General features: G+C 37.1%; 1 protein-coding gene across 1 annotated transcript; it reads right to left on the bottom strand.

Moving 5' to 3' along the window:
• Positions 1-13,429: 13,429 nt before the first annotated feature.
• On the bottom strand, positions 13,430-42,669 carry LOC129276376 (lysophospholipid acyltransferase 5-like). Its single transcript, XM_054912755.2, has 11 exons — positions 42,566-42,669; positions 33,788-33,894; positions 32,583-32,714; positions 30,361-30,468; positions 25,207-25,389; positions 23,900-23,986; positions 20,974-21,140; positions 20,333-20,480; positions 19,196-19,354; positions 18,713-18,825; positions 13,430-14,531 (listed from the first exon to the last, which is right to left on the bottom strand). Exons 2-11 carry the CDS (start codon positions 33,890-33,892, stop codon positions 14,513-14,515), a joined length of 1,221 nt encoding a protein of 406 aa, XP_054768730.2. The 5' UTR covers positions 33,893-33,894; positions 42,566-42,669; the 3' UTR covers positions 13,430-14,512.
• Between the last annotated feature and the right edge of the window lie 29,420 nt (positions 42,670-72,089).

Below are 72,089 nucleotides of genomic sequence, written 5' to 3'. Positions count from 1 at the left end.
GCTCCATATCTCATGTTCAGAAACCCTTCTCAACGTAGCTCCATATCTCATGTGCAGAAACTCTTCTCAACGTAGCTCCATATCTCGTGTTCAGAAACCCTTCTCAACGTAGCTCCATATCTCGTGTTCAGAAACCCTTCTCAACGTAGCTCCATATCTCATGTTCAGAAACCCTTCTCAACGTAGCTCCATATCTCATGTTCAGAAACCCTTCTCAACGTAGCTCCATATCTCATGTTCAGAAACCCTTCTCAACGTAGCTCCATATCTCATGTTCAGAAACCCTTCTCAACGTAGCTCCATATCTCATGTTCAGAAACCCTTCTCAACGTAGCTCCATATCTCATGTTCAGAAACCCTTCTCAACGTAGCTCCATATCTCATGTTCAGAAACCCTTCTCAACGTAGCTCCATATCTCGTGTTCAGAAACCCTTCTCAACGTAGCTCCATATCTCGTGTTCAGAAACCCTTCTCAACGTAGCTCCATATCTCATGTTCAGAAACCCTTCTCAACGTAGTTCCATATCTCATGTTCAGAAGCCCTTCTCAACGTAGCTCCATATCTCATGTTCAGAAACCCTTCTCAACGTAGCTCCATATCTCGTGTTCAGAAACCCTTCTCAACGTAGCTCCATATCTCATGTTCAGAAACCCTTCTCAACGTAGCTCCATATCTCATGTTCAGAAACCCTTCTCAACGTAGCTCCATATCTCATGTTCAGAAACCCTTCTCAACGTAGTTCCATATCTCATGTTCAGAAACCCTTCTCAACGTAGTTCCATATCTCATGTTCAGAAACCCTTCTCAACGTAGCTCCATATCTCATGTTCAGAAACCCTTCTCAACGAAGCTCCATATCTCATGTGCAGAAACTCTTCTCAACGTAGCTCCATATCTCATGTTCAGAAACCCTTCTCAACGTAGCTCCATATCTCATGTTCAGAAACCCTTCTCAACGTAGCTCCATATCTCATGTTCAGAAACCCTTCTCAACGTAGCTCCATATCTCATGTGCAGAAACTCTTCTCAACGTAGCTCCATATCTCATGTTCAGAAACCCTTCTCAACGTAGCTCCATATCTCGTGTTCAGAAACCCTTCTCAACGTAGCTCCATATCTCATGTTCAGAAACCCTTCTCAACGTAGCTCCATATCTCATGTTCAGAAACCCTTCTCAACGTAGCTCCATATCTCATGTTCAGAAACCCTTCTCAACGTAGCTCCATATCTCATGTTCAGAAACCCTTCTCAACGTAGCTCCATATCTCATGTTCAGAAACCCTTCTCAACGTAGCTCCATATCTCATGTTCAGAAACCCTTCTCAACGTAGCTCCATATCTCATGTTCAGAAACCCTTCTCAACGTAGCTCCATATCTCGTGTTCAGAAACCCTTCTCAACGTAGCTCCATATCTCGTGTTCAGAAACCCTTCTCAACGTAGTTCCATATCTCATGTTCAGAAACCCTTCTCAACGTAGTTCCATATCTCATGTTCAGAAGCCCTTCTCAACGTAGCTCCATATCTCATGTTCAGAAACCCTTCTCAACGTAGCTCCATATCTCGTGTTCAGAAACCCTTCTCAACGTAGCTCCATATCTCATGTTCAGAAACCCTTCTCAACGTAGCTCCACATCTCATGTTCAGAAACCCTTCTCAACGTAGCTCCACATCTCATGTTCAGAAACCCTTCTCAACGTAGCTCCATATCTCATGTTCAGAAACCCTTCTCAACGTAGTTCCATATCTCATGTTCAGAAACCCTTCTCAACGTAGCTCCATATCTCATGTTCAGAAACCCTTCTCAACGAAGCTCCATATCTCATGTGCAGAAACTCTTCTCAACGTAGCTCCATATCTCATGTTCAGAAACCCTTCTCAACGTAGCTCCATATCTCATGTTCAGAAACCCTTCTCAACGTAGCTCCATATCTCATGTTCAGAAACCCTTCTCAACGTAGCTCCATATCTCATGTTCAGAAACCCTTCTCAACGTAGCTCCATATCTCATGTTCAGAAACCCTTCTCAACGTAGCTCCATATCTCATGTTCAGAAACCCTTCTCAACGTAGCTCCATATCTCATGTTCAGAAACCCTTCTCAACGTAGCTCCATATCTCATGTTCAGAAACCCTTCTCAACGTAGCTCCATATCTCATGTTCAGAAACCCTTCTCAACGTAGCTCCATATCTCATGTTCAGAAACCCTTCTCAACGTAGTTCCATATCTCATGTTCAGAAACCCTTCTCAACGTAGTTCCATATCTCATGTTCAGAAACCCTTCTCAACGTAGCTCCATATCTCGTGTTCAGAAACCCTTCTCAACGTAGCTCCACATCTCATGTTCAGAAACCCTTCTCAACGTAGCTCCATATCTCATGTTCAGAAACCCTTCTCAACGTAGCTCCATATCTCATGTTCAGAAACCCTTCTCAACGAAGCTCCATATCTCATGTGCAGAAACTCTTCTCAACGTAGCTCCATATCTCATGTTCAGAAACCCTTCTCAACGTAGCTCCATATCTCATGTTCAGAAACCCTTCTCAACGTAGCTCCATATCTCATGTTCAGAAACCCTTCTCAACGTAGCTCCATATCTCATGTTCAGAAACCCTTCTCAACGTAGCTCCATATCTCATGTTCAGAAACCCTTCTCAACGTAGCTCCATATCTCATGTTCAGAAACCCTTCTCAACGTAGCTCCATATCTCATGTTCAGAAACCCTTCTCAACGTAGCTCCATATCTCATGTTCAGAAACCCTTCTCAACGTAGCTCCATATCTCATGTTCAGAAACCCTTCTCAACGAAGCTCCATATCTCATGTGCAGAAACTCTTCTCAACGTAGCTCCATATCTCATGTTCAGAAACCCTTCTCAACGTAGCTCCATATCTCATGTTCAGAAACCCTTCTCAACGTAGCTCCACATCTCATGTTCAGAAACCCTTCTCAACGTAGCTCCATATCTCATGTTCAGAAACCCTTCTCAACGTAGCTCCATATCTCATGTTCAGAAACCCTTCTCAACGTAGCTCCATATCTCATGTTCAGAAACCCTTCTCAACGTAGCTCCATATCTCATGTTCAGAAACCCTTCTCAACGTAGCTCCATATCTCATGTTCAGAAACACTTCTCAACGTAGCTCCATATCTCATGTTCAGAAACCCTTCTCAACGTAGCTCCATATCTCATGTTCAGAAGCCCTTCTCAACGTAGCTCCATATCTCATGTTCAGAAACCCTTCTCAACGTAGCTCCATATCTCATGTTCAGAAACCCTTCTCAACGTAGCTCCATATCTCATGTTCAGAAACCCTTCTCAACGTAGCTCCATATCTCGTGTTCAGAAACCCTTCTCAACGTAGCTCCATATCTCATGTTTAGAAACCCTTCTCAACGTAGCTCCATATCTCATGTTTAGAAACCCTTCTCAACGTAGCTCCATATCTCATGTTTAGAAACCCTTCTCAACGTAGCTCCATATCTCATGTTCAGAAACCCTTCTCAACGTAGCTCCATATCTCATGTTCAGAAACCCTTCTCAACGTAGTTCCATATCTCATGTTCAGAAACCCTTCTCAACGTAGCTCCATATCTCATGTTCAGAAACCCTTCTCAACGTAGCTCCATATCTCATGTTCAGAAACCCTTCTCAACGTAGCTCCATATCTCATGTTCAGAAACCCTTCTCAACGTAGCTCCATATCTCATGTTCAGAAACCCTTCTCAACGTAGCTCCATATCTCATGTTCAGAAACCCTTCTCAACGTAGCTCCATATCTCATGTTCAGAAACCCTTCTCAACGTAGCTCCATATCTCATGTTCAGAAACCCTTCTCAACGTAGCTCCATATCTCATGTGCAGAAACTCTTCTCAACGTAGCTCCATATCTCGTGTTCAGAAACCCTTCTCAACGTAGCTCCATATCTCGTGTTCAGAAACCCTTCTCAACGTAGCTCCATATCTCATGTTCAGAAACCCTTCTCAACGTAGCTCCATATCTCATGTTCAGAAACCCTTCTCAACGTAGCTCCATATCTCGTGTTCAGAAACCCTTCTCAACGTAGCTCCATATCTCATGTTCAGAAACCCTTCTCAACGTAGCTCCATATCTCATGTTCAGAAACCCTTCTCAACGTAGCTCCATATCTCATGTTCAGAAACCCTTCTCAACGTAGCTCCATATCTCATGTTCAGAAACCCTTCTCAACGTAGCTCCATATCTCGTGTTCAGAAACCCTTCTCAACGTAGCTCCATATCTCGTGTTCAGAAACCCTTCTCAACGTAGCTCCATATCTCATGTTCAGAAACCCTTCTCAACGTAGTTCCATATCTCATGTTCAGAAGCCCTTCTCAACGTAGCTCCATATCTCATGTTCAGAAACCCTTCTCAACGTAGCTCCATATCTCGTGTTCAGAAACCCTTCTCAACGTAGCTCCATATCTCATGTTCAGAAACCCTTCTCAACGTAGCTCCACATCTCATGTTCAGAAACCCTTCTCAACGTAGCTCCATACCTCATGTTCAGAAACCCTTCTCAACGTAGCTCCATATCTCATGTTCAGAAACCCTTCTCAACGTAGCTCCATATCTCATGTTCAGAAACCCTTCTCAACGTAGTTCCATATCTCATGTTCAGAAACCCTTCTCAACGTAGCTCCATATCTCATGTTCAGAAACCCTTCTCAACGAAGCTCCATATCTCATGTGCAGAAACTCTTCTCAACGTAGCTCCATATCTCATGTTCAGAAACCCTTCTCAACGTAGCTCCATATCTCATGTTCAGAAACCCTTCTCAACGTAGCTCCATATCTCATGTTCAGAAACCCTTCTCAACGTAGCTCCATATCTCATGTTCAGAAACCCTTCTCAACGTAGCTCCATATCTCATGTTCAGAAACCCTTCTCAACGTAGCTCCATATCTCATGTTCAGAAACCCTTCTCAACGTAGCTCCATATCTCATGTTCAGAAACCCTTCTCAACGTAGCTCCATATCTCATGTTCAGAAACCCTTCTCAACGTAGCTCCATATCTCATGTTCAGAAACCCTTCTCAACGTAGTTCCATATCTCATGTTCAGAAACCCTTCTCAACGTAGCTCCATATCTCATGTTCAGAAACCCTTCTCAACGAAGCTCCATATCTCATGTGCAGAAACTCTTCTCATCGTAGCTCCATATCTCATGTTCAGAAACCCTTCTCAACGTAGCTCCATATCTCATGTTCAGAAACCCTTCTCAACGTAGCTCCATATCTCATGTTCAGAAACCCTTCTCAACGTAGCTCCATATCTCATGTTCAGAAACCCTTCTCAACGTAGCTCCATATCTCATGTTCAGAAACCCTTCTCAACGTAGCTCCATATCTCATGTTCAGAAACCCTTCTCAACGTAGCTCCATATCTCATGTTCAGAAACCCTTCTCAACGTAGCTCCATATCTCATGTTCAGAAACCCTTCTCAACGTAGCTCCATATCTCATGTTCAGAAACCCTTCTCAACGTAGCTCCATATCTCATGTTCAGAAACCCTTCTCAACGTAGCTCCATATCTCATGTTCAGAAACCCTTCTCAACGTAGCTCCATATCTCATGTTCAGAGACCCTTCTCAACGTAGCTCCATATCTCATGTTCAGAGACCCTTCTCAACGTAGCTCCATATTTCATGTTTAGAAACCCTTCTCAACGTAGCTCCATATCTCATGTTCAGAAACCCTTCTCAACGTAGCTCCATATCTTATGTTCAGAAACCCTTCTCAACGTAGCTCCATATCTCATGTTCAGAAACCCTTCTCAACGTAGCTCCATATCTCATGTTCAGAAACCCTTCTCAACGTACATGTAGTTCCATATCTCATGTTCAGAAACCCTTCTCAACGTAGCTCCATATCTCATGTTCAGAAACCCTTCTCAACGTAGCTCCATATCTCATGTTCAGAGACCCTTCTCAACGTAGCTCCATATCTCATGTTCAGAGACCCTTCTCAACGTAGCTCCATATTTCATGTTCAGAAACCCTTCTCAACGTAGCTCCATATCTCATGTCCAGAAACCCTTCTCAACGTAGTTCCATATCCCTTGTTCAGAGACCCTTCTCAACGTAGCTCCAGCGGCGTAACAGGGGTCGGTGGCCAGGGGGGGCAAGAGCCAAAAATTTCCCGGTCATACCATGGTATGAACAGGCGTAATGGTGTAATGAGGCGACTATTTTAAGAAGGCCAGATATTGCGTATCGGGCAGAATTTATCTTTAAAAAAAGTTGCGAGCGAGCGAAGCGAGCGAGCAAAAATTTTGACCTTTTTAATACAAAAATCCAATTTTGTGATAGATTTTGACATGATATCCAGAATGATATATTTCACTCTTCTCTCTATAGATTCCTTTATTTTGTGGTCTGTACGCCACTGTGAACAGGATTCTTTGCGGCAGTAGCGTGAAGAGTAAAAAAAAAATATAAAAAACCCGATGGCGGAGTATAGCACATGTGCTAAAAAGCTGCTTTATAAGTTCCGAGCGAGCGAAGCGAGCGAGAAAAAAATCACCTTTTCATGAGAATCTAAGTTTGAGCTATTTTTTTACATTATATTCAGTAAATAAAATCATATCCTACACTTTTCCTTTGCTTTTCTTTCCTCCTTTTTTTTGTTCTTGTTTGTAAAACTTTTGGGGCCAAGGCCCATCCCTTCCATACGCAGTGCTATACGGTTGGGGTCCGGGATGGAGCCCCGGAACTTCTTGATATCAAAGCCATTTAAACCTCGCAGATTGCCGCTATTTTAATCAAATCGCGGGCATATACAGAATATAGCTTTTACACAACACATTTATTCAACCCAGTTGCGTAATGAAACAAATATTTTGAGGGGGCAAAACATAGCAATGTGGGAAAAATTTGTAAATAGTCGCCAGCGTGCAAAGCGAGCTGGAAAAAAATTGCCTATTGAAATTAAATTCTAATTATGTGATAGATTTTCCCATTATATTCAGCAAATAACACATTTCATTGTTTCCATTCATTTCATTATACGTTGTCCCCTATAATTTCTTTTATTTCCTCTAGGGTGTGGAACCAAGATCCCACCCCCCCCCCCCCCCCCGCGCCTGTATGCCAGTGATTGAACGTGATTTAACGGGGGGGGGGGGGCGTTATAGAGCCAGTTGAAGGTTATAAATGAAGAGCCCCTACTGCGTGGGGTCTGCATGGGGCAAAGGTAGCTTATTTGCATAAAATTTAGCACGCTTATAGCAGAATGTTGTTTGCAGTCCATCTTTCTTCCCGCTCTTTAATTTCAATTATCGGCAGCCCGGTTGTGTTCCAGAGGCCGCGGAAGCGCGGGGGGGGGCGCTTCAGCCCCCCACTTTTTTCCAAAACCATGTACAAACACCTAAAAATTACCATACGATTGTGATTTTCTGCATGGTCAGCCCCCCCCCCTCCCACTTTGATAACCGTTACGCAGCCCCTGTGTTTGACTAATTCCTTTCTACCTTCGTTTCCCGCTATTGTTTGTCAATTTGTCATCTTTTTATTTCCCATCATGCTATTGCATACATAGGCCTATTTCAAAATGATTTGTTCTTTCTCAAATGTTCTTTTTTCTTACATTTTCCCGCTTTCCTTCCTTTTCCATTAAAAAAAAGTTTTCTTCGTTTTCTTTTCGCTTTTTAACTTTCCTTTTCCTCCTTTCCTTTTCCCCTTTTCTTCCCCTTTCCCTTTCTTTCTCCCTCCTTTTTTTTCTTTTTCCCGTTTTTCTTTTATTTTCCCAGTGAAATCCGCCAGGGGGGGCAGCTTGCCCCCCCTGCCCCCCCGCCTGTTACGCCACTGCGTAGCTCCATATCTCATGTGCAGAAACCCTTCTCAACGTAGCTCCATATCTCATCTTCAGAAACCCTTCTCAACGTAGCTCCATATCTCATCTTCAGAAACCCTTCTCAACGTAGCTCCATATCTCATGAGCAGAAACCCTTCTCAACGTAGCTCCATATCTTATGTTCAGAAACCCTTCTCAACGTAGCTCCATATCCCGTGTTTAACACGTTGAAACCTTCAGCCAAAGCCCACCTCCTTGTAGAAAGATTACTCAGTTCAATCATCAAAATAACTGTCATTTTGGACCAAAATCATACTAGGTTGAGAAAAATAGCGAAAGATTTGCCCGATAATCCAGGAAACGTCCCTGTCCTTCTACAACACCTCAATCAAACGCCTGTAATTTCTCCCCAATTTCTCTCTATTCCAGTTCATACACATTCCTTGTCCATAAAAATGCAAATCGTTTTCTGACTCCATAAAAATAGTCCCTTTGTCATGTTTCGAAGAGTGAATTCTTCATTCTAATGACCTGATAATATGTTGAAATAAACTTAACCTTAATGTTTATTTGTAACAACACATTAGACCAAATGGGTACTGGGCTAAATGTCAATTACATGTAGATCAAGTGAGTATGGGACCAAGTGGGTGTTGCACCATTGTTCTTTTGCCTTTATTATAATGTTGGTGTTGTGACAACACCAACCACAACACCGTACTTAATATGATGCTGGTGTTCGATTGACCCCAGAAAATATGACATATTTCCGGCAGTTCGCTTTGAGCGCTGGTGTTAAATGTTAATTTATGTAAATGGATTCTGTATGATGAAGTTTTACTGTAATTTCTCCCTAATTTCACTTTTGTCATTGAGGCGCAGAGGCGTAACGTCATAGGCTAACACGATAACACGATCGTTCCTCTGAGCCCAGCTCAATTTAGGACCCTTTTCACACTATCAACACCGAACTTGAAATTACCCAATGTGCCGTCAATGTCCTGCACATTTTGGTAAATTTACCAAAATGTGTTGTAACATAGTTACGGCACACTTTGGCAACTGCACATTTATAGACTCGTGTGTTGACATGGCACTGTTCAAAAATTAGTAAAAAATAAAGATGAAATTAGTAGAGGGTCGAATGTTTACTAACAGTTGATAGGATGTATATATGACATTCCACGAAAGGGTCCCTCGACCAGCTCATTTGAAAAAAATAAATCTGAATTAATGAGGCACGGCCCTGGGAAGCATGGGTGCCTCAATATTTTTTGGGGGGTGCTGCATGCGTTATATTCTCCACAGGCAGAAGACCCTGTAAGGTATGCCAAAATGGAGAAATATAACCAAAATGATATCCATTTTATAGTGATTTTTGTTTGCTTGTAAATCAGCAACCCCTGTAAAATAATTGTTCTCATGAGTCTTGTCTGTATTCATGTGCTCTTCATGATTAATGTCTACTTTTATCCATATAATTATGTTTGTGCAAATGATTTTTCAACAATTTTTTTTAAATGCCAAGATGTAAGTGGTGCTCACTCGAGTGGAAAGATTTGTTGATAATCATTTTGTCATTTACTTGATGTAAATGTAAATTTGTAAAAAATATTTAGAATATTACAAATATCATTTTATAGCAATATTTCAAAGTTTAAATGTATTTTGATACAGACTGTACATGTACAGTACATGTACTCTAGCTATCCACATGAAAAAAATGTTTATAGATATTCATTACTAATTTCTTGAGGTTTATTGGGTTCCATGACATTTGATCCAGTGACAATTGCTCCATTGCAAAAATAAAAAAAAATTTAAGCATTGTGTGTCAAGAAGAATCAACATTCATTTAATGAAAGCAAATTACATTGTACAGATCAACAGCAAAAGAGAACTTCCAAATGTTTCAACACAATGCTTATTCTTACACACCTTGTAAAGTACTTTGCATCTTGCATATCAAAAGAGTTTCTCAACACCTGCTCACCTGTAAATCTTATTAAGTTCAAAACCTTGGTTAACTAGATTTATTACCCTGAAAGAGTTCCAACCATTCTTTTATTTTTTTTTTGGGGGGGAGGGGGTGGCTTCTCCTATTTAAAGGTAAATGCCAGTTGTGCGCTAAGGATTTCATAATGAGTTCATAAAGTGTGTTCATGAGTTCATACAGTGTGCAATCAAATCGCCACCAAAGTGTCTGCATACATGTATATAAAAAAATATGTGCCAAACAATTCTGGAAGAAATTGTGTAATTGCTGAGAAATAAACAAAACAAGCATAAAATTGAAGCATAATGTCGGGTATTTTTCCAAGCACACTGTTGCTTGTGTGTTTGTCTATGTTGGTGATTGTCAGAGTATCATTTTTCAGCTTAGATTTCATTCTACATTATAATCTTGGTTTTACAGACTTTCTCATGAAATTAGTGTTTACTGCAACTACATTAATTTATCTTTAATGTACTTAATATATTTTATATGAATTTATTTAATCTCATTAAAAAATACAAATTTTGTATTTATACATGTGGTTCATGTCCAATCAACTCACTTACATGTAGCATGTCCAGAAAAATGCAATAAAAAATAGTTATCTGCATGTATATGGACATTTCTAAACCATTTTTTTCCTATTTTCATGAAATTCCAATCAATTTAAATACTTTCAATCAATCAATTTAAATACTTTAAATACCTCCTGAAAATCAGCTGATTGTTTTTGGTCCCTTTTCTGAATTTTTGAACATTTCAAGTATTTCTGCCCCTAAAGAAATATTCCGCATATGGTCTCAATTCTCACAAGGGAAGAAACTTGAAAATGGAAATAACTAATTACAAGTGCTTCCCATAGATAAATTTAATTTGAGACATTTTAGATTTGTCTACTCAACTCTTCATTTAAACCCTGCATCATACTACATGATTATACTATGATGTAATTTTGAAACAAATCACATTCTGCATTAAATATGAAGGCTTCAAAAAGTACAATTATTTTTATTTTGAAGTTTGAAATAATACTAGGCATACCTTGTGGTGGGAGTAAAGTCCAATGATGACATAATTATGATTTAGAACTGGATTTGCCTTTATTCCTACAGAGAAGCTTGATATAGACTGGAATTTTGATGTTGGTATTCACACCTGTTATTCATGCTATTATAATTTATTTGAAAACCGCATTGCTATGGATTGTGTAATGGGCCTAACTTCCCTTCAAATCTAGAAATTATAAACAAACATGATTACAGAGTGATATGACTTCCAATATTAGCACACTATTTGATTTTATACTGACATCTCTTTCCATGGTCTGTACCATTTCCCTCAATAGTTTGTAGGATGTTCACAGGGAAACCAAACATTCCTGATTGTGAGGAGATTATTAATGAATAATTACGAAACTTACATCACTTACGTTCTCGAATTCAAACACACATCCCTTTGTTTGAAAAACAAAATTCAAAGACACATTCCGTTCAAATACGGTATATTTTGTCGTTTCTGAATAAAAGCATTTAAATATTATCATTGCACTTTCTAAAATAGCAATGCAATGAACATTATGCAATCAATGTTAAACATGAAAATAACCCTAATACATTCCTTCATAAATTAATACCAATCAAAGGAAGATTAATAAAGAACTTGAAAAACTCTTGTACCTCTGTGAAACCTTTCTTTCATTGGAATTCTATATAGGGATTTAAATCAACATCTTTAACAAAAATGGTGAATAAAACACAACACAACTAAATTTTTATAAAGAAGTCTATCTAATAAGAGAACCAGTAGCGGACCGTGACCCGGAGAAGACAAAACATTGGAGGGGCACTGTATTGTTTGTGAACAATGCTGTGCCCCTCCAATGCTTTGTCTCCTCCGGGTCACTGTCCGCCACTGATGAGAACATTCATTCAACATATATACATGTACAATTCCTGAGTATCAACAAGTAATCACATTTTATTGTAATAAAAGTGATCCTTAAAATTTCAAAAAATTACATGTATGATGACTTTTCAAACACTTAACTCTGGTTAAGATTTGATGTTGACAAAACAACCAAGACCACTATTATAAAGGCTATTTCTCATTTCTGCTATGTACATGAAACACAAATCTTTGAGCAACAAATTAGTGCCACCTGGACACTGCTGGAAGGTCAAGCAGTAACCTGCAACAATTGTAATTACAAAATTTTCTTTTTGATGACAATGTCAGAAAAGTTTTATACCAAAAACTGAGTTACATTAATTACAATTTCCTGGCCATAATGCTTATGCACAAGGGTATATGTCTATAGGAATGTCTACTTTTGCTAGATCCGACCCTGTTGGGACAAAATATATGTGTTTGAGTACATGTACATACAGTAGCCTATGTGTACTACAGCTTTAAAGTGTGATTCATATTCAACAGTTAAACTACAACATGTGCATTCCACATAGGAAATGTGGTAGGGTTTGCTTAAACTGAGAATAGTACAATATATATTAAGGGGTAAAAACACATCTTGCCATCTATAGATTTTTTTTCAAAATGAATAAAGAAGGCCAATAAAATGACTCGGGAAAATAAAAATATTGAAAGCAGGAATTGAATTGTACTAGAAAAAATAAATATGCACAGTACAGGCCAAAAGTTTAGGGCTACCCCCAGATTTAAAAGGAAATCATACAAACATAACACTGCATTCTGCATTCATTCAAATATATTGATACTGAATGGGCTGTGGCAGTTACATTACATCACAAAAGCATGTTTCCAACTGGTTCTGATTGCACTTCGGTCAAACCCAGTCGGTTTTCATAATACATTCAAGTTTTATGTATACCTTTAAACTTTAACCCTACCTAGACTGGGGGGCAGGCCTCAGAGGACCCCCCCCTTCAACGGTTCGCACAATATTTTCGCCGCACGAAATTTTTTGACCATGCCGCTCACAGTCTTGCGCATTTTTTTAGACCAAATTTGAGACGCCCGGATACACAGTTCGGAAATTGTGCAACATTTTGAAAGTGCATGTCAGACCAAAAATTGCTCAAAAGCGTGATTTCATATACAAGTCAATGCAAATTGTGTTTTAACCAAAAATCATAAATGTATGATTATTTTTAGTTTTGCTGGTCTAAATGGATTTATTTTGTGCTGTTTATGGTCTCAAGAGTCCCTGACAAAGTTAATTGGAAATTGAAAAACGATATAATACATAAGAAATTGATCTGAAATCACAATTTTTTTCATGTACATTTACTAAGAACACCACAAAGAGTTTCTACACCCAAAATTATAACATTTGGAGCTTTATTTATGTAGGTAGAGGAAAAAGTATGAATTGGCATACTAATTACCCATAAATTTGCATAATCAATTAATAGCAATTTGCATGAAATAAATTGACATAAAATTTTGTAGATTATATCCCAGACGACCTGCGTGCCAATTTTCGGTGCAATCACGATTGAGATCTCAAGGGGGGGCGTAGGATAATTTTTTTTTTAAAACCGACTGGGGGCTCACACAAGTGCAGTCAAACCTGGGTTGCAGTCAAAACCGGTTGGAAACATGCTTGTGTAATGTAATGAAACTGTCAAAGCCCATTCTGTATGGGCTTTGGTTATATTCGGTTATATTCAGAATGCAGTGTTCTGTATAGTTATCTATTAAATCTGAGGGTGGCCTGTACTGTACTTCACATCTCAACACAATAAAAAATGAAGAAATATTTGGCTTTAAACTTAAACTAAAAATGATTCGTCAGTAAACAAGAGAAGCGCTCAAGTCAGGGTTATATGATGATAACATTATCATGTCAAGTAGTATACAAATAATGCACGTAAGCGCGTGCATGCAGGGCCAAATAATGAACGATGTGCGAGAAGAGTTCATTATTTAGGTCCTCTATGCACAAGAATGCGTGTATTGTTTGTTTTATATAAACTCCCCCCCTCACCCATGTTACTGAGTTGCCCCGAATGCTATATTTGATCTAAATTTTAGATAATTCTAGATATAATTGCAGAACTCGCACTATCCTGCACTCTGAGGTCAGAGTGCAGGATAGTGCATTTTGGATACAATAGTGCAATTTGCTGAATATCATGTGATCCGATTTGGATCAGATTACAAAACGTTCTTGGGACTTGTATAAAACAGTTTATGGAATTGTAGTAGCTACCCTGGTTAAAATATATCATTATTATTATACATGTAATATTATACACATCGTTCATTATTTGGCCCCGCATGCACTCGCTTACGTGCATTATTTGTATATAATAAAATGTACACATTGACCTTGTCCCCTTTGACCTTGACCTAAGTTCACCTGACCCATTAAATCATTGTCCATCACATATACATACTTTAAAATTGGAATACATGGACCAAGTTACAGATTGATATGTCACATGGTTATTTAGTAAACAACTTGAAAAAAAAATGGATGGACAACCCGAAAACTAAAGCAATGTTTCTCAGGTTTTTGCCAGGAACCCTGCTTTTAGCTTTTGGGAAAGGTGTTGATGTGTCAGCTCACATATCAACTTTCATATATTGGCCATACCCTACCTTCTCACCACTTGTGGATGAAAAACAAAATTATAAAGCAGCCAATCATTATATTAACTTCCTTAATGATTTGCTGGGAAGAATATAGATGTGGATCGCCCATTGTTCATTCATCATTTTGTCTTTTCTTTCCTGGAATGGTAGAAAACAAAAAAGAGGAATAATCAATTGCATGAAAACCCTCTAAAATCACTTGTTTCATTTATTGGTAATAATACTGAACACACTGTTTCCTCATCGATTCCATTGAAGCCTATTTTGATTTTGTCAGAACTGGTACACTGAAGAAAATAAACGAAAAATCTACACTAGGTTGTAGGGGTCCATTACAGATAACATACAATTATGGTTACCGTATGGTAACTCCCAGACATTGATTGACTGTGAGTATTATAACCATGGTAGCTACTATTGGATGTGAAAGTTACAATCGTATCTTTATGCATCAAATCTTGTAGAATTTCACTATTAATTTTGAACTTTTTCCTATATTAAATTTCAAACCTTAAATGAAGAAATCAAACAATGGAAAAGGATATGCGAGCAGGATTCCTTTTTTTTTTTTAATTCATTAGCCTCTAATGTTATGATTTTTATAAACAATTTAGTCCCATTCATTGCCCCAATATTTATTTGCACAGAATTAGTAGCCCATTTGGGGTTAATAGTCACAAAAATCATAATATATGTGGCCATGCGTTTTGAACATTGGTGTAACGTCACCCAAATCTAATGATAGCGCACCTCTCGGTATTAAAATTGTCACAACTTTAAAAATGTCCCTATCCATACAAAAGTATACTTTTTCCGAAAGGAAATTTCACGTTTCCAAAAACGGCATAAAAATGAGGTAGGTTGACCTGTAATAAGTGAAATGTTTGATTTTTTAGGACCCCCAATATATTTTATTTCAAACATCCATATTTCATTTTATCAAGATCATTTTGACATGCAAATGTATGTAGATTTCAAATATTTAAAACTGGCATTTGATGATCAATTTTTACTTAAAATTTCTAATGAATCAAAATTAATTCAAGATTCTACAGCGCGCCCCCAAAAAATGTCCCTCTGACATAGGGCTGAATTAATCCAAAAATGTGGTAGTATTCTCAATTAAATGTTCATGAGTAGAAAGCTCATTTCATGATCTAGCTTCTATGAAAATTTCATTGGTCACGCTTCAGCGGTTTGGTATAAACACTCTGTTACGTAACAGTGGTGCATTTTAGCCCATTCCAAGTTTGCAGCATTGATGCATTTTTGCATTGTCTATGGCATATTAACCCCCAGTTTTACATCTAGGATCTGAGCAGGGACATTTCCCTAATCATATCCAGGTTCATCAAATCATAAACTTGGGCATGTTCAGAAGGACATGAAACATAAGAATTGAGTTTGTTTCATGATTGATAAGGGGAATCAGTGCACCAACTTGGAAAGAAAATGTGAATGATGGATGAGTAAAATAAGCTGAAAAATAAAGGGTAATCCGCAAGTTAATCACCCTTTGCGAAAAGGAACTTTACCAGAGAAAATTTTTACCCTTTTTCTTTTAAAAAGTTATATTGAATTAAGTTAACCACAATAGCTTATTAACTTGAAAAAAAGTAATGAAAACAAAAATGCAGAATATTAGGCATGAATTAGGCATTAAACAGAAATAACCAGTTGTCCTAATCATTGTGCATCTCCTGTTATCAAACATGAAATGAACTGTCAAATATTGTTTTTGCCCCTCTGAACATGCTCAAGGTTGTGATTTGATGAGCCTGGGTAGGTCATGGAGATTTTCCTGGTCAGATCAGGGAAATTCTTGGTAAGAATGTTCAAAGGGGGTTGATATGCTAGAAAGTGCAGAACACACAGCAGTGTTGCATGCATGCAAACTTGGAATGGGCTGAAAAGCACCACTGTTACATAATAGACTGTGTATTAAAAACCACTGAAGCAAGACCAATGAAATTTTTATAGAGGTTAGAACATGATATGAGCTTACTAGTTCCATACATTTCATTGAGAATAATTTTTATTTTTTGAAGTAATTCAGCCGCGTATCAGAGGGACATTTTTTTGGGACGCGCTGTATGGTGTGTATAGAGGTGTATTGCTATCCAGTACATGTTATATTTATCTGTAAAATGAGACCAAAATCAAAGGTCTTACCCCCTTGAAAACCAAAGTTATGCATGTTTAACAACCCCATAGAGTCACATGTAATGTGCACCGCAACCACCATCCCTCAATTACCCTTGTTTTATTTGTTATATCGAGTGCTGCATCACGAATTGATACGCATAAAAGCTGATACTGTTTACCCTAATACAGCTTATACCCGGCTTTCAAATGAGACCAATTTCATAACAATACGTCTCCATTTGGCGGAAAAATCACATCATAATGAGCTCCTGTGCGAGAAATTTCATACACGGATTTAGGGAATTTTCTTAATTGTTTGAAATAAATTGTGAAAAAGTGTTGCATTATCATACTAGTCACATCAAGCTTTAAATGAGACTAAAATTAAATCTATAGCCCCCCCCCTCCCCTGTAAACCAAAGTTATTCATCTTTGAAATATGAAACGTGTCTTTCCAATAGACTGTGTGTATCGCTTACCCCCCCCCCCCCCATTTAAAAAACTCATATACATGTAAGATTTCAATGTTGATGACACCACCTTTGCCATGGTTATGAGACAGTAATTTTGGCCCTGAAATATCAGATATAGTCAAGTTTGAGAAGTTAATGTGTATTCTTTATTGCTTGATGGTTGCTCTAACAGTGTACAGTAGCTTAGAATTGTAAATTTGAGAATGAAGTAAACATTTCTCTTTTCATGATGCACATAAGGCATGTTATAATGATATACCCTGATTGTAAAACAATATAGAATCATTTCTTCCCCTCATAACAAGATTGTAATTTTATTTTATTTTTCTTCCTATTTTCTGATCAATGTGAACAATCCTAAATATATTAACAATCAGGATTACAAAAATATATATCTGTAACTTGTTAACCGATTATCTGTAAAACAGTGATGTAGCATTAAAAAGAATTATTACAAATTCTATTTTAATACCTTATGCAGGCGTAACATAAGATAATGAAACAAGTTCCTTTTTAAAAATCTTTTGTTACATTACATTTCTTTTGTCACAAATGATCGCACAGGCATTGCGTAGTAAAATTTATGCGGCAGTGGTGCATAGGAGCTGCACAAAGATGTCAATATTTCATAACTGGGTATTTGATTGTTGCAAGCTGAATATCTACTATGGTGATATATCGTCCCCAATGACCTGGTGAAATATTGTCAGTTAATATTCAAGTTCCACTTTATTTCAGCTAGGACTTACAGAAGGGAAATGGGGGAATAAAATGATTGAGAAGAGATAAAATCTTTATAACCCTTTTTCCTAGGACTTTGGTGATTTGGATTGGAATAATGGCAATAATGTACATGTATACATGTTTGTTTTATAGCTACATGTATCCGAGGCAGATTTCTCATTTGAATCACATACTGTACATGTAAGTAAAAACTTATAATTACATTTATACAACGCTTATTACACTTTGTTTCTAAGCACTTTATATTCTAATAATTATGACCCAGGTCATAGGATCCTAGCATGCCCACATACAATTTATGCCCTGTTTCCACTCCCTGGACAAGACTCTTACAAGAGTTTAAAGACTCAAATGCTAAGCATACTACATTGGCTTTCACATCCTACTGGGTATCCATTTAACACCTGGGACAAAAGTGGCAAAGTGTGTATTTATGCCTTGCCAAAGGATGCTAGACTGCGTTGGGATTCGAACACTGATTACTAGGTGAGAGTCCTAACTGCTAAATCACAATGCTTCCATATTAAAACTCAAATATTGTGATAGTTGATATATCATGAACCTAAGATCGACTATTCATTGAAGTTTCAATGTCACAATAGATTACCGAAGTGTGACGTCATCAACTTTCCAATATTGCATTTCAGCATTTTTTATACCATATTTGGGTAGAGCATGATGTGATACCTCCACTACCAAAATTTGGTGCAAATCTGCTCATGGGGTCTGAGATATGACCTCATGAATACATTGACTTCAATAGGGCTAATTATCAAAAATGCTGAAATGCAAAATTTTTTGTCATCATCACTTTGGTACTCTATATCATCTTCATGTCAGGCAACACCCAGTGTAAAACACCTTTACCTAAAGAAAAAAATTATGCACGAAACAAGGAATCTAATATTAGGATTAAAATGAGATTAGGAGTCTGTACTCATTAATAATATAACTTACTCTTTGGATTTTAACTTCTGTGTTTTAAACCAAGGAATGATGACACCAAAAGAGAATATTGGCCACAGAATCACAAAGAAGATATGTCCAATGTAGTAGACTTCCTTGTAAACCTATTAATGATAATCATGATTACATCAAACACAGGAAAACTATGCAGTATAATCATTGAAACTGAATTTCAACTATGCAAGATATGGAGAAAAAAAATTGCGGCAAGAAGCAACAATACAAAGTTAAAATAATGCACTGTTAAAATAATGAACAAAACAGACTTCGAGTGTAGACTGGTATTAAAGATCTGATAGATTTTAGCAGTTCCAGCCCAGTAAAGAAGGGATGAGGAAGAGATACTAAATAGAACAAAGACAAACACATACAAAATATAAATAATCCTTAACAAAATAATAATTAATGGTTCAGAAAGTACTAAAACAACCATTACTAAATGAATATAATGGTAATAATAAAGTACAGACTTACCAAATGTATTTTTGACCATTTCAGTAAGACAAAGCTAACAAGTGGATATCCCATGAAGAGAAGCATACAGAATTTCAATACCACCAATTTGACAAGAGACATCAGTCGATGTTGAGAAACATTGTTGAGAATAGGCACTTTAGTAAATAGCTCTGTAGCCTGTTAAAATAAAAAAATAAAAAGGCACATACATATTATACAGCATACCAACAGCACATTGTCTTAGGTTTTCAGAATTTGAATATACAGTACTCCTGACACATGTAAAAAAAAATACTATTTCAATAACTTTTCAAAACATTTCTCTCAACATGTGCAATAACGATGCAGATTTAATAAACAGTAAAACAGTACAATAATTCATTCCATAGGACTTACTGTCTGAAATTTTGGTTTGTAGGCATTTGCCTTTAAAAATAATTTAAAAACAAGAGTGTCACTAGGGCGAGCACATAAAACGCCACCCTGTAACACGGAAAATGGAGTTATTGGTCATGCAAGAAAAGGGGAAGGTGGCAACTTGACCTTTGACCTTAAAATCAATAGGCTTCATGATTATACATGTTGGCACCCCAATATGTTCATAAGTACAGGTATAATGTTATGTGAAAAACTAGTCAGCATGTTCAGACTGGATGTCAATAAAAGAAGACATGTTCTTGTGAGTATCTAATGTGTAAATTCTTTTCTTAATTACGGCGGGGGAATAATCATTTGTACAAAAAGGCAAACAAAAGACTGCATGTAAAAATGAATGTCAAGCAGTAAATTCTTTTGATACCAAATGACATTAGTCTGTTATACAGGGCATCCCAGAATAAAACAAAACTGTAATTCAGTTTAAGTTATTGCTATCATGGTAATAAGTTTGCTTCATGAGATGAATGGAAAGATATGCTTCTCTTCTTTCATTTGGAACCCATCGCAACATTCATAATGCATGAATTACCCGAGTTAGTACAATGGAATGTCGTACTACCAAAACTTTTATTTGCACAAGAAAATTATGATTTTGATTATCTGTAAATAAAAACGACTTTTGCAAACTGCATACATATTTTATTTCCCCGTCGTTCAGGACTTGCATTCCCCTTTAACACATAGAAATATGACATTTTGTTTTACTGATGAACCCACCTGAACATCAAACATGACAATGAAAAACTCTAGGATGAAATTATTGTAGTAACCAATGTGTAGGCCATGCCATGCAGCTAAAAATAAAAGCGACACTATCTGGGAGATGTAGCGATTTCCTAGAAACTTCAACCTCTTGTAGACATACCTATAAAGCAAAGTAAAAAAAAATTAAAGGAAACAGTAGGGTAATATAAAACATCTTATTATAATTCTCTTTGACATTCAAGGGATATCCTGGGGGTGTTTCACAAAGGGACTCAGAGTCATTCTTAAATGCCGAAGTGCATTTAATATGCAACGCACAATCTATTTGATTAGTATGCGGTAGCGCTCGTCCTCTTAGCATGATCTGACCAATGCGGTGATACCTATTGTACTGCACGCAACTTAAAATTTAAGTATGACTATTAAGTCACACTTAAATCTTTGGGAAACATCTCCCTGGAACAATGATACACAGTGTACACCTTTATTGCAGTTACCAAAACTTAAAAAAGGCTTTATGTCTTATCCGACATTATTAAACAGCCATTGGAAAATGAGATAATACAGATTTGAATTTGATTAAAAAAACTACCTCATGTAATACAATTAAATGTAAATGAATGATATAAGATAACATGTGTTGATTGACTTACCTCGCTAGCCATGTATTAGTAGAAATATTGAATGTTGCTACCATGTCTCTAACACTCAAAGCAGTCTCAAATGCTAGAGGTTTAATCCCTGAGCAAGCTGTCCACTTTGCCTTCCCTTCCTTGTCCTTACCTGAATATGCAATGCCACTCAAGATACATACACCTTCCTAAATAAAACAAAATGTAGAGATTCGTTAAAAGATAAATCAATGTGGCTACAGTAAACACCAATTTCATGGGAAAGTCTGTCAAACCAAGGTTAAATGCCACTATCATTGTAGATTTAGATTTCGAATAGTATCATAAACTGAGCTTTTTTAAATCCTGAAATCTAAGCTGAACAAGAGTGTCGCTAAGGCGAGCACAAAATACGTCCGCCTGTAACGCGGAAAATGGAGTTATTGGTCAAGCAAGAAAAGTGGAAGGCGGTGACTTCATCTTTGACCTTCTGACCTCAAAATCATTAGAATTGTTAAGATCTATGCTTGTATAGTACACACTAAATTATATGAGCCTAGGTAAAGTTCAACTAAATTTATCAGATTAACAAGGACTTCAGAAGGGCAAGATGAAAACATGTCACTGTGATCTTGACTTTTTAACCTCAAAATCAATAGGCTTCCTGGGATCCATGCTACATGTAGTATCATACACACGGACACCAAATTATATGAGCCTAAGTTAAGTTAAACTAAAGTTATCATGTTTACAAGGACTTCAGAAGGGTAAGATGAAAACATGTCAGCGTGACCTTCAAAGGACCTTTGACCTTTTGACCTTAAAAATTGATAGGCTTCCTGTGATCCGTGCTAATATCATACACACCAAATTATACGAGCCTAGGTTAAGTTAAACTGAAGTTAACGCGTTTACAACAAGGACTGCTGAAGGGTAAGATGAAAACATGTCAGTGTGACCTTGACCTTTGACCTTTTGACCTCAAAAATCAATAGGCTTCCTGGGATCCATGCTAGTATCATACACACCAAATTATATGAGCCTAGGTTAAGTTAAACTAAGGTTATCGCGCTTACAAGGACTTTAGAAGGGTAAGATGAAAACATGTTAGTGTGACCTTGACCTTCGACCTTTTGACCTCAAAATCAATAGGCTTCCTGGGATCCATGCTAGTATCATACACACCAAATTATATGAGCCTAGATTAAAATCAAACTGAAGTTATCGCGTTTACAAGGAAAAGTTAACGGACAGACAGACGGACAGACACCGAGCGTGATACTATAATACGTCCCGTCTAGGACGGGCATATAAAAACAATGAAAATAAGCTGGTTTTGCAAACCATGAGTCTTGCCTGATTTCATGATCAATAAAATGTGCAATATGATTGTTTGACTCCTAGAAGACCTTTGACCCCATCATCATGGACACACATGTTGTATTATCAAAGGATCAGATGTACCAAGTGTCAACATAACTGATGCAGAAATAAAACAAGTGGAATGCCTCTGGCGGTCTCACCTGCATCACGCGATTCAATATAGCAGCAGTGCTGACTTTGAAAACTACTATAACTCGCACAAGATGTTCAGTGATACTTGGTTACTCTTATGTCCATGTTTTATGAACTAGACCAATACACTTACAGAGATATGATGGTAATTCAACAAATACCCCCAATTCGGCCAGAGTTCATTGACCTTTGACCTTGGTCATGTGACCTGAAATGCGCACAGGATGTTCAGTGATACTTGATTACTCTTATGTCCAAGTTTAATGAACTAGACCAATATACTTTCAAAGTTATGATGGTAATTCAACAAATACCCCCAACATGGCCAAAGTTCATTGACCTTACATGACCTTTGACCTTAATCATGTGACCTGAAACTTGCACAGGATGTTCAGTGATACTTGATTACAATTATGTCCAAGTTTCATGAATCAGATTCATAAACTTTCAAAGTTAGGATGGTAATTCAACAGATACCCCCAATTCGGCCAAAGTTCATTGACCCTAAATGACCTTTGACCTTGGTCATGTGACATGAAACTCAGGCAGGATGTTCAGTAATACTTAATACCTTATGGCCAAGTTTCATGAACTAGGTCCATATACTTTCTAAGTTATGCTGTCATTTCAAAAACTTAACATTCGGTTAAGATTTGGTGTTGACGCAGCTGCCGCCGCCGTCAGAAAAGCGGCGCCTATAGTCTCACACTGCTATACAGGTGAGACAAAAATGAGAGCAGGTTAAACAAAAACGTGAAAAAGGATGACCATGACCTCATATCATTTACTTTTTGACTCGTAGATGACATTTGACAGAATCATTCTCATGAACTAACCTGTGGTATTACCTGAGGATCTTTACACCAAGTGTGAACATATTTGATGCAGAAATAGAAGCAAGTAAAACAAAAACTTAACATTTTGGAAAAGACTAACAGGGAAATCAATTACTAGGTCTCTGACAAACTTTCAGGTGAGACAATTAAAAGAAAAAGAGCAAAGAATTATGTAAGAAATCTTTAAAAAAAAACTACAACATAGATAAGAAATTAATTTTGTTACCAGAATTTTTTCTAATACAATACACTGTAGTTAAGAATGCTTTAAAACATATTTCACTCAAAATTACCATTCCACTGCGATAGCGCGATTTGCGTCCGAGATCTTAAGGGGGGCAGGGCACAACAGCGCTTATATCCTTAGTGAATGTATATCATGGGGATAGATTTCGTACATATGTAGGTACAGACATAAATCCTAACGGATTCTTTAACCTATCTACTACCTCTCGTTCTAACAATGTTATCATGTTCACAAATCATTGTAAATCAAATACAAATGTTCATGTCATATTATATGGCAACATATATGTTTATTATTTTGGTATATTGGAATGTTCTACCAAAGCTTAGACAGGCTTATTTGTTGAAAACAATGATTACTTAAATCTTACAGAAATCAACCAGAATGTCACATATTTGTTGATGGTGAACCTTCCAAATAGACAAATGTAGAAGAGCTTGTACAGGAATGATGATTGCTGGAAGGAGAATGAAAAAAAAAAGAAGTGAAAGATCATTATATATTCTTGTTTTTGCATCCCTTTTCAAACAAGTTTTGTGGTTTTATAAACCATTGACCTTTTCTCTCTTTTGACATGAACTGATCTACCTTGTTATTGCATTTCTTTTTCCAAAGTGATTTTATCTTGCCTGCCATGACCACAATTAGGGTCAATATCATATCATCGACCCTAATTTTGGTCATTCTACTGTGAGAATTTTGCTTGCCCAATTCAGGCAAGTAGTTTTTGTCTTTACTACAAAACACTTGCCCAACTAACTTTTACTTGCCCCAGGCAATCAGGCAAGTGCTTATGTAGCACCCTGGTTAATATAGATACCAAAACATGTTCATTGATTCTGTGACCTATCATTTCTGCTTACCGGAGTCTCATGCCAAATGATCAGTGACACTTGATCATCCTTATATTCAAGTTTCATGAAAAAGATACTTTATATGGCATTTCAAAAACTTAGCCTTGGTTAAAATGTTGACTATGCCAGTGCTATTGGAAAAGCAGGGCCTACATGTATGTCTTGCTTCTGCTATGCAGGCAAGTCAAAAACTTGTCATGGACACAAAATTATTCTTAATGTCATGAAAGAGTATCTTCTCTAAAATAATTCTATTCTAATCTTATAAGGGATGTATTTACTCTTGAAAAACCAGGAGGTATTCTATGCTGTGATGTAAGATTCAATTTGCATAAAATTAATGGCATGACTGCAATGAATGAATCCACATGTCCATGACGCTGTTATCCTCGAAAACTTGTGGTACATTATAAAATACCTCATCTGTTAAATTACCATGAGAATCGGTACATATAAGTAGATGCATTTAGTATCGATGTGTCATGTATTGTCAGAAAGTGGCGAAATGAGTAAAAAAAATTATGGGACATAACATGGCGTACGGGGTAACATTTCCTTTTAAATGATTTTCACAGAATAAACAGAAAGTAATTTTATACATTACCATTATCCCTTTAATTTTAAGGGACTTTTTTTAGGCAGTTGCCCCCCCCCCCCCCATCTGTATACCGGTGCTGTTGGATAATGACATGTTTGACAACTTGGACCCTGGATTCATTCATTGTGGCACAAATGGTATTACATCAAAGAAAATAATATCTCATGATTATCCCAGCAAACGTTAAAAGGTACACACTTCAAACCAAGTAAAATAGAAACCTACAGCAAATTCTTCAGTGAGGAGATAAGTAGCAGGAAATGATGGTACAAGTAAGATTTCAATGATGAAGTAAATCATGCCGATTGTGAAGATTCTCATAGCAGGCTGAAGAGTGTCTGAAGGCTTGCCACATTCATTATCAAGTAGTTTACCATCCATGTAGTCACGGTATTGACGTAAAGGATACTGGGAAAAAACATGTCATAAACTAGAAATATCACCAATAGTTAGTAATATATGAGAACACAATTACCATGCCAACAAAGTACCCAAAAAAAAACACATATCAATCCCGAAATTGATTTAAATTTGATTTTTCATTCATTTTTCAATCATTCATAATATTTACTTCAAAATCAATTACAATTTATTATAAATATGCAAAATTATATCAAGGAAAAAAGTGAATCTTCAACAATGAATGGAAGGCCACCAAAAATCGTTTTCACATTTACTTTTAATAGATATAATATCTAAACCCTAAAAAGGACTGGGCTATTTGAGATGTATTGATGATGATGCCCCCCCCCCCCTTCTGATCTCGGCCACCGTTCGTGTGATTGTGCCAAAGTCTGGCATGCACATTCTTTACCACATAAAACTACAAGCCAGTATAAAAAAAATCTCTGAAAATAATTATTTATTATGAATATAATATGCAAATTTATTCATTAATAACATTATTTGCATATTTAAAGGGAAGTTCACCCTCAAGAAAAGTTTATTGTAAAGGTAGCAGAAAAAATAATTACATTATATTGGATGGCTCAGAATGGAATACCAGAAATATTCCAAGAGTTTGGGCAAATATTCCACGAAACGCAGACGAGTGGTATATTAGCCCTAACGAGTGGACTACTTCTGGTATTCCATGAAATAAGCCATCCAATATAATTATTATCATCTATCCCACCCCACTCCCCCCCCCCCCAAAAAAAAAAGAGGGAGAAATTTGGTTGACCAAGTCATATCACTTATCACATTATGGCATCATCACTTCATTAGGATAAATGTTGTCGTTGACATGCGACTTTAGTTCATTATGACGTCAGTGGGTGCCATTGTGCTCTATGCTGCGCATCGCATTGCTTTCATTTTTATACGTGTTGTATATTTCATGCATTCGCGCATGCACACTAGACCAGGGCGCGACAAACCCGCTTGCCCGGGGCAAGTGAAAATGACATGCGGGCAAGCATTTCTCAAAGTCAATTGCCCGATCGGGCAAGTGGTTGTTTTGGAAATAAAATATCAGTAGACCCTCTAAATTTCAATATCTTTTGGATAATCACAACTATCTCTCAGATTATGTCAAACCAGTAAAAAAAAACAGTGGAAACTGATGTAAAATCAGCACCAATTACCAATAATTTATCACCAGGTACCTCGTTCGAAAAACAGTGCCATCGCATCTTACGTTCTATGTGTGCAATGACTGCGCATGCGCTACTTGAGCAATTTGCCGATGCACACCAAAAAACAAAAAGCACCAAAAGTGGCTAAAATTTCACATTTTGCAAAAATCCATGAAATGGCCATCTATTTTCCATATTACCTTGAAATTGTTTTGATTTAGTTGGAAACTACTGAAAAAATGAAGAATATTCAGCTCTTTCTTTACTCTGATTTATGATGATGTTACACTCGGTAAATGTTTTTATTATTGTGGTCCCACATGTAGACTTTCATGGTGTTGACCAAGTGTAAAACGATCAAACGATACGATCAACGATCAATGCTGCAACACCATGAAAAAAAGACCCATGAAAGTCTACATGCGGGACTACAATAACAAAAATATTGACCGAGTGTAACATCATAAAATTATGAAGAAAAGACAAGAGAGAGGTGAATATTCTTCATTTTCTTGATAGTTTCCAACTAATTAAAAAAAGAAATTCAAGGAAATATGGAAAATAAATGACCATTTCATGGATTCAAAGATGCAAAATGTGAAATTTTAGCCACTCCACTTGATTTTTTTTAACAACATAAAGCGATCTTTTTCAGAGTCAATAAAGAGCTGAATATTTTTCACTGGCTTTCTTTATAGTTTCCATCTAAATAAAACAATTCTAAGGAAATATGGCAAACAGATAACCATTTCGTGGATTTAAAGATGCAAAATATGAAATTTTAGCAACTTTTGTTGAAGGTTTTTTTTTAAACCTTGAATTAAGCCCCATTTATAAATAGCGAAAAAAAATCAAAATAAACGTAATGACTCAGGCCTACGTTGCTGAAAATAAACTTTTAAATGTGTGTTCTTTTATACTGTACATGATTCTCAATTGTTATTATTTTGTATGACCTTTAAAAATAATAGTGCCGTCATAATAAAAAAAAAATTAAAAACAAATAGGGCAAGCAGTTTTTTCTATCGGGCAAGCAAATTAAGTGACGAAAATTTTTTTTGTAGAGGCCTGCTAGACTATTGAATACGGTCTCATATTCAATGGAAAATTTTGTACAGGATCCTATGGAATATTCTTTGGATTTTGGTCCTTTTTAGGGATACACTCTGATACTGCACAGGCAATTGATGCAGACCAAAATATGCGTTTTTAATGCATCGCTAAAACGCTCTACATGTATATAGATGATAATAAAAAATATTGGTGAAGGTTTGAGAAAAATCTGATAAAGATTAAGAAAGCAGGGTGCGACAAACCCACTTGCCCAGGGCAAATGAAAATGACATGTGGGCAAGCATTTCTCTAAGTCAATTGCCCAATCGGGCAAGTTGCTGTTTTGAGGAGCGCTGGCGCGATCGCGCTCCTCAAAAATGAAGGTCTAGGAACTCATTATTTTGCCGTGTGCGCATATTCTATACATCGGCGCTACATTATGAGTGAGCCAGCTGCGCTGATTCTCAAGCTCGCTGCAAACTTCATGACTCAGCCTCAGTAAATAATGAGTCGTCAGACTAAAATTGGTAATTTTTGTCATCTCGATGGGCAGTGACGCAGTTTTATAGCTCTAAAGGTAGTGTGAGTGAAGCTACTAGCAAAACTGAGTAAAAATTAGCAGATCCATGTCTATTATGGCAATAAGAACTGATATCATGACTTTGCTGAAAATAAACTTAGAGACCTATGTGTGTTTTCTACATTGCATGATTCTCATTTGTCATTTCTCTTGACCTTTAAAATTAAGCGTAGTACCATCATAAAAGAATAATTTAGAGCAAAATAGAAAAAAAATTGGGCAAGCAGTTTTTTCTAATGGGAAAGCAGTTTTTCATCACTTGCGTGATGGAAACAATTTTTGTAGAGGCCTGGAAAGTTATTAGAATTTTAAGTTTTGGATTTGTGATGTCATAAATGAGCAGCTACCCCATATGTTATGTAATATAAAATGCATGAATTTCATTTTTTAATGGTTCCTGGTGACTTATTCTTGTTTTCTTTTCATGATTGGATATGAAATAATTTGTCTATTGATATCCAGAGGGTACAGTTAAAACCATTTTCAATTTTTTTAGAAAATGACATTTCATTAGTTTTCTACCATTCGCTATGTAGGAATGCTGCTCGCATATGACGTCACAAATCAAATAATTACAATTCTAACAACTTTTTAATTCTTTGATGGATTTTTCTCACACCTTCAGCAATATTTTCTCATTATTTTTTCTGCTATTTTTACAACAAACTTTTTGTCAGGGTGAACTTCTTCTTTAACACCCAATTTCACTTCAAATTTTCATTTTTTTCTCCCAGAAGTCATCTTTGTATTCTTATTTAAAGGATTCCATAAAGAAAAATTTCAAAACATTTTCCTTATGTTTTTCTTTGTTTTTAGAATTTCTTATGTATTTCTTTATTTTTTTTCTCTAGTGGTTTTCATTGTTTTTTCAATGGAAATTATTACAAACCATTTAACAACTAAATTAAACCCTGAATTGATTAAGCACACCAATTAGAATAAAAAACAATCACCCTTTTTATGAATTTCATCTCCCATAGAATTTGTACACGATGTATAAAAATGAGCCACTTTCGGCATAACATTGTATCATAAAAAGTCACGTGGTGTCGCGATGCTATAAAGTTGTGCGAGACTTCAAAGAAAAAAATCGTAAAATCTTGTGGCGCTATCTTTTAGCGTTCCAGAAATATCATGCAAAGCGTCGAGGGGGGCCATCATGCCCCCCCCCCAGTCCTTTTGGGGTTAAAGCATACATGTGGGCTCTTTCATAAAATTGATTCTAAGACCATAAATGACCTTAAACTTGATTGCAGACCTCAATCTCGCCCATGCTACTAACAAAAGATATCTAATATTATGCTTGCTTTGAAGTTAAATGTGACACACCGTTCTTCTGCTGATTAAAAAATATTGGTTAAATTGCAATACAAATCAGAAAGCTCATGAATAGTTTGTGTTAGAAACAGGACACCAAACATGTTTACAAATTTAGCACTATGCCCAGAGTCGATTAATGGAAAATAAGATTCTTACAAAAATTCAATATTTTAGTGAGTCCTAATCATTTGCAAGTATTTTAATGTCCTGTCATCATTGAATCCATGATTTACAACCTTTGTCATTAAGTATTTTGGTTGTGGGTGTTTCTGCATGATTTTTGCAGTAAAAAAATATACTTGCTTTCACTCATGAACAGCATCAGGAATCTAAACATTGTTGAGAAGCCATTAAAGAGATAGTGAACAGTCGCGGGGATACAATGTTCTAATGCTTGAGTTTTAAACATTTATTATTCAGGTGTTCTATCTGTTATCTAACCAGCTGAAAGGGAAGCGTCAAGACTCCTCTCTTTCTTAACAAATCCCAGCCCTTGGTTGTTTTCATCTCCACTTTTACCTTTTATTTTTATCATAAGTTTCATCTCTTGGTATCACATAAAAAGTGGGAATTTTTTTTTTTCACAGATAAATGGGAGCTAAACAAATGCTGTTCATCATCATGTCTTGAGATCAAATTTGTGACTCCCGGCTGCAAAGTTTTGGGAAATTACATGAATTAACTTGCACATCGAGTCAAGTAATATTCAGGAACCCGATATTATTCATAAATCAAACAATAATTGCATTTCTGGCCAAATTTCTTATTTTATGTATGGGTTGATTATCATGCAAATGGAAAAATTTTAACAGACTCAAGAAGAAGAATGTTAGAGGGAACGATACTAACCTGTGGTCCAGTTAAGAAATAGCCAAAAAAGAAAGAATAGCTGACAATCTCTAAGAGGCCTGGTGATTCCTTGAAACATAATGACTTCTGCTCTGAACTTAGCTTCTCCTGTCAAAAGTTTATCAATCAATAAATTACTAATCAAGCAATGATACTGGTTAAATAATAGGAATTTATAGTTGAAAGAAAGGAACCAAACTATTTTAGACAAATGGCAAACATCTTTTTGTTTTGCACATAGATTTTCATTATTTCAATTGCTACAGTATAATTGGGTTACATTCGTAATTCCAAAGGTTCGTTATTCCAAAGGTTTGAATATTCCAAAGGTTCGTTATTCAGAAGGTTTGTAATTCCGAGGGTTCATAATTCCGAAGGTTTGTTAATCTGAAAACACAATAAGGTGTGTTATTCCGAAGGTTCGTTTACAAGTCCGAAAACGAAAAAAAAGGTTAGTTAATCTGAAGATTTGTTAGTCCAAAAATTAAATAAGGTTTGTTTTTCCGAAAATAAAATTAATCTATTTTAGTAACAAAAACGGTGTTGTATTAAAAAATAACAGGATATAATGCAATAATAGTTTCAACGGAGGATGATATCAGTGTAGTACTCGAAGCATGTATTGGCACGTGGATCAAGCATCTTACTTTTGATTTACTCTGAGCAATTGCTGCCAGAGCAAATGGATTAAGAATGTTTGGGACTGTGTGTTGTTCACATGTGTATTTTTTTTTTTTTTTCATTTTCGGATTAACAAACTTTCAGAATAACGAACCCTATTTTGTTTTTTGGTAACGAACCTTCGGAAAAACGCCACAAATGTTCGGATTAACGAACCCTTTTTCATTTCCAGAGTTACGAACATCGAGGTGTAGGCAATTTACGTGTTTCGGAATTACAAACCTTCAGAATTACGAAGTGTAACCGTATATTTATCTTGGTTATGAAGAAGTTAGAACAAGGGTTTATGACAGAAGGCAACGGAGATACATAGCTGCCAACCTATTTCAAAGGGACAGCACTAGATGATTATTATTATTACAATAAATTAATTCACTATTATACACCTAATACTGCAGTAATTTGAGACAAGAAAGTGTTGACACAAGCAACTTTCTACAGAGTGGAAATACCATACGCAAAATGATGGACAGTACTATCTACATGTTTGCATGAATCATATTGCCAGAAACTCTTAGAAATAGCCTTCTGTCTTACATGCTTATTCCCTATTAATTCAAAGTTTACTTTGATCTCAGTTTGAGAATTAATTGTCTGTTCATGATAAGATGAATTATGTGTGATACTGATTCCCTTACATTTAGATTAACTAATTTGAGATATTCGTAGGTAATTTTATGAATTGACATTGGCTTTAATAGCACTATGTTATCAATCATGCGTGTACTTCCAACTTAAAACAAGAGTGTCGCTAAGGCGAGCACATAATACGCCAGTCTGTAACGCGGAAAATAGAGTTATTGGTCAAGCAAGAAAAGTGTAAGGTGGTGACTTCACCTTTGACCTTCTGACCTCAAAATCAATAGGCTTCCTGGGATCCATGTTAGTATCATACACACCAAATTATATGAACCTATATGTAGGTTAAGTTAAACTGACGTTATCGCTTTTACAAGGACTGCAAAAGGGTCAGATGAAAACATGTCAGTGTGTACTTGACCTTTGTCCTTTTGACCTAAAAGTCAATAGGCTTCCTGGGATCTATGCTAGTATCATACATACCAAATTATATGAGCCTAGGTTAAGTTAAACTAAAGTTATTGTGTTTACAAGGACTTCAGAAGGTTAAGATGAAAACATGTCACTGTGACTTTGACCTTTTGACTTCAAAATCATTAGGCTTCCTGGGATCCATGCTAGTATCATACACACCAAATTATATGAGCCTAGGTTAAGTTAAACTGAAGTTATTGCATTTACAAGGGACTGCAGAAGTGTAAGATGAAAATATGTCACTGTGACCTTGACCTTTGACCTTTTGACCTCAAAATCAAAAGGCTTCCTGGGATTCATGCTAGTATCATACACACCAAATTATATGAGCATATGTTAAGTCAAACTGAAGTTATCGCATTTACAAGGAAAAGTAAACGGACGGAAAGACGGACGGACACCGAGCGTGATACCTTAATAAGTCCCGTCTAGGACGGGCGTATAAAAAATACTAGTAAAGGAAACACTATGATGTTGCCACTACTTACCACAGGTTTATGCCCATCATAAAGATCAAAAGCTACTGAGATCATTCGTAGGGTCAAGATACATTGGGGTGTAGTCCAGTTCATATCATAGTCATTAGAAGCAAAGATGGCGTATGAAACCAACAGATAACCCTGAATTGAATACAAACATCTACATGTAGTTCAGTATATTCAGTCAAAAGACCTCAAGATGCATTGCTGTGTTATAAGTCAAAATGTGACCAGACTCATGCCCCATGATCAGTGCTACTTGATAACCCCTATATGTATGTCCAATTTTCATGAAATAAATCCTTATACATGTACTTTCAGTTATGTTTATATTTCAAAAACTTAACCTTGGTTACGATTTGATGTTGACTAGGCTGCAGCTGTTAGAAAGGAAGCGCCTAGGTCTTGCTTCTGCTATGCAGGGTGAAACAAACAACAAATATAATACAAGGTTGGGGTCTAGTGGTTGCGAATCTTGTCTTTCAATGAGAGTAACATTGTTTCTAATCTCAGCCACAGCGTGTTTTCTTTCAGCAAGAAATTTATCCACATTGTGTTGCACTCAACCCAGGTGAGGTGAATGAATACCCAGCAGGATTAATTCCTTGAATGCACCAAGCGCCTTTGGCAGCTGGAGCTACAGTTGGGGTAATATATAGTGTGCTATTCAATAGGAAACTAGATAATCGTTCCTCAGAAATGCTATACAGTGGTGCTCAAAAGTTAGTGAACCCCACCAGAAAATTAACATGTTTAAAAGTGTTCAAATTCTGCCATCTTTTAGATATTTAATTGTAAAGTCAGGTGATAGAATATTACATTCATCATATAGTTGGTTTCTCTGAGCTCGCTGGACATTGTGGTGTTGTTGTCTATGTTCAACACTCAGCATGAACTAGGGCATTTTCTTGTTTGGTTCACTATTAAACTAACACTGTATATAATTAAGATTTACTTTCCTTTCCAATATATGCATTCACCAAAAATAGCGTTTCATATAAGAATTGGATGGGAATGTTCTCAGGCTCATACAGTATCTTTAAAGTCTCAAGTATTAATCTACAAATTTAACAAAATATGGGTGGGTGTATTTCCTACACGTCTATTGGATTTTTAATTGTCAAAAGTCATGTTAGTAGTATTTGTCAAATCTATTAAAGTTCTATTCAAGATTTGTTTGTAGAAAATTGTACATGCTGATGATTTATACATACCAGATTAAATAGAAAGGAAATGATAACTGATGATCCAGTACCACCAACAAGGAAGAGAAGGATGTAGTTGAACATAGAACAAAAGAAAAGATATCCTGTATCCATTCCTATAGCAAAAAAAAAAAAAAAAAACCAGCATTGCCTTTCCTCTTAAAAATTATACAGTAGGTACATGCACACTTTGCCACTTAAGATCATAATATACATATACACATGAGAGTAGGCCTCTGGATAGTACTTAATTAAAGGTCAAGTCCACCCCCAGAAAAGTGTTGATTTGAATAAACCAAACAAGCATAATGCTGAAATCAAACAAGCATAATGCTGAAAATTTCATCAAAATCGGATGTAAAATAAGAAAGAATTATGACATTTTTAAATTTTGCTTATTTTTCAAAAAACAGTGATATGCACAACTCAGTGACATACAAATGAGACAGTCGATGATGTCCCTCACTCACTATTTCTTTTGTTTTTTATTGTTTGAATTACACAATATTTCATTTTTTACAGATTTAACAATAAGGACCACCTTGATTGAACCATATAGTTAAACAATGCTAATTGCACATGTTCAGGGAGGAATTAATTGTTGTTTCACACGACTACAGGGAGAAAATTGGAGCATTTCATATTTCATATAATAGAATACAAAAGAAATAGTAAGTGAGTGATGTCATCAGTCTCCTCATTTGCATACCGACAAAGATGAATATAACTGTTTTGTAAAATTAAGCGAAACTTTAAAATGTCAGAACTTTCTTATTTTACATCAGATTTTGATGAAATTTTCAGTGTTATGCTTATTGGATCTTTTTAATCAAATCAACTTTTTGTTGGGGTGGACTTGTCCTTGTCCTTTCTAAGTGTAGAAACCCAGGGGTTTCAAGGGCAGAGCCCCCCCCCCCCCCAAAAAAAAAAAAAAAAAAAAAAACTTCTGCCAGGTCATTGACCCCAGCCAGTTAAACTTTATTTTTAAAAGAAATGGGCTGGTTTCACATTCCTCATCATGAAATTGACTTTTCTTTATTTTTATTTACTTTTATTTATAATGCCTCATGTTGATGGTTTAATTGTACAATTCCTTGCTTAAATAAGGGCTCTATCTAAGACCAGTTGTAATTGGTTTAATGAAATTTTTAAAAAGAATAAAAAATACACTGTTTTGCAAATAAACTCATATTTCATGCATGTGACCATTTTTTGTTAAACAATTTTTTTTTGTTACAAACTTAGATAAATGGTTGTCAGTTTTTGGTAGATTTAGTGACTGGCCTTGAGGGGAACATAAAAAAATAATGCCAACAACAAAATCATATTAGTCTTTACACAAGGGCAATATATGTTTTTTTAATTGTAGTATTTTTTATGTTCCCCGGAAGAAGAGTCAATCAATATCTTTATCAAAATCCAAATCAGACATCTATAGTCAGGCAGCATATGTCATGACTTAACCGCTATTTCGAGAAAATGGCCAAATTTTGTTTTTCACATTTATGTGATTGGTGACATCACAAGGAACAACTTTCAACTTGGTGTCAAATTTCTTATGGTCATCTTGACCATGTTAGGGGTCAAAATGTGGTCAATAGGGGGTAATTTTTTAAAATGCCCTGATTGTGTCGAGTGACATATCCCCCTCTGCCCCATAATAAAACCAGATTACAATATCATCCTCTCACTCCAACCCTCTCCCCCAAAATATAACCAGATTACAATATCCCCCTCTTACTCCAACCCTCTCCCCCAGAATAAAACCAGATTACAATATCCCCCTCTTACTCCAACCCTCTCCCCCAGAATAAAACCTGATTACAATATCCCCCTCTTACTCCAACCCTCTCCCCCAGAATAAAACCAGATTAAAATATCCCCCTCTCACTCCAACCCTCTCCTCCAGAATAAAACCAGATTACAATATCTCCCTTTCACTCCAACCCTCTCCCCCAAAATAAAACCTGATTACAATATCCCCCTCTCACTCCAACCCTCTCCTCCAGAATAAAACCAGATTACAATATCTCCCTTTCACTCCAACCCTCTCCCCCAAAATAAAACCAGATTACAATATCTCCCTTTCACTCCAACCCTCTCCCCCAGAATAAAACCAGATTACAATATCTCCCTTTCACTCCAACCCTCTCCCCCAGAATAAAACCTGATTACAATATCCCCCTCTTACTCCAACCCTCTCCCCCAGAATAAAACCTGATTACAATATCTCCCTCTTACTCCAACCCTCTCCCCCAGAATAAAACCTGATTACAATATCCCCCTCTTACTCCAACCCTCTCCCCCAGAATAAAACCTGATTACAATATCTCCCTTTCACTCCAACCCTCTCCCCCAGAATAAAACCTGATTACAATATCTCCCTTTCACTCCAACCCTCTCCCCCAGAATAAAACCAGATTACAATATCCCCCTCTTACTCCAACCCTCTCCCCCAGAATAAAACCTGATTACAATATCCCCCTCTTACTCCAACCCTCTCCCCCAGAATAAAACCTGATTACAATATCCCCCTTTCACTCCAACCCTCTCCCCCAGAATAAAACCTGATTACAATATCTCCCTTTCACTCCAACCCTCTCCCCCAGAATAAAACCTGATTACAATATCTCCCTCTTACTCCAACCCTCTCCCCCAGAATAAAACCTGATTACAATATCTCCCTCTTACTCCAACCCTCTCTCCTAGAATAAAACCAGATTACAATATCCCCCTCTTACTCCAACCCTCTCCCCCAGAATAAAACCTGATTACAATATCTCCCTTTCACTCCAACCCTCTCCCCCAGAATAAAACCAGATTACAATATCCCCCTCTTACTCCAACCCTCTCCCCCAGAATAAAACCTGATTACAATATCTCCCTTTCACTCCAACCCTCTCCCCCAGAATAAAACCAGATTACAATATCTCCCTTTCACTCCAACCCTCTCCCCCAGAATAAAACCTGATTACAATATCTCCCTTTCACTCCAACCCTCTCCCCCAGAATAAAACCAGATTACAATATCCCCCTCTTACTCCAACCCTCTCCCCCAGAATAAAACCTGATTACAATATCTCCCTTTCACTCCAACCCTCTCCCCCAGAATAAAACCAGATTACAATATCTCCCTTTCACTCCAACCCTCTCCCCCAGAATAAAACCAGATTACAATATCCCCCTCTTACTCCAACCCTCTCCCCCAGAATAAAACCTGATTACAATATCTCCCTTTCACTCCAACCCTCTCCCCCAGAATAAAACCAGATTACAATATCTCCCTTTCACTCCAACCCTCTCCCCCAGAATAAAACCAGATTACAATATCCCCCTCTTACTCCAACCCTCTCCCCCAGAATAAAACCTGATTACAATATCTCCCTTTCACTCCAACCCTCTCCCCCAAAATAAAACCAGATTACAATATCTCCCTTTCACTCCAACCCTCTCCCCCAGAATAAAACCAGATTACAATATCCCCCTCACTCCAACCCTCTCCCCTAGAATAAAACCAGATTACAATATCTCCCTCTTACTCCAACCCTCTCCCCCAGAATAAAACCAGATTACAATATCTCCCTTTCACTCCAACCCTCTCCCCCAGAATAAAACCTGATTACAATATCTCCCTTTCACTCCAACCCTCTCCCCCAGAATAAAACCAGATTACAATATCCCCCTCTTACTCCAACCCTCTCCCCCAGAATAAAACCTGATTACAATATCTCCCTTTCACTCCAACCCTCTCCCCCAGAATAAAACCAGATTACAATATCTCCCTTTCACTCCAACCCTCTCCCCCAGAATAAAACCAGATTACAATATCCCCCTCTTACTCCAACCCTCTCCCCCAGAATAAAACCTGATTACAATATCCCCCTCTCACTCCAACCCTCTCCCCCAGAATAAAACCTGATTACAATATCCCCCTCTTACTCCAACCCTCTCCCCCAGAATAAAAACTGATTACAATATCTCCCTTTCACTCCAACCCTCTCCCCCAGAATAAAACCAGATTACAATATCTCCCTTTCACTCCAACCCTCTCCCCTAGAATAAAACCTGATTACAATATCTCCCTCTTACTCCAACCCTCTCCCCCAGAATAAAACCAGATTACAATATCTCCCTTTCACTCCAACCCTCTCCCCCAGAATAAAAACTGATTACAATATCTCCCTTTCACTCCAACCCTCTCCCCCAGAATAAAACCTGATTACAATATCTCCCTTTCACTCCAACCCTCTCCCCCAGAATAAAACCTGATTACAATATCTCCCTTTCACTCCAACCCTCTCCCCCAGAATAAAACCTGATTACAATATCTCCCTCTTACTCCAACCCTCTCCCCCAGAATAAAACCTGATTACAATATCCCCCGTTCACTCCAACCCTCTCCCCCAGAATAAAACCTGATTACAATATCTCCCTCTCACTCCAACCCTCTCCCCCAGAATAAAACCAGATTACAATATCCCCCTCTTACTCCAACCCTCTCCCCCAGAATAAAACCAGATTACAATATCTCCCTTTCACTCCAACCCTCTCCCCTAGAATAAAACCAGATTACAATATCCCCCTCTTACTCCAACCCTCTCCCCCAGAATAAAACCTGATTACAATATCTCCCTTTCACTCCAACCCTCTCCCCCAGAATAAAACCTGATTACAATATCTCCCTTTCACTCCAACCCTCTCCCCCAGAATAAAACCTGATTACAATATCTCCCTCTTACTCCAACCCTCTCCTCCAGAATAAAACCAGATTTCAATATCTCCCTTTCACTCCAACCCTCTCCCCTAGAATAAAACCTGATTACAATATCTCCCTTTCACTCCAACCCTCTCCCCCAGAATAAAACCAGATTACAATATCCCCCTCTTACTCCAACCCTCTCCCCCAGAATAAAACCAGATTACAATATCTCCCTTTCACTCCAACCCTCTCCCCTAGAATAAAACCTGATTACAATATCTCCCTCTTACTCCAACCCTCTCCCCCAGAATAAAACCAGATTACAATATCTCCCTTTCACTCCAACCCTCTCCCCCAGAATAAAAACTGATTACAATATCTCCCTTTCACTCCAACCCTCTCCCCCAGAATAAAACCTGATTACAATATCTCCCTTTCACTCCAACCCTCTCCCCCAGAATAAAACCTGATTACAATATCTCCCTTTCACTCCAACCCTCTCCCCCAGAATAAAACCTGATTACAATATCTCCCTCTTACTCCAACCCTCTCCCCCAGAATAAAACCTGATTACAATATCCCCCGTTCACTCCAACCCTCTCCCCCAGAATAAAACCTGATTACAATATCTCCCTCTCACTCCAACCCTCTCCCCCAGAATAAAACCAGATTACAATATCCCCCTCTTACTCCAACCCTCTCCCCCAGAATAAAACCAGATTACAATATCTCCCTTTCACTCCAACCCTCTCCCCTAGAATAAAACCAGATTACAATATCCCCCTCTTACTCCAACCCTCTCCCCCAGAATAAAACCTGATTACAATATCTCCCTTTCACTCCAACCCTCTCCCCCAGAATAAAACCTGATTACAATATCTCCCTTTCACTCCAACCCTCTCCCCCAGAATAAAACCTGATTACAATATCTCCCTCTTACTCCAACCCTCTCCTCCAGAATAAAACCAGATTTCAATATCTCCCTTTCACTCCAACCCTCTCCCCTAGAATAAAACCTGATTACAATATCTCCCTCTTACTCCAACCCTCTCCCCCAGAATAAAACCAGATTACAATATCTCCCTCTCACTCCAACCCTCTCCCCTAGAATAAAACCTGATTACAATATCTCCCTCTTACTCCAACCCTCTCCCCAAGAATAAAACCAGATTACAATATCTCCCTTTCACTCCAACCCTCTCCCCCAGAATAAAACCTGATTACAATATCCCCCTCTTACTCCAACCCTCTCCCCTAGAATAAAACCTGATTACAATATCTCCCTCTTACTCCAACCCTTTCCTCCAGAATAAAACCTGATTACAATATCTCCCTTTCACTCCAACCCTCTCCCCCAGAATAAAACCTGATTACAATATCCCCCTTTCACTCCAACCCTCTCCCCCAGAATAAAACCAGATTACAATATCTCCCTCTTACTCCAACCCTCTCCCCCAGAATAAAACCTGATTACAATATCTCCCTTTCACTCCAACCCTCTCCCCCAGAATAAAACCTGATTACAATATCCCCCTCTTACTCCAACCCTCTCCCCCAGATTAAAACCTGATTACAATATCTCCCTTTCACTCCAACCCTCTCCCCCAGAATAAAAACTGATTACAATATCTCCCTCTTACTCCAACCCTCTCCCCCAGAATAAAACCTGATTACAATATCTCCCTTTCACTCCAACCCTCTCCCCCAGAATAAAACCTGATTACAATATCTCCCTCTTACTCCAACCCTCTCCTCCAGAATAAAACCTGATTACAATATCTCCCTTTCACTCCAACCCTCTCCCCCAGAATAAAACCAGATTACAATATCCCCCTCTTACTCCAACCCTCTCCCCCAGAATAAAACCAGATTACAATATCTCCCTTTCACTCCAACCCTCTCCCCCAGAATAAAACCAGATTACAATATCCCCCTCTTACTCCAACCCTCTCCCCCAGAATAAAACCAGATTACAATATCCCCCTCTCACTCCAACCCTCTCCCCCAGAATAAAACCTGATTACAATATCTCCCTCTTACTCCAACCCTCTCCTCCAGAATAAAACCAGATTACAATATCTCCCTTTCACTCCAACCCTCTCCCCTAGAATAAAACCTGATTACAATATCTCCCTCTTACTCCAACCCTCTCCCCCAGAATAAAACCTGATTACAATATCTCCCTTTCACTCCAACCTTCTCCCCCAGAATAAAACCTGATTACAATATCCCCCTCTTACTCCAACCCTCTCCCCCAGAATAAAACCTGATTACAATATCTCCCTTTCACTCCAACCCTCTCCCCCAGAATAAAACCTGATTACAATATCTCCCTTTCACTCCAACCCTCTCCCCCAGAATAAAACCAGATTACAATATCCCCCTCTTACTCCAACCCTCTCCCCCAGAATAAAACCTGATTACAATATCCCCCTTTCACTCCAACCCTCTCCACCAGAATAAAACCTGATTACAATATCCCCCTCTTACTCCAACCCTTTCCCCCAGAATAAAACCTGATTACAATATCTCCCTCTTACTCCAACCCTCTCCCCCAGAATAAAACCTGATTACAATATCCCCCTCTTACTCCAACCCTCTCCCCCAGAATAAAACCTGATTACAATATCCCCCTCTTACTCCAACCCTCTCCCCCAGAATAAAACCTGATTACAATATCCCCCTCTTACTCCAACCCTCTCCTCCAGAATAAAACCTGATTACAATATCCCCCTTTCACTCCAACCCTCTCCTCCAGAATAAAACCTGATTACAATATCTCCCTCTTACTCCAACCCTCTCCCCTAGAATAAAACCTGATTACAATATCCCCCTCTTACTCCAACCCTCTCCCCCAGAATAAAACCTGATTACAATATCTCCCTTTCACTCCAACCCTCTCATCCAGAATTAAACTGAAAAAAAATGTTGTGTAGAATAACAAGAATATCGATCAAAAGTTTGATCCATCGTGGGACAGCTGATGTTGAATAGAAGAATAGTAATCAGCTGTCTCACGATGGATCAAAAGTTTGATCTATCGTGAGACAACCGATTATTATTCTTCTATTCAACATCAGCTGTCTCACGATGGATCAAACTTTTGATCCATCGGGAGACAACCGTTTACTATTCTTCTATTCAACATCAGCTGTTTCACGATAGATCAAACTTTTGATCCATCGGGAGACAACCGATTATTATTCTTCTATTCAACATCAGCCGTCTCACGATAGATCAAACTTTTGATCCATCGGGAGACAACCGATTATTATTCTTCTATTCAACATCACCTGTTTCACGATAGATCAAACTTTTGATCCATCGGGAGACAACCGATTATTATTCTTCTATTCAACATCAGCTGTCTCACGATGGATCAAACTTTTGATCCATCGGGAGACAACCGATTACTATTCTTCTATTCAACATCAGCTATTTCACGATAGATCAAACTTTTGATCCATCGGGAGTCAACCTATTACTATTCTTCTATTCAACATCAGCTGTTTCACGATAGATCAAACTTTTGATCCATCGGGAGACAACCGATTACTATTCTTCTATTCATCATCAGCTGTCTCACGATGGATCAAACTTTTGATCCATAGGGAGACAACCGATCAGCTGTTTCATGATAGATCAAACTTTTGATCCATCGGGAGACAACCGATTACTATTCTTCTATTCAACATCAGCTGTTTCACGATAGATCAAACTTTTGATCCATCGGGAGACAACCTATTACTATTCTTCTATTCAACATCAGCTGTTCCACGATAGATCAAACTTTTGATCCATCGGGAGACAACCGATTACTATTCTTCTACTCAATCCATCACCACGATGAACCTCTTGCACATCATCTTAAAAATGTTGTTAAAATTCAAATACAAAATATATCAATAGTGTACATCAACAAAGCTAAAATTCACCTACTGTTACATGTTAGACAAAAAAATCTGTGTAAAAAAAATGTGTGTACTACTGATAAGAGATATTCAAATTATTTTAACCTTTAAATCAATCAAGCATGCATGTATTGTACACATGCATGAGGCAGAGATACAATGATAGGTGATAATTACCATAATTGAAATAGCAGATTGCTAGTCCTATAGTAGAGATGTAGAGATGTTTGGTAGTAGCAGAAGTGCCATGTAGATTATCTCTCAGGAAAATAGCAAGGGGATATCCTAAAAGAAATCAAAGGGACAGTTAAACATCAACTCCATCTACATTTCCAAATTTATCAATTTGCCCAACATAATTTAAGTATAAATGGACTTTTGACTGCACTCGTGGATTAACTGCAACCCCATTCTTGGATGAATCACACACAAAAATATTTCATCGAAAACACTTTCTAACCCTTCTCTGACATGCATATTTAAAGGACCCAAAATAGACATTTTACAAAAATCCAAGTATCAAACAAGTGGAATGCCTCTGGCAGGCTCGCCTGCATTACGCGATTTGATTTAGCAGCAGTGCTGACTTTGAAAACAGCTATTGAATAATTATTCACAAAAAAAAACATTCATATGATAATAAAATACTATGTCCATGGACCCAAAATGACCTTTGACCATGATCATGTGATCTAAGATGTGTGCAAAACAATCATTTATACTTGATTACCCTAATGTCTATGTTTCATGAACTAGGTCCATATACTTTTTAAGTTATGACAAAATTTCAAAAACTTAACCTTAGGTTAAGATTTCGATGTTGATTCACCCAACATGGTCTAAGTTCATTGACCCTATTGACGCTTCACTTATTATTTCAGAGATGTATTCATCATAGGAGCCACTTGAGCTTGGTCATGTGACCTGAAACTCAGGGAGGAAGTTCAGTAATACTTGATTAACCTTATGTCCAAGTTTCATGAACTAGGTCCATATACTTTCTAAGTTATGCTGTCATTTAAAAAACTTAAGCTGCGTTTAAGATTTGATGTTGATGCCGCCGCCGTCGGAAAAGCGACGCCTATAGTCTCACTCTGCTAGATGCAGGTGAGACAAAAATGGTTGACAAATGTACATTTCAAATTTTAATAACAATAATTCAAAATGACCAAACATGAACTTAAAGAGTTTACACTCATAAAAACATTTCAAGGAAGATAATCCCGCTCAAGTGGCTCCTATGATGAATACATCTCTGAAATAATAAGTGAAGCGTCAATTTTATTTAAATTATATCATATTTATTTCAAAATATCTTTCGATCATTATATTATTCTATGAATAACATAAATAAATATTTAATACAGCATAATAAAAAAGAAAAGAAACGAAGGAAAGAAAGAAGAAAAATAAGAAGGGAGGGAGAGAGAAATAAAGAAGGAAGGAAACAAAAAGTAAAGAATTTTTAAGAAAATTGAAAAGAAGGACAAATAAATGGAAAGAAATACAAAAAAAGAAGGAAAGTTAAGCATTTATTTTTTCTCAATTGTATCGTATTTACTTCAAAATATCTTTCAACCATAATATAACTCTATACATAACATAAGTATTCAAATACAAAAAAAGAAAATGAACGAAAGAAAGAAAAAATTAAGAAAGGAGGGAGATAGAGAGAAAAAAAATGGAAGGAAACAAAATGTAAAGAATTTTTAAGAAGATTGAAAAGGACAATTAAATGGAAAGACAAAAAAGGAAAGAAACGAAAAGGAAGAAAATAAAAAAGAAAGAAACAAGCAAGGAAATATCAGGAAACACAAGTGTTTAATTTGATATTGCGGCTCTTGAATTAAAATTTATGCAATTTTGATCGAACTAATAGAAACACGGCAAAGGGCAGTTGCCTACATAGATTGGGAAAATGATTTTCCGCGATTGCGGAAAACAGACGGAATTCACGGAATCAGCCTTTTGAAACGGAAAGTGGCTTTTCGAACGGGAAATCACAGAAAACATATTTTTTTCTCCAAATGCACAGAATAGCAACAGAAATTACTCCCAAATCGTCAACGAAAAGCAAATATCAACTGGAAAAAACAAGATCTCACTTCGCTACAACAACCCCAATCCACACATCGTAACTGCACTCTAGCCCCTCCATCGCTCGATTGTATCGAAATTAGTTTACACTCACGTCCGCATAAAGGCAGCAACACGGCCGTGTTTCTGCCCTCTGCGTTCGGTCATAATTAAGATCGCGGTATATTCATCAAATTCAAAATGGCAGATAGGCGAAAGTTGTCCACTGCTCAAAACGATGTCCAAAAAGTCCCAAAATCAGTGTAAAATCTCATTTAACCATAAAATAATGCTAATAATGTGAAGGTGAGGATGTAATCATGTTGATTATGTTTCTTAAAATAGTTTTAGTACTCGAATCTCTTCGATTAAAATTGATTTTTAAGCGTTGTTAGTACTGTGGCAGATACAAATTTTGACCAGCGCGAGCATTTTGACATCATTGCTCATAGCGTATTGATTTTCTATGTAAACTTAATTGTCACTTTTTCATGTACACAAAGTCTATGGGGAAACGGAATTTCCGTTTACAAACATGCTGAAACAGAATTTAAGATTTTCTGAAACGGAAAAGGCAATTTTTAGAAACGGAAAATCACTGTCCCTACATAGACCATAGATACTAAACGCATCATGGCAGCAATTTTCATAAAGCGACTGGCGTGCATCTAGCGTTATTGGTCGCTAGGTACAATACCTGGCTGACTTTCGCCGCACTGCTAGAACATGATTTTCAAGGGCTTGCGCAGAATATTGGTGCATTTTTATTCTGCAAAAGTGGAAATTTATTCTTCAAATTATCGCTTTCCTGGATGATTTTACATCTAACCTTGGTAAGTGGTTTTAGTAAGATGAATTCTTATCTATGGTAGTTACAAATATAGTATTTTTTTCTTAATTCAGCGGAACAACCAATTTTTTTTTTTTCGAGGGCTCCATTTTGTATTCATTAATAACTTAAATATTCATCACAATGAAGAAATCATAAAGTTTTTTGACAGTTTTCAAAAATTAACATGAAATCTAAACTCTATCTGAAACGGAAAATCACCATCACTTAGGCCATTACTGATAGAATTCTCACCCAGAGCTCTGACAGAGAACATGAGCTCAAACTGGCTAGCTAACACCACACTCAAGTGCACGGCGTCCTCCTATTTTTTTTTTAGATGGAGCCTTGTTTGATGATTTATTGTCTGATATTTACCCCTCTCCAAGAAAGAAATTAAAAAGCTACAATTCACAACTATAAGCTAAGTGATTTTGGATTATTAAGGCTCCGTTTTGACAAGCAAAGTCGGCGACTGTGAGGAGAAAAGACTCGCACATCGTATGTGCTATGAACAGGGATTTATCTCCTGTGCAATTCGAATTACTATATGGCAGAATTGTGATATCCCAACTGGAAATGTGTGCATTAGAAATTGCACATGGTGAAGTATGGAAAAACCGCTACCGGAAGCACCCGCGCACATGTATTACAGAAAAAAAAAGACGGACGTAGCTCATTTTTTATGGTTCAGAAAAAAGACGCACTTGGCAATTTGAAACTGTGCTTATTGTAAATTAAAAGTTACTTGATTTTGGCTTTTCAGATATTTAAATTACATATATGATATGGCTTCACTGCTCACTCACAGCGGGCGCAATTACCTGGAAAATATTTGCGCCCGGTCGTCAAAATTTTGATGATTTTGGGGCTTTATGGGTGCAATTAATGGCTTTATGAGCGCGAATTTGCGCTCAGCGCCCGCTTATTTCAAGGCTTGCCCTCCCCATAACTCCAGGGACCTGCACTGGCAGGGGACTTGCATGCATAAGATACATGAACATACCTGCTATTGAATTGCACACACAGTAGATCCAAGTTGCTGCTCAAAAAAAATATTCCAGGGGTTAAATCCAGGGGTAAAATCCATGATTTTGACTTCCACATATCCTTATGACCCTCGCTAATTATGGACTCCAAAAGATCGATGACCAAAAAATTCTTGTAAGGGGGAAGTGATTTCCGCCGGAAATATCGCTGCCAAGATCGCACATGTTCGATCTATCGCAAAAATATCTGCAATGGCCTTCACGGGGGTTCCTTACGGCGGGAAATTCGACAACCTTTCAAATATGGCACGATCCCAAACATCGGACATATCGGCTGATTGAATTGGAAATGCATGCTGTTGACGCATGCGTGCTCGTTTTCAGAATGAAGTCGCGTGCAACTGAGCAAAGAAGTCCGATGTTCGGAGCCGAAAGAGGTCCGTTTGTTAAGTAAATTATCATATTTTCCGATTTCTATATCAAAATTATTGAAAGTAATAATTGAAATCGGCATTTGCGCAGCGAAAATAAATTATTTTATCAACAATTAAGCAATTATTGTGGGGTCTAGAGTGCGATTTAAATCGCCGCAATTAATCACAGCGCACAACTCTACGCGTCCGATATTTGGAAACTGTCCGATTTCTTGCAAAAACAAGCTTTTGGTAGTAAGTAAATTATTTATGTTTATCACAATTTTTTTCGATTCTATTTTTTTAATGACATTAATATTCAACATTTGTACTACGGAAATAAACATGATTTTTATTTGATTCAATGATTGTATTTTTGTTTTGGTCCAATTATGCTTAAGTGTCCGATATTTGGGCACTTTACTCTACATTGATTGTTATGGCATATGAACGTCAAGATTCACTTGACCTGAATTTTGCCGGGACCAGCAGGTGCAATACACCTGTCGAACACCCTACTCTTTGACGAATAGTGTATTGGTTTTAGCATGCATAGGTTGTGACTCTCCTATACACAGAACCAACATTTGCGTCCTTTCTGATGGACGGAGTGTCTTTGAAGAACTGCATTCACACCTGCACTGAATACAGTGGCGAGGCACGCTTACACACAGTGCTAGTATAGATCTAGGCTATAGCCACCCATGGGTGCATTACATGCCGCCTACTACAGGAAAATTGAAGGCACGGCGCGTGCAAAATTGCAACACTTCCATGACCCTTGCACGAATATCAGACAAACTTTAATAAAATCAAGTCCTTCTACGAAACTTACCGAACGATACAGGGAAAAAAATTTTCGAGGGCCACTTTTTGCATTTCGAGGGCTCTTTTCAAATGCTACTTTTTTGTATTTTGAGGAATACCTGTTCACTTATTAATGAATTATTACTTATGTATGATATTTGTAAAATTATTTTGAAGTTATTTTTTTCATGCTTAGAATCTTGGGTGTGGGTGTGACTGTGAATTGTACTTGGATATACAAATAAGTTAAAGAAAAGAATTCAATATCTAATTTCTACTCTATTCCAGTACAATAACCTGTACTTGCATGGCCATGCAATAACTAATATGTAGGCCTACTGTAGGCCCACATACAATAACTTTTCCTGAAGTACTTTGAAAACGCAGATCTTCATGAAAATTGCATTTCTCTATATGGGAGTCTAAATTCGGTGAGAATGTATTCATTAATAACTTAGATATACATGACAATTAAGAAATCATCAAACTTTATTAGCAGTTTTGAATAATATACTGAAATGTAAACTCTATCTGAAACAGAAAATCACCTTCATTGAGGCCTTTACTGAACAAATTGTCCCCCAGAGCTCTGGGGTGGTATTCTGAGATCCATTTTATCTCAGCTAAAATAAAATATTTTATCTCTGTTAAAATCAGTGAGATAAAATACCCTTAAAATCTCTCCGAATTGGTATTCTGAGAACAATTTTATCTTCATTTTAACTCTATAAGACACACCTATTTTTGAATCAATATCCAATGAGAAACGCACTTTTATAGCTCTCTCGTCTCACTCAACCAATGGAAATCCATTCCGCCAGGTGTGGCAAAGGAGTGAGATTGCATCAATTTATTGAATTCAAATACGCTTGCACTATACGCTTGTGCGTCTTTACAGAGATTTCTTTTTAAAGAAATGACAATACTCTCATTTTTTTTAAAGTCTATATTGCATCTTTTCAAAGATGATATTAGTCAAAAAATGTCTTATGAAATAATTTGATTGTACAGGAATAATGTTGAGGTGATATTCTCAATAAGTATATAATTTTTTTTCATTTTCATGTCAACATTTGGAATTAATTCACCTAGAAATATTGATGAAATCAACGTCGCGGAGATAAAATAGCCCCTACCCTCTTTTAAGTTTATTTTATTTTTTCTTCAAAGTTACATGGGCGCAAGCACATCATTCTCGTTGCAATGGTAAAATATGCAATTGGTAAGTCTACTTATGCACTGCTCTGTCATCTATACAGAGTGAGTCAGAAAAAATGTCCCACTTTTGTAAAGTTGAATTGTTTAAAATATGAATATTTAATCATTAGTTTCATGATATGTCTTGATAGAGGTATCCTCCCAGTTCATTCAGGTACCTTTTTCATTTGATCCCCTGCACGCATGACTGAACAGCGGACAATCTTTAGAAGACTATCAGATCTCACTTGCGCCAAGTTACAGGGTGGGGAATAAAACACTCTTTTGAACAAAGACAGTCCGACAGACTGAAACACACAAACACACACACGAATCAGGGACAACTCGGACCACGGGACATCTCGGACCGTGGGCCGAGTTATCCCACCCGCTTCGTGATTTTTTTTCCACAAACTTGCGTCTATTTTTCCGTCATTTCGAAATTTCTTGTAAAGATTTTCTAGAGATATGGTCTATTGGTCATGTTCTTCACTTTCTATTACTTTTTTTTCGCTGAAATTTAAAAAAAAGTGTAATTTTAGGCGTTTTTCGACAGCTCGCAATTCCCATAGGCACGCGTGTATTAACTGTGTTGGTGCTCGGCTCGGCCCCGCTCAACAACTGACTTGATTTTGTGATCATTTCTCCTCAAGTTACCACTTTTATCGCAGAAGATGGACTTTCTTGTATTCCATTAACTCAATTTTTTCATCACAAGGATAAAATTCGGTGTATATGTACGATTTCGTTAAAGTTTTTCACCTTCTCTCTCTGGTCGTAAGAAGCTAACAACCGATGAACGGTCTGCTGCTCTTCATTGCAATTCTACGTAGCTCGGCCGCCGAAACTGGCGGGGTGGGATTCAGCCCGAATCTCTCCAACGGAAGTGAGCGTGCACAGTCAAAGAGCTGAGCTTGACTGACTGAGAGAGAGTGAACTAGAGCTTGAAGCTTGGCAGAGTATGTACGTATAGGCTCTGCTTTTTTTGGTAAATATATATATTTTTTATTTTATTTATTTTGTCTATATTGATTTTCCCTGGTGTAGAGCTTTAAGATTGTAACAATTTAATATGCTTCAATTTCTTTGACTGAGTGTGACTGTGGTGTGGATGCATGAGTCGCACAAAAAATACTTAACGTGGATGGGGGCTCGGGGCGATTTCACTCCTGCCCCCGAAATGTGAAAAAATATTCGCGGTGTAGATGTGTGGGCATGCCGGGCTGAGGGTAGCCATCAATAAAAAATGTTTTATTCGGGGGCTTAATTTTTAATCAAATTGATTATTTTTAGGCCTTTTTATTTTTTTATACATTTTATTTTTTACAGGATTTAAAATGATTCAATTCATTTCCATTCCTTGTTCCTCCCTGATTTATTTTCTTGAAAGGGATGCTCCTCCCATTCGCCTCATTCTCCCCCATCATCTCCATTCCTCCCACCATCTCATTATCTCCACCCCTCGATCCTCCCATCATCTTCATCCCTCCTCATGATGTCAATCTCCTCCCATCCGCCTTATTACCTCCATCCCTCTTCCCATCATCTCCATTCCCTTTATTATCTCCATCCCTCTCATCTCCATTCCCTCAGAATCAGGAAAATGAATATATACACAAGAGTGAAAGAATTCACCAGTATAAATACTTCTCTTGAAATAACATATTTCAGTAATGTGGCTTTTATTATTTGTCATATTTACAAAAACAGTTAATACACGCGTGCCTATGGGAATCGCGAGCTGTCGAAAAACGCCTGAAATTACACTTTTTTTTATTTCAGCAAAAAAAAAGTAATAGAAAGTGAAGAACATGACCAACAGACCATATCTCTAGAAAATCTTTACAAGAAATTTCAAAATGATGGAAAAAAAGACACAAATTTGTGAGAAAAAAATCTCGAAATGTGTGGGACAACTCGGCCCGCGGTCCGAGATGTCCCGTGGTCCGAGTTGTCCCGACCCCACACACACGTACACAAACAAACACACATACACAAGCACACAATTACTGCAAACGTCGGTGAATAAAAACACAAACAAATAAAAGGGAATTTTGGTATTTAAGATCAAGATGATGACAATGAGGATATTGATGATGATATGATGGTGGTAGTGAATGTGTTTTAAGGGGAAAGATTGTCGGGAATTGCCACTTAAACATTCAGCGATCTTGCTAAAAATCAATGCTTAATCAGAAAAGAGAAAATTATGAACCAGTTATTACCATGTGTGTTGTGTGTGTGTGTGTGTGTGTGAGCATGCCAGTCTGTCTGTCTGACTGTCTTTGTCTAAAGCACAGTTTTATTCATCACCCAGTAACTTGGCACAAGTGAGATCTGACAGTCTTCTAAAGATTGTCCGATGTTCAGTCATGCGTGCACGGGATCAAATGAAAATGGTACCTGAATGTACTTGGAGGATACCTCTATCAAGACATATCATGAAACTAATGATTAAATATTCATATTTTAAACAATTCAACTTTACAAAAGTGGGACATTTTTTCTGACTCACTCTGTAGATATGCAAGATAAAATTCATACGCAAGATAAAATTTTAAATTTTATCTGAGAGATAAAATGTCATCTCAAAATACAAATTTCATTTTGAGAGATAAAATAAAATATTTCAAAGATAATTTTGAGTGTGGAGTTTGGATGTTTAAATGGCAAGCGGAGCTCGAGTATACATGTATGGCACTAGGGGGCCGCTGAGTTGTTATCGCTCAGCAATAATTCCGGGGGCGACTTCCAAGTTTTATGTCGCCCCAAAAGCATGATTTTGGGTGATTTCGAGGGTGACTAGGCATTTCCGGGGCGAATTCGCCCGCCGCCCCCGTGTATTTTTTTCCCTGGAACGATGTGAAGTCAATTCTCCCTAAATATCATATCTCTCAAATAGCGTCATTTAAGTGCTGATTTCTCTTCTCGTTGATAAAATATGGATCCGTCTTATAAATTCCAATTTTTTTTGTCTAATTAGCTAAAGAGGACGAGCAATTTTTCTTCATATCAAAGACACTACATAGAAAAGACCAGGCACAAAAACTAAATCGATGCAAAGCGTTACGAGAAGTCGGCAAAGTGTCCAATCTTTTTATTGTAAAGACCATGGTGGAATGTTCGTTAACAAACGTAACGAACGGTAGCACTGCTGGCTTCGTTCAAGGCACATTTTCCATTTTTTTTTTAATTTGTCATCGCTTTGAATGTTTTCAAAAAAGTATTATCGCCAGCAAAAATAATCTAAAAAGTATGTTTTTTAAGTTATTACATTTATTGGTGTCTATATTTTATCGAACAATTGATCGGCCATTTTGTTTTCAATTTTGAAAGGAGAACGAATGAGACAGAACTTTTCCTTTTTTTGAGGGTCCAGTTTGTGCCTCGATGTCCATGATGTCAGGATTCTCATCTTCTTCTGGAAACAGTACAGTCCACCGTCTGGTGTATTGTCGTACTGGTGAAGTGCAGCGTGCAAGTGTATGTACATTATCCGATAAAAAATTGCTTACAGCGCGCAAGTGTCACGATAGACCTTCATCCATATAATCGAGTTAAATGCATAATTTAATTCTTCCCCTTTTATTTGAGGTGCTATTGCAGCCCCATTCTACCTCATTTTGGAGAGTATAGTGAGTGATTGTATTACCGAACGCGCATCGTATACGCGTCAGAAATAATTTCATATGCTCAAAACTTTGCAACATCCTTTTCCAAAGGGAACTTGAATAGATCTAACAAAGTTAGAGATGATGAAAATGGTCAAAAACACATTTTCAAAGTCTTAATATTCTAATAATAATAAAATATGGTCAAAATAGCTCATCGGTGAATTTGTTGTTTTCTCAATTTTTCCATAGGAAACACACGTTCGGTAATAAAATACCTTTTTTCAAGAATCAAGTGACCAAAATATTTCAACTGCGAAAAGGGGTCCGATTGGAAGCTAATAATATTAATAATCGTAAAAAGAAAAACAATTTGGCAAAAGTTTTACATATTTATATTTTGTAGATAATTGTGTATTTATGGTGATAGTTTGATGAATTTTATGAGAATAATGTGTTTGATATGATTGAATTCATGAAAAGTGTTCGGTAATACGATCCACTTCTATACCCTCTGCCTAATATTACACGGACGAGTCCTGAGTTAGCATCATTCCCCGGGGTAGCATCATTCATAGAGCTATTACTAGCTCTATGCATCAAATGATCAATCAAAAGACGGGCTCCAGCTCAGAGTCAGACTTAACCCAGGGAGCTCCCGCACGCACAGCGGGCGGGAGCCCAGGGGCTTACCGTGATTTGACCATACTCACGGGACTAGCGTGATTTATGGTCTAAATAATTCTCCAAATGAATTGTGAAAACAGAAATTATACCACGATTATATGGATGAAGGTCTAATGAGTGGCAGTTTCCTGACATCGAGGCACAGACTGGAACCTCAAAAAACGAAAAGTTCTCTCCTAACGTTAGTCTAGTAGAGTCCTACCCCAGCCCACCCATGGGTTCATATCATCTCGCGTGCGAAGGAATATCAGTCATATGCACGCGACACACACGACAAGTCAAAAAGATAGTGGGCTTTTGCCCACATAAAATATCACCAATAATCTGGTATTTCACATTCTGCTTTTCACATTTAGATCCTTCCGTGACTTCTCCTTGAAGTTTTTTCTTTAAAATATGTATATTTTCTTGATCTTTAGTGAAGATTTCACGGAGATAAAATTTGGTCAGCGTAGATATCAATTTTCGGCCAAAGAGGGCGCGCGATTTATATTCATATCAAAGACACGACAAGGGAAAGATTAGGAACCTACACTATTTTACACGCAAATCGACGCAAGGCATTACGCGAAGTCCGTGAAGTGTCCAATCTTTTCATTGTATAGACTTTGGTATACCGTGACGTTCGTTAATACTGCTTGTACTGCTGGTTTCGTTCCAGGCATGTGTATTTAAAATAAAAAAAAATTATATTAGTCATCGTTTTAAATTAATTGCAACATAAGTGTTATCATCGCCAATAGTAATCCTGAATTATGTTTTTGAAGGTATTTTATTTATTGGTGCCCATAATTAGTAAATTAATCGTAACAGACGTAAGAATTGCGCATTCAAAGAATTTAGACACAGTTATAAAATTACCGAGGAGCTGAATCAAGGTTGTGAAATTTATTAGCGCCACCAACAGGCTTCCTTGTATTTCCGTAGAAGAGACAAACGAAGTCACTTGCTAGGCCGAGGTAAGCGAAATTTGCTCTTTTTAAATGAAATGAGTTAAATATCATATGTAATGTATAATTTTGTTATGTATTGCTACTTAGTAGTAGTACTTACCGGAAAGAGCCCCGGTGCGTAGCGAGAAGGAGTTTCGGCAAATATTACTTCAGCAATGAAGCAATGTTTGCCGATGACTTCGAAATCTACGGTCAAACACGGTCCGGTGTACGAGGTTCGTATATATATATATACGAACCTCTTATTACTAGTGTGAGCAGTAGAGGCGCACGGCCAATATTGGAGACTATCTCCAATGTGGGAGATTATCTCCAATATCAGAGACTTTTGTAAAGAATTTTGGTATCCAATTTTAGAGACAGTCTCCAGTTTTGCAGTCCAATTTCATTTGTTTACATTTGCTGCAAAAGGATTACCTTGGCGGCAAATAAAAATGTGATAAGCAGATTCCTCATGAAAAATTACCCCTTTTCACCGTCTACTTTAAAAATTCACCGTCTACTTTTGTTTTGATAAGGTTTTTGTTGTCAATCACACACAAAACAAATGGGCTTCTGACCTCAGTGAGACAAAATTTTTGGTGGAAAAAATCATGCTTTTGTTGGTGTTGTTTCTTTTGTCCTTTTGCAAAGCAAGTCTCCAATGTGGGAGATTGTCTCCCCTATTGGAGAGAGTCTCCCATATTGGCCGTGCGCCTCTACTGGTGAGTGACCCCAGCCACTCCTAGTACCAATGAGGTCCAACATTACATGTATGGACCTCATAGGCGACATCAGTAGTATTTTTGGTTAGAAATCTCTGAGAACAGGATATTTATATTATTATATCACAAGTACAAGCTATATTCCTTTCTCTTATTTAAATTATAATTTTATAGTGTAAATGCATCGTTAGCAACAACAAAAAATGAAAGAAATGAAGGGGAACTTACATTTTCACGGCTTTTTCCTGATTTTCTGGGCAGCTGCTCTTCTCTTCTGACTCGCGATCGAAGCTGATATGAAGATCACGTGATTCGCGTTCTCGTCAGCTGATCGGTTGTTTATTCTTTTCGTCAGACGTTAATAATATATATTTTATAATGCTAGCATTCATCGCTAATTTAGGTGAAAGAGATTGAAGTTAAACAGCGCCAGGTCGGAATCATAATTATTTTGGAAGAGTGTATTTATACACTCGATCTCATACCTGACGTAGACGGCGCTATTCAACAAATGCACAATCTTCAATATAAAAAATAAAACAGAAAGAACGCCTTGAACACAGGCCAAAATGCCTAACGATTTCTCCGCGGCATTAACAACTATCGTAAAGGGCGCTCCATTTATCAATAAAGATGGATGCTAAGCTGTCTATGGCGACAAAATTTGCCGCAAATATTTACGAAGAATTGTGAGAAATGGTCTGAAAATGCAACAAAAGAACCGGTGAGTACCGATTAAACATTATTAAAGTTGTAAATAGATTATACATACCTTGTAGATTTAGTTTTTAAGGTGATATTAGTGCTTAGTTCTAAGCTAGGGAGGCCCAAACGCGCGTGAGTGGAGTCCCAGTTTATTAGCACGGGTAAGTATTGGGGTGTCGCCTAGAGTGACCCCAGCCTCGATCGGCCATTTTTGTTATGATCCAGTCTGTGCCTCGATGTCAGGAAACTGCCACTCGTTAGACCTTCATCCATATAATCGTGGTAAGTGCATAATTTCTGTTTTCACAAATCATTTGGAGAAATATTGGCTTAACTGCAGAATACCCCGACACTGCTCACTACCCAATCGTTGGTCAGCCAACACAACGATGTCAAGACCTATAGCTATATACTAATTCAATGGTATATAGCCTAGATATATCCATACTATTATATACGTACATGCATTACTGGTACTACTACTACTACTATACTACGTACGTACGTACGTATGACGGTACGTACGAGCAATGCATCCAGGCCATACGTAATGACCTTTGCCCTTTGACTACTACTAGAGCTATAATTAAACATCGTTGGGTGCGCTGCTAGCCAACGACCCACGTTGTGACGGTACGGACGGTGCAATATAATATTCAAAACATCGTTGGCTAACCAACGACCCACGATGTGAAACTGTTATATTATAAAATAAGATTAATACACTCTTTTAAATTACCTACTAGAGCTATATACATCGTTGGGTGCGCCGCTAGCCAACGACCAACGATGTGACGGTGCCATGTAACATTTAAAACATCGTTGGCTAACCAACGACCCACGATGTGAAGGTGCAATAGTACAAGATTAATACACTCTTTTAAATTACCTACTACTACTAGCTATTGCTATACATCGTTGGGTGCGCCGCTAGCCAACGACCAACGATGTGACCGTGCAATGCAACATTCAAAACATCGTTGGCAAGCGTTTCAAAGTATGGTTTCACAAAACAGTTTAATATATGCATATCCTGGTTAGTGAGGTGATCGATGTCATTCACTCTCTATTTCTTTTGTATTTTTTATACATGAAATATTTTCATTTTTTCTTCATTAAAATATGAAATAAAGTTTTAATTCCCATTGAAGGAATTCAATGGGAATTGAATTCAATGGGAATTGAATTCAATTAGGGTTAGGGTTAGGGTTAGGGTTAGGGTTAGGGTTTAGGGTTAGGGTTAGGGTTAGGGTTAGGGTTAGGGTTTAGGGTTAGGGTTAGGGTTTAGGGTTAGGGTTAGGGTTAGGGTTAGGGTTAGGGTTAGGGTTAGGGTTAGGGTTAGGGTTAGGGTTAGGGTTAGGGTTAGGGTTAGGGTTATATTCACATCGTTGGCCTCGCCGGCAATGTTGGCCTCTACAACAGGCATATTCACATCGTTGGCATCGCCGGCAATGTTGGCCTATGTAAGATACATTCACATCGTTGGCACTGTTGGCATCTACTACAGGCACCAACACATCGTTGGCATCGCGGGCGCTGTTGGTATATACATACTAAACATACATTCACATCGTTGGCATCGCCGGCAAAGTTGGCCTATACTTACTAAAGATACATTCACATCGTTGGCATCGCCGGCAATGTTGGCCTCTACTACAGGCATATTCACATCGTTGGCATCGCCGGCAATGTTGGCCTCTACTACAGGCATATTCACATCGTTGGCATCGCCGGCAATGTTGGCCTATGTAAGATACATTCACATCGTTGGCACTGTTGGCATCTACTACAGGCACCAACACATCGTTGGCATCGCGGGCGCTGTTGGTATATACATACTAAACATACGTTCACATCGTTGGCATCGCCGGCAAAGTTGGCCTATACTTACTAAAGATACATTCACATCGTTGGCATCGATGGCAAGGTTGGCCTATACTACAGACACCAACACATCGTTGGCATCCTGGCCGGCGCTGTTGGCCTATACGTACTAAAGATACATTTACATTGTTGGCATCGTTGGCACTGTTGGCATCTACTACAGGCACCAACACATCGTTGGCATCGCGGGCGCTGTTGGCCTATACCTACTAAAGATACATTCACATCGTTGGCATCGAGGGCAATGTTGGCCTGTACTCTACAGTACAGACACCAACACATCGTTGGCATCGCGGGCAATGTTGGTCTACATAGGAAACTACAGATATGATCGCATCGTTGGCATCGCGGGCACTGTTGGCATGTACTACAGACACCAACACATCGTTGCCATGGCGGGCAATGTTGGTTTACATAGGCAACTACAGATATGATCGCATCGTTGGCATCGAGGGCAATGTTGGCCTGTACTACAGACACCAACACATCGTTGGCATCGCGGGCAATGTTGGTCTACACATACTACGAAAATATACACATCGTTGGCATCGCGGACACTGTTGGTCTACATACTACAGAACACAGATATAGATCGTTGGCATCGAGGGCAGTGTTGGCCTGTACCGACTACAGACACCAACACACCGCTACCATCGCGGACTGTGTTGGCCTACACGTACTACGAAAATATACACATCGTTGGCATCGCGGGCAATGTCGGCCTACATACTACAGATGCACACAGATATATATATAGATCGTTGGCATCGCGGGCAGTGTTGGCCTGTACCACTCATTCAATGAACAAGGTTATGATATAACCTTGTTCTCAGTTATATCTCCATGTGTGGCAAAATAAGGATGGCAATGTTTGGCTTATTTTCTCTTTTTCTTTGGGACAAATGCTTGATTTTTTTTACACTGACAGTTTCCATTACACCTATTCTTCATACAACTTGGCCCTTAGGTAAATTTGATTCTTTAAATTATTTTTTTCTTAATTAAAAATAGAGATAAAAAATGAAAATGTTCTTGCCATATTATTTTCCAGCAATAGAGGGCGTACACAAAAATATGCCCAAAATTCAAGTTTCTGAGCGCTCTAGTGAATACAAAAATTATTCCCAAGTTACTAATGAAAAATAAATTGCAACTGTACGGAAATTAGTAATTTTGGTCAAAAAAGTGATATTTTAATCATTTTTTAAAGTATTTGCTCTGTACAGCATTGGCATGCCATAGTCCAACCTGTACTTACTAGATTCCCCACAGGCAGGGTGGTTGCAGTGAACAAGTGGCCTGTACTACGGACACCAACGCACCGCTAGCATCGCGGACTGTGTTGGCCTACACGTATTACGAAAATATACACATCGTTGGCATCGCGGACACTGTTGGTCTACATACTAATCGCGCGCGCTCGCATCGTTAGCGTTACAGTGCAGTCTGAACACGTCTTAGAATCTATTCAAAAAATACTTGTAAGTTGTAAATCATTCAATTATTTATTATAGCTGATTTTCTGATTTGATAGCTTAAGTACATCGTTGTGCGTTGGCTCTCCAACGATAAGGTAACGCAGTGTCCGGGTATTCTGCAGTTGTTCCGAAATATTTAGACCATAAATCACGTTAGTCCCGTGAGTATGGTCAAATACACGGTAAGCCCCTGGGGCCGATTGCACGAAAGGGTCTTTCCAAGGACCGTCTTTCGTGTCGCCCATGTTTTATGATGCGCTATAAGCGGGGTGTTTCTGAAATTTATGATAAACAAATAAAATTCGTAAGCTTGCTTTTAAATCAAATTTTATACAATTTCATGAAATATCACATCATTTTATAAACAAATATTTTGTTTATTTTAACGGAAAATAAAATATATTTGCAGATAATTTATTTGAAATGCGTTTCACATGGCGTATCATAAAAGATGGGCGACACGAAAGACGGTCCTTGCAAAGACCCTTTCGTGCAATCGGCCCCAGGGCGCCCGCGCAGCGGGCGGGAGCTCCCTGGGCCTGGGTTAAGTCAGACTCAGAGAGCCTCAATCTCAGTTTCCCTTACCTGCAAAAATAGACATTATAAAACGCAGGGCAGCCTCGTTCGTCCCAACCTTCCAAGCGAAAGTCTGCAAGAATCCACCATGACAATTTTCTTCAATGGAAACCATTTTTAATGAAAATTTTCAAGGTCTAAGTTAGGAGCAGGTCTAGGACAGTACCGGTGCCGGTAGTACGTTGCGGTATGGCACTATGGTAGCGAATATTTTTTCCATACATAGTACCGTACATAGAAACCAACGAACGTAGATGGCAGCAACACTTTGCAGTAAATAATAGAGAGATAAAATAAATATGCTTTAAAAACAGAAAGAGAGCCGGAAAGAGAGAAGGAAAAATGAGGGTGGGCTGCATGTTTAACAGGAAAACTTTAATAGCCCTGTGATTATACTAAATAAAAGTCATTTTGGTACCGATATTTTTTATACAAGCAAAAAAACAACAAAAGTTTTACTATAAAATGAAGGACCCAAAATATAGGTCATTACTTGGCAGCCCAATAATAGGGGATGGGATAGATCATGCCGCAACTGGGTTGTGGGTAGAGCAAAGTTTTACTTTTTGTTTTACTATACTTGGCTGTTGATATATATGTTGATTAAAAGACAAGTCCACCCCAACAAAAAGTTGATTCGAATAAAAAAGAGAAAAATCCAACAAGCATAACACTGAAAATTTTATTAAAATTGGATGTAAAATAAGAGGTTATGACATTTTAAAGTTTCGCTTAATTTCGCAAAACAGTTATATTCACATCCTTGTCGGTATGAAAATGAGGAGACTGATGACATCACTCACTCACTATTTATTTTGTATTTTATTGTGTGAAATATGAAATTTATTCCAATATTCTCCCTGTTGTCGTGTGAAACAACAAATTCCTCCCTGAACAGACTATATGGTAAAATCGTTCACGGTTCTATCGTTACAAGCTTGCTTATTGAGCATCCTGGGGCCCGTTTCTCAACACCGTCATAAGTCTAACTTCTTGACTAAATCGGAGATAGTGAGCTACTTGTCCGCTAACTGTTTTACGAAGCCCTCTTTACCAAGATCGGGTACAACAACCTCACTAAATATTTATGACACCTCCGAACCTGTCATAACTTCTTTTTAATGACGTAGTGGCATCACGTGGGTAGACTATGACATGCAAAAGTGCCTAGAAATTTGAAAATTATAATCTTACGTAATCAATCATAGAGGTTGAAATTACATCACAAAACAAGTGGGATAATGCATTCAATGATCATTGTAATACAAAGAAACTATAAAAGCTGTCGGTAAAACGCCATAAAACCATTTATTTTGAAATAGTAGAATAATTTAATCGATGACGATTCTACCACGTCAGGACATCCATAACTTGTCTCGTATTTGTCGTTTTCAGACCCCTATTAACATTTGGATAAATTCTATCTCTAATTAATGCATATAGAATTTGTTAAATAGTAAGTTTCGGTATCAAAGATTAAACAAAATTTGTTAAACTATATTTCGATGATGTTTGGAATCGTAAAAGACCGTATAATGATCATAATCTTACAAAGAAAACCGTTATGGTTTACTTTCGTAAACTATTAAAATTGGATATCCCGGGGGTACCAATCTCAACGTCCACATGTGATTTTTTAGTCATGAAATAAATTATTCATAATTCCATTTTATCAGCCATTGAATGATCCAGTCTTCATGGTCTAAGTATGTATGATGCATAATTTACATGTGCTATTATTTTGAAAAGATGTATTTCCCAATTCATCACAATATTTGCAATTTTGTCATAATTTTTCTTTTTGAAAATTATGCTATTTTGTGACTAAGGCTACGTCTCGTCTGCTCTTTTTACCGATAATATCGATATAAAGGTATTCTAGTTAGGAAGCCTTTCGTGAAACAGGTTTAGTAAGATTTGAACTAACTCCGTAGTAGGTGCACTGGATAAAGATATGACGAACTTGTCCAGGTGTTGAGAAACGGACCCCTGAGTGTTACCTCCATTAATTAGGCCTATCATGAACTTTTAGAAATACATTGATGCCTATACCTTTGGAAATGAAAAAAAATTAATGTTGAATTTAAATGTTGATCAGGATTCATGAAGACTTGACATCTCAAGAGCTCCAAGCTAGTAATTTAAGTTTGAGTGATTTATAATTTAGTTATACTTTCCCCAAACCCCCACGTCACATATCAATGTCGAATATTCCTTGCAGACACATATAAATTATTTTTTGGGGCGGACTGAGGTCACTTAATAGTTAATACAAAACAATATCATATGCTTTTCACACTGCACTTTTTTCCCTTAACCCAGGAAATTGGTGGGGCTAAGTGAGGGTCTTAGCCCCACCAATTTCCCGGGGTTAAGCTTAGCCCACTTCGTTTTAACACTATATACGTTTTAGCAAAGTGGGCTAGCACGGTATATGACGGTACTATCTGGCCCTGCAAAAAAGCAGGGTTAGCCGGCTTCGAGATGCAGTGTGAAACGAAACAGGGCTAACGTAAGGAAAAGTGGGGCTAAGCATTAGCCAATCACAGAAGTCGAAATTGCACGTTAATCGCGCTCAGCTGCATGGTAAAATCATAAATATTCATGAGCTGTGTGATTGCCCGGGGTTAAGGCGTTAACCCCGGCTAATAAGCAAATTGTATGGGGTTAAGAAAGACAGTGTAAATCGAAAAAAAGATAGTATGGGGTTAAGGATAGTCCGGGGTTAAGGATAGTGTGGGGTTAAGGAAATGCAGTGTGAAAAGCAATGAAGAGTACAAGGGAATGATTGTCCGAGTGGTGCTGTATAGACAGAAATAGGTCTACACTCTAAAAATAGTTGGGCAAACATTTCCAACTTTTAACCAACCCTACTGTCCACACAACTATTGGTTAAAATCTGTCCAAATTGGGTAATAAATTTGTTCAGTTGGATAATAATTGCCAAGAATATATATTTTTTAACCAGCATACATTACCAAACACAGTGGACAGTACGTTGCCCAACATTTTAAGTGTGTGTGGTTAGAGAGGAAAGACAAAACATGATCTAGACAGGAGAAACAAAATTGCTAGGGCGTTATCTCAGAACCTATCAGTTAATGAAACTTGATAATCTGTCTTATTTCGTCTGTGCCTGTAGAAATTATGTAAATTGTTGGACCAAAATTAGAATAAAAAACAATCAAAATTTATTAATTTATTTTCATTTATTAAAATATCTTTATAAAGGATAACAAGCTCAGAATGATAGTTTTTCAGCATGGCCCTGTTAACATGAAATAACAATATATGCATAATTTATATAAATTATTGCAAAACCATCCATTGCACAATCTGAATGCTTAAGATATTGCATACAAAACATTTTAGAGCTATTTGCCAGATAAAATTAATGAAGATATAATATCCTAAATAATGGCAAAATTGGCAAGGCTTGCAATCAACCTCTGACCATATCGATATTAAAAAAATGATGAAAAGTGTAAAGTTATTTTTTGTCAAAGACCGAGTCAGTGAGGAATTAAAGGTTTTCTGAATAGTTATACCCCCCCCCCCCCCATGATAATGAACTTGCGACTTTTTATAATAAAAAATATATTGGACATTATTACATTGCGTAACATAAAAAAGGTCCATCATAATAAACGCTCTCATATCACACCCATCTTGAATTCGCTGCATGCACTGGCTCCCTATCAAAAATCGGATTATCTTTAAAGGAGAATGAAACCCTTGAAACCAGCTGAATCCATATCAAAGAGAAAAATCAAAGAAACATATCGTTGAAAGTTTGAGGAAGATTGAATGAATAATAAGAAAGTTATGAGCATTTGAATATTGAGATCACTAATGCCATGTAGTTCCTCCCATTGGCAATGCGACCAAGATCTGTGATGTCACACACGTACAACTCCCTCATTACTTTAGTACTTATTTCACTTATATTCTCTCTTTTATAGAGTCTATCACAAGGTGAGGTGTTCTCTTTATGAGAGGACAAGTACAGAGGTTTCACAACATTATATCATTGATGAATCGTTTGTCATATGATTAGAATGAGCAAAAAGAGATGTTTTGGGGTATATTTTCAGTGTTCAAAAGGGGAGAGTTGTTCATCTGTGACATCATAGATCTTGGTCGCATTGCCAATGGGAGGATCTCCATAGCATTAGTGATCTCCACATTCAAATGCTCATAACTCTTATATTGCTAGTCCTATTTTACTCAAACTTTTGTTGATCTCATTCTTTGATTTTTCTGCTTTCACAAAAGCTAACTTGCTCCAAGAGTTTCATTCTCCTTTAATTTGTTCCTTGCTTTTCATAGTATTCTTGGATCAGCACCACTGAATACAGTCTTTCGTTTATCAATAAATACGTATAGACCAAGCAGGTCTTTGCGCTCATCCCACTGGCGTAAATCCGTGTTGATGGGTGGGGGGGATGACTGAAATATTTTGGCATTTTTTTGCAATCATGTTTTTAGATATGCAAGGAATTGTCATTGATATGTCCACAGTGGCGACCGTGGGTCACGGCATTGGGGGGGGGGCACCAGCAAAATTTTTGAATGACTGATTGAGTGACCTAATAGAGACATTTTAAGGACAATGTCATTAAACGGATATGTATCTCACTGATCAAATAATGCGAGCGCGAAGCGCGAGCTGAATTTTTTTTATATTCACACCTAAAAAGGGACATTGTAATCAAATTTGTGTAATCATTATAGGTACCTGTCTCGCTTAACAATGCGAGCGCGAAGCGCGAGCTGAAAACTTAGACAATTCAGACCTGAAGTGGGGCATTCTAAGGTTTCTTTGCAGGAATTAACTAGGACCATACGTATTTCATTAACCAAACGATGCGAGCGCGAAGCGCGAGCTGAAAATTTTTTATATTCAGATCAGAAGAAGGGAAATTTTAAGGACTGATTTTAGGAATTCATGAAGAGCAGACATATCCCACCAATTCACTAATGCGAACGTAATCACGGACAGGAAATGTTTCATATATACGAAGACCTTAACATGGGGCAATCACTTTTGAGTCATGAAAAAGAAGCATATTACACTACATAAAACAATGATAACTCAAGTGCTAGGAAATATATTTGGTTTATATTGACTTGAAAACGGGATGTTTTAGTACAACAGGATTATATATCTCGTTAAACAGACAATGCGAGCACCAGGAACAATGAAGACGTAGGCCCTGGCCAAATTATGTTTCATAAAGTTATGATAAAAATGTTTCTTATGTAATGTAACTTAACATAGTTATTATATAATTTAACATTCTAATGAATAATATTTTCTTCTTTCCCACTACGTTTCTCTTCCTTTCTCCCTCTTTTCTCCTTTTCCCCTCTTTCCCCGTTTTTTTTTTGGTCAGCCGATGGGGGGGGGGGGTGTGCCCCCCATGCCCCCCGTAGTTACCCCACTGTATGTCCATATGGCAAATACCCCTCCAATATTATTATCTTTTTTTACCCCATGATGGTTTAATGGTTTTATTAGAGATTACATTAAACAAATTTTTGACATTCCATCTTAATCCCTTCCCAAAAGACCCCAACATTGATGAATTGGAAGAAACGGGGTTTCTCTTCAATGTTATAATAAGGACATAAGTATTTCGTTTGGAAATGGTGAACTGGCTCTTTATTTGCATTTTATGATTCAATAATATTATTTTATTTGTTAAGCGGTATTTTTGGAAGAATTTTCACCAATAAAACAATTATCTCTTGTGATATTTTTTTCATTTCTTTCGTAAAAAGTGGGGGGGGGGATGTTTGTACAGGCCATCCCCCCTCCTCGAAAAGTGGGGGGATATATCCCCCCATCCCCCGGGATTTACGCCAGTGGGCCTCATCCACTTCTGGCTTCCTTGTTATTCCAAAAGTTTCAAAATCTTGGGGGGAGATCATTTGCTTTTGCATGCCCCACTTTGTGGAATAGCCTTCCTGAAGACATAAAAAATGTACCTCCTGTCGAGACTTTCAAAAATCTTCTAAAAACTTTTTTTTTTAGCTCTTTATGCGCCTTGAGCACCCTACAAAGTGGATTTGGCGCTTTATAAGTCACATTATTATTATTATTATTATCCTCATCAGTTTCATCCGCATCCCTGTTACACCCACAAATGTAATAATCGCCCACAAATGTAATAACGCCCACAAATGTAATAACACTTTACCCACAAATGTAATAACGCCCACAAATGTAATAACACTTTACCCACAAATGTAATAATTTTGATCGCCCACAAATGTAATAATGACTTTACCCACAAATGTAATAAATTTGAAGGGATTTTTGGCGAATCCGTTCTAAACTGAAATCCTATAGTAATACGCTCATATAGCACAAAAGTGCAAAGTCTTTATTTCCAGACCCGGTTAATAAAGAAAGTATAATATAATCCAAAGTCTTTTCTTCCAGACCCGGTTGTTTCAATAATTATAATATAAGTTCAAAGTCTTTTTTCCAGACCAAGTTGTTTAAAAAATTATAATATAAGTCCAAAGTCTTTTTTTCCAGACCCGGTTGTTTAAAAAATTATAATATAAGTTCAAAGTCTTTTTTCCAGACCTGGTTGTTTAAAAAATTATAATATAAGTTCAGTCTTTTTTTCCAGACCCGGTTGTTTCAAAAATTATAATATAAGTCCAAAGTCTTTTTCCAGACCCGGTTGTTTCAAAAATTATAATATAAGTTCAAAGTCTTTTTTCCAGACCCGGTTGTTAAAAAAAAATTATAATATAATATAAGTCCAAAGTCTTTTTTCCAGACCCGGTTATTTAAAAAATTATAATATAAGTCCAAACTAAGATATGATAATGATATTCCAGTGGAATAAAAATGAGAATCGAGCTTAGTCTTTTTCCAGACCCAGTTAAGTAAAACTGGTGGAATTAGTGTCTTTGTTGTTGTTTTCACTTATACGGCGCATATTGTGAATATATGCGCTAAGGGTAAATTGAGAATCAAGCATAGTCTTTTCTCCAGACCCGGTAACTAAAACTAAAACCCTATAGTAATGTGTTCGTATAGAACAAATGTGCAAAGTCTTTTTTCCAGACCCGGTTAATTCAAAAATTATTATAAGTCCAATGTCTTTTTTCCAGACCCGGTTGTTTCAAAAATTATAATATAAGTCCAAACTAAAACAACAAAACAAAGACCTATGGTGTATTCTTTGCTCTAGACTCAGTTATTTCAAAATAGGAAATAATAAGAAACAATAAAAAAAACTATATCAACAAAGACCCCACAATATCATTGATGTAGAATAACGTTGTTATTGTTATCTTGGGTTTTAAGGTGCGTATCATTCAGATATGAACATTTACGCCTATGATTAATTTGTCGTTTTTGTGGTATGCGTTATCACAGGGTTTTAATAGTTTAGAAGATGCTGGGGTTAAGTCTTAAGATTAAAGTTTCGCTTAATTTGTATTTTTTCAGAAAACTGGGTGTGGGGTACAGACAACACTCTAAACCCAAGCATTTTAACTGGGCTTAATTTTGAAATTTGGTCTTAGTTTTTTTTCTCAATATTGCTTTATTTTTTAAATAACCGGGTCTAGACGAAAGACTATGCATAATACTCGTGTTATTCCACAGGAATAAGAATATGACAAAGTCTTGTGTTTTTAAGACTGTTTGAATTATTTTTTAAATGACTGGGTCTGGAATAAAGACAACGCTCTAAACATGTGCTTTTCTACATGGTCTTAATTTGGAGGATTGTTGGTTCTTAGATTCGTTGTTGGGGTTGGGTTTTATTGCTTTTTTATTCTTGAAATAACTGTGTCTGGAGGAAAGTCTACAATCGATCTTCATGTTATTCCACAGTAATTAGATTATTGGGTATTCATTTTAGAATATTTGTAAAAACTATTTTTTTTTCAAATAATAACCAAGTCTGGAGAAAGGATGTTTGCTTTACCCATGCATTATTACAATGTTTTGTAAGGGTCTTAGTATTATTTTAAAAAAACTGGGTGCGGGGTAAATACATATTTTTACACCCAGTTACACCCAGTAAGGGTGTAACTTTTGAAGATTGGTCTTAGATTTGAACTGTTGAAGTTTTTTTAATTCATTATTTTTTAATAACCGGGTCTGGTGAAAAGAGTACGTTTTAAAACTCGTGTTATTCCAGAAGAATAAGAATATGATATAGTCTTACGTTAGAAGATTTTTTTTTTGGTAATTTAGTTAATGATTAGGTCTGGAATAAAGACAATGCTCTAAACCTCTTTTTAAAACAGGTTCTTAGGTTGAAGGATTGTTTGGTCTTAGATTTGGAATTTTCTTATTATTACTGTTAGCGTTATTTTGAAAAAAAAAATGGGTCTGGCTGAAAGACTATGCTATATGTCCATGTTATCCAGCATTAATAGGATTATGGGGTCTTTATACTGTTTTTGTTGTTGTTGTATTGTTATTTATAATTTTCGAATAACAGGGTTTGGAGAAAAGACTAAGCTCGATTTTTATTTTTATTCCACTGGAATATCATTATGGTATCTTAGTTTGGACTTATATTACAATTTTTGAAATAACTGGGTCTGGAAAAAAGACTTTGGACTTATGTTGTAATGTCTGAAACAACCGGGTCTGGAAAAAGACTTTGGACTTATATTATAATTTTTGAAACAACCGGGTCTTGATAAAAGACTTAATTTAGACTTATGTAATAAATATTTAATTAACCAGGTCTGGAAAAAAGACTTTGCACTTTTGTGCTATATGAACGCATTACTATAAGGATGTAGTTTTTAGATTTAAGTAACCGGGTGTGGAGAAAGACTACGCTTGATTCTAAATTTACTCTTAGCGCATATATTCACAAAACGCACCGTGTAAGTTCAAACAACAACAAAGACATTAATTCCATCAGTTTTAATCAACTGGGTCTGGAGAAAAGACTAAGCTCGATTCTCATTTTCATTCCACTGGAATATCATTATCGTATCCTAGTTTGGATTTATTTTATATTTTTTTAAATAACCGTTTTTGGAAAAAAAAGACTTTGGACTTATATTATAATTTTTGAAACAACCAGGTCTGGAAAAAAGACTTTAAATCATATTATAATTTTTTAATTAATCGGGTCTGGAAAAAAGACTACACTTTTGTGCTATATGAACGCATTACTATAGGATTTCAGTTTAGAACGGATTCGCCAAAAATCCCTTCAAATTTATTACATTTGTGGGTAAAGTCATTATTACATTTGTGGGCGATCAAAAATTATTACATTTGTGGGTAAAGTGTTATTACATTTGTGGGCGTTATTACATTTGTGGGTAAAGTGTTATTACATTTGTGGGTGCAACAATCCCCCATCAGTTTCATCCGCATCCAGACGTCTCCGCTCCCACACCACTGCACATCTTCAACTGCATGATTACATCATATGACTACTCTACAAGACTTAGGGGGTGTTGCAAGAAAATATTTGCGATTAATTGCAAATATTTTGTTGCAATTTTACAACTGATAGATCAACGTTAGCTGTAGCAAATCAGATTAAACTTCTTATTTCAAGGGGCAAATTAGCAATCAATCACTAATTTGCAATTAACTGCAAGACATATGATTGATATAGGGACCGAAAATTTACTTGCAATCGATCGCAAGTTTCTTGCAACACCCCATTAGTAAGGGAAAAATGTGTTGTTGACCAACTGGCAAGTTCGAAGTAGAGTTATAAGAAATTATATTTGTATTGATATGAAAGATATAATTTAAAATGTATAAATGAATTTAAATATCTTACAAAGCTTTATGGAAAAGAGAAAAGATTCGATCATATGTGTATATGCTAGAGTGCCAAACCACACGAGGTGATATTTAATTTTCATTTGACCACATGTGAACAATTATGTTGATTGTGATATTTCAAATTACATTCATATATATTTTAACAGAGTTTCATTCACATACAAAACTTTATTTGTTTATTTCGATGAGAGAAATTGGAACTTGTTAAAGGAGAATAAGTCATATGTTTGAGTATATGTTTTATAAGATTCTCATGGACTTTGCTTTAATGTTAAATATAAATTAAAGAAAAAACACACAAATTTATAATTGATTTAATATTGGTATCTGTTTTATCATGAAAATAATTTATCTTTGATAAATTTTTTGCACACTTATTTTGTGTAATGTTTTCAAAAATATGACATTCAATGGAAATTATGAAATATATATTATACATGTATGTACATATATATCTGTGACAGGATTTTAATATTCTCAGAAAAAGGAAAAAATTGATTGCATAATTATTTTTTATCGAAATTTGATTTGCAAGCATACATAGTCCAAAGTTAGTTCACATTTGAAAAAAAGAGTACTATTACGGACAAGTTTGTCATATCAAAATGTTGTATTTTTGGGGACGGTGAAGCGTTAATGAGAGAAATATACAAACAGAAAAAGAAATAAAGTTATTAGTTTGAATAGGTCCAGGTATAGAACGAGGATCTTATTTATTTTTATCTTGATAGGATCTAAATTTATTATGAAATGATTTCTTGTGTCCTTCATGACTTGAAGATTCTGATGGAATATTGTCATATGAATGATTTACAGATGTAAAAAAAAATTTCTATGTATACTTTTATTTCATAGTTTATACATGACCATGTTTACTTAAAATTTGTTTTGAGATCCTAAAATGAGGACATTTTATTTGAAGAAAGGAATACTATGTGGGGAACTAGTTTGTACATTATTCAAGTTTATTGTAGTTTTGTTTGTTCATTTCAGTTTTGGTTACAAGTTCATTACTTTTAAGCCAGAGTTCACAGAGTTCCTTAACCCCTCTCTCATTTTCAGGACATTGCTCTACTCCAAAATAACCCTAATTTACTTTCCCCTTTTCCTCAGTCTCCATCAGCATTCTTGCCTTTTATTCTCATTTATCTTTGCTATCCCCATCTCCTTTGTTACCCTGATCTATCCTTCATTCCTTGCATCCCACACTTGACCATTCCTTCTGTTATCAAATTCCTTTATCTCTTGGTCCTCTCTTCAGCTATGTTAATTACTCCCATCCTCTCTCTTGGTTGACTGAATCATGAATGTTTACGTTGTAAGACTCCTTATGTGTGATTGGTTCTCATTCATGATGATGCGTTACTTCTGTTATTGTCATCTTCCAAGTTAATTTGAATATGTATTGAAATCTAGTACTTTGTGCAAAGAAAGCCTGGAGAAGAAATGAAGAATGAAATTATGCCCTGCCAAGCTCAGGCAGTTGAGCACAGACCTTCAAACCAGCAACATCTATACCTCTTCATCTGTTCTTGTTCTGTGTTGGAAGAACCCGCATATAATAGAGCTAATAAAATATAAAATATAGCTCCTACACTATAGGGCCAAATGGGTCAATACAGTGCGTATCAAAAAAAAGGTTACACTTTGAAAAAATCCTGTAAAATTTGGCATTTGTAATATCCTGAAGATTTTTCCACTTTTTAACATTGGTACATATCCATTTAAGCAAATGACGATATAACTGTCGAAAATTATTTCCGCTTGAGTGAGCACCACTTACTTTTGAAAAGTTAGTGAAAAATGATTTGCGCAGAACTTTGAAATAGTTATGCGAATAAAAGTAGACCTTAATCACGAAGCACACGTAGAATTTAGCTAGTAAAATTGATTTGAAGATAAATTTTACCTTTTTTGATTTGTTTCCTTGCCCAAAACACTTCGAAGAGTGCATTTTGCCCCACCCCACTCCCCCACACACCGAGGCCATTATGACGATATTTGCTTTACACTGAGCTGTGATTTACATGGAATGGCTTAAGCCTGATTTTCATTTTGTTAATCATTGCCAAGCTTGGAAAAAGTGACTGGAGAAACAATTATTAAATGAAAAATTAAATGTAAACCCACTTTCAATCATAAAAACTTAGTGAAAAAATGTTGGAGATGTCTGATATAAACTTTTGTTCAGATTTAGTTATGTCCTCAGATCCAGCTGGCACGAAAAGGGTAAAGGTTGTGCTTACTAAGTGTTGAAATTTCAATTTGGGTGGCAAAATTGTTACAAAATGCTTGAATGTATCCGTTTTATTTCAATTAACTAAAAGAACAAGGGAAATGTATGAGAAATGTTTGATTTCGCCCTTTCCCCTTGACACAGCGTGAAAACGAGCATTTCTGCGCAAACAGATTTTTGCGAGCTTTACAAAAATGGACAGTGCTCACTCAAGTGTAACATTCTGACAAAACTTTTACTTTCATTGGATAGATGAGACCCAAACCCAAGATTATATGTGGAAAAATTACCCACATGTTGTATATTTTTTAATTCCCAGTGCTTTTTCAAAGTGTAAACTTTTTTTTGTATACGCACTGTATACAAAAAGTAAAGAAGATCGATTTCGAACGGATTTTTGGGTCTCTCGCCAAACCCGCGACCTGGCCAAATTGGCCAAAATTGAGCAAAATAAGTATTTTCCAAAATTGCCCCCAACCCCCCCCCCCCCTCAAACCAGCTGTCTTGCGGCACTCCGAGGGGTCTTCTAGCATCCAAATGGGTCAATATACAAAAAAATAAAGAAGATCGATTTCGAAAACGGATTTTTGTGACTCTCGCCCAACCCGTGACCTGGCCAAAATTGAGCAAAATAAGTATTTTCCCAAATTGCCCCCCAAACCAGCGGTCCTCGCTCTCGGGGTCTTCTAGCATCCAAGTGGGTCAATATACAAAAAATAAAGAAGATCGATTCCGAACGGATTTTCGGGTCTAG

The sequence above is a fragment of the Lytechinus pictus genome, chromosome 14 (genome assembly GCF_037042905.1).
Source record: "Lytechinus pictus isolate F3 Inbred chromosome 14, Lp3.0, whole genome shotgun sequence".
NCBI lineage: Eukaryota > Metazoa > Echinodermata > Echinoidea > Temnopleuroida > Toxopneustidae > Lytechinus > Lytechinus pictus.
Note: the sequence above shows the minus strand (reverse complement) of the source record. Positions and strands in the feature narration are given on the sequence as shown.

What these genes read in the sequence shown, in the direction of transcription:
- LOC129276376 (XM_054912755.2), bottom strand. Translation starts at nt 33,892, where the DNA reads ATGGATACAGGATATCTTTTCTTTTGTTCTATGTTCAACTACATCCTT. An exon ending in ATGATGGGCATAAACCTGTG is followed by an intron (nt 30,469 to 32,582) that starts GTAAGTAGTGGC and finishes AACTTTTGACAG; the next exon opens with GAGAAGCTAAGTTCAGAGCA. An exon ending in AATGGTCAAAAATACATTTG is followed by an intron (nt 18,826 to 19,195) that starts GTAAGTCTGTAC and finishes TATCATTAATAG; the next exon opens with GTTTACAAGGAAGTCTACTA.